Here is a 72,089-nt window from a genome sequence, read left to right as displayed (position 1 = left end):
CAACTGGATCAGCTTTACTGTATTTACTATATTTACTATATTTAACCTGTGTTGCAGCACAAAAATCTTTTAGACTTAAAATTTGTGTATCATGATCTGAAAGGCCATTCACCATTTTGCTAACAGAATGCCCTTCTAGTAATGACGAATGAACAAAAATATTGTCTGTGGTTGTTCTACTGTTCCATTGCACTCTCGTTGGAAAGAATACGGTTTGCATAAGATTATATGAATTAAGGAGGTCTACCAGCATCCTTTTCCTTGTACAATCACTTATACAATTTATATTGAAGTCACCACATATAACTAACTTTTTGTATTTCCTATAAAGTGAACCAAGAACCTCCTCTAGCTTTAGCAAAAATGTTGTGAAATCGGAGTCTGGGGATCTATAAATAACAACAGTAAGAAGTTTAGCTCCACTAAATTTAACCACACCTGCACAACATTCAAACACCTTTTAAATTGTAAGACATTTCTAGGGGCAGATTTGGACTCTGACCACAATCTATTGGTTATGAACTGCAGATTAAAACTGAAGAAACTGCAAAAAGGTGGGAATTTAAGGAGATGGGACCTGGATAAACAGACTAAACCGGAGGTTGTACAGAGTTTCAGGGAGAGCATAAGGGAACAATTGACAGGAATGGGGGAAAGAAATACAATAGAAGAAGATTGGGTAGCTTTGAGGATCAAGTACGTAAGAAGACGAGGGCTAGTAGAAATCCTTGGGTAAGAGAAGAAATATTGCATTTAATTGATGAAAGGAGAAAATATAGAAACACAGTAAATGAAGCAGGCAAAAAGGAATATAAACATCTCAAAAATGAGATCGACAGGAAGAGCAAAATGGCTAAGCAGGGATGGCTAGAGGACAAATGTAAGGATGTAGAGGCTTATCTCACGAGGGGTAAGATAGATACTGCCTACAGGAAAATTAAAGAGACCTTTGGAGAAAAGAGAGCCACTTGTATGAATACCAAGAGCTCTGATGGAAAACCAGTTCTAAGCAAAGAAGGGAAAGCAGAAAGCTGGAAGGAGTATATAGAGGGTCTATACAAGGGCGATGTACTTGAGGACAATATTACGGAAATGGAAGAGGATGTAGATGAAGATGAAATGGGACACTGAAAGACCTAAGTCGAAACAAGGCCCCGGGAGTAGACAACATTCCATTGGAACTACTGACGGCCGTGGGAGAGCCAGTCCTGACAAAACTCTACCATCTGGTGAGCAAGATGTATGAGACAGGCGAAATACCCTGAGACTTGAAGAAGAATATAATAATTCCAGTCACAAAGAAAGCAGGTGTTGACAGATGTGAAAATTACCGAACTATCAGTTTAATAAATCACAGCTGCAAAATACTAACGCGAATTCTTTACAGACGAATGGAAAGATGGGTAGAAGCTGACCTCGGCGAAGTTCAGTTTGGATTCCGCAGAAATGTTGCAATACGCGAGGCAATACTGACCCTACGACTTATCTTAGAAGCTAGATTAAGGAAAGGCAAACGTACATTTCTCGCATTTGTAGACTTAGAGAAAGCTTTTGACAATGTTGACTGGAATACTCTCTTTCGAATTCTAAAGGTGGCAGGGGTAAAATACAGGGAGCGAAAGGCTATTTATAATTTGTACAGAAACCAGATGGCAGGTATAAGAGTCGAGGGGCATGAAAGCGAAACAGCGGTTGGGAAGGGAGTGAGACAGGGTTGTAGCCTGTCCATGATGTTAATCAATTTGTATATTGAGCAAGCAGTAAAGGAAACAAAATAAAAATTCTGAGTAGGTATTAAAGTCCATGGAGAAGAAATAAAAACGTTGAGGTTCGCCGATAACATTGTAATTCTGTCAGAGACAGCAAAGGACTTGGAAGAGCAGTTGAAGGGAATGGACAGTGTCTTGAAAGGAGTTTGCAAAAACAGACATAATGTCTTACGGGATAACCGCAATCAGTGATTTTATAATGTTACTTAAAAACCGTCTTGATTGCAATTTTTTTTTTTTTTATTATTCATATGACCGGTTTCGGTTCATTCAGAACCATCTTCAGATCTGATATTTCAGTTACAGGAGTAACCCGTCCAAATCCAGCAGTAGGTTGCAGTAAGTACTGGGAGATGAAGAAGCCTGCACAGGATAGAGTAGCATGGAGAGCTGCATCAACCAGCAGCAGTCACATCATGACGTAGCATGTGAAAGCTGCTGGATTTGGACGGGTTACTCCTGTAACTGAAATATCAGATCTGAAGATGGTTCTGAATGAACCGAAACCGGTCATATGAATAATAAAAAAAAATTCAATCAAGATTGATTTTAAGTAACATCTTGAAAGGAGGGTATAGGATGAACATCAACAAAAGCAAATCAGGGGTAATGGAATGTAGTCGAATTGAGTCAGGTGATGCTGAGGGAATCAGATTAGGAAATGAGACACTTAAAGTAGTAAAGGAGTTTTGCTATTGTGGAAGCAAAATAACTGATGGCAAGGAAAGCGTTTCTGAAGAAGAGAAATTTGTTAACATCGAGTATAGATTTAAGTGTCAGGAAGTCATTTCTGAAAGTATTTGTATGAAGTGTAGCCACGTATGGAAGTGAAACATGGACGATAAATAGTTTGGACAAGAAGAGAATAGAAATGTGGTGCTACAGAAGAATGCTGTGTATTAGATGGGTAGATCACATAACTAATGAGGAGGTACTGAATAGAATTGGGGAGAAGAGGAGATTGCGGCACAACTTGACAAGAAGAAGGGACCGGTTGGTAGGACATGTTCTGAGGCAACATGGGATCACAAATTTAGCATTGGAGGGCAGCGTGGAGGGAAAAAATCGTAGAGGGAGACCAAGAGATGAATACAGTAAGCAGATTCAGAAGGATGTAGGTTGCAGTAAGTACTGGGAGATGAAGAAGCCTGCACAGGATAGAGTAGCATGGAGAGCTGCATCAACCAGTCTCAGAACAGAAGACAACAACAACAACAACAACAACAACAATGAACGTTCCGGTTCGAGCTAGTATGTCATAACAACTGTTCCATCAGTGAAGATTTCGTTCTCCATGTTCTATTGAAAAGTTGCAGATTAACTATAATTCTCGTTAAAGATGTGTTCTTGCTGTCGATAAACAACGAAAACAACATATGACGTTTGTCTGTATAATACGTATAATGTAAGTGCGTGTGAAGCCGTGTATGTTTGTAACACACTGTATACTTTTTGTGTAGTGACATGCTTGGATATATTGTTCCTACGCTACATATCGTCATCTAGGAAAAATTGACTCCGTTACTTTAAAACATTATTTAGAAACTCAGACGGTGTTAAATGCGTATTAGCAATTACAGAATGTTTGAGAAAAACTGTTTTCAAATCGCTACCTTGAAAGAAAACCGACAGAACTCAAAAAATGCCGATTTTTCGCTCATGTCGTCACCAAAACGAGAAAGTGGAATACCGTTATGTGGAAGAGTGTCACAAACGTAACTGGGGTATTCGGCCACTAGAGAGCATTTATGTCAGAGTTGCATTAACAGAACCTATTCTAACGATTGGAGAATGAGTGTCGTATTGTCAGTTGTGCAGCAGCGTTCGGCCAGTTTGTAACGACAACTGTACATATAAAAATTTTTTTCTTTATGAATTTCTCTAAATTAGTGTGAAAATGGTTGATTTAATTTCTTGCTCTTTTCGTGATGTTAAAGAAACTGTGAATAACTTTTGAAATGAATATTATTAATTATGTTAGATTTCAAATGATGTGATAATCAAAAGAAAGTGTACTTAACGTTAAAAATATTGTAAAATGTGGAAATTGTAATTTAAACACTTGGTACATACGTTGGTAATGCATTAGGATATGGGTAGTAGAAAACCTGTGGTGAATGCCCTACCTGTAGGGGAGCGGGAAAAGGTGGAGGCAGGCGAGCGCGGGAAAACGCACACTGGGCGCGGTTCGACACAACGGGCTCAGTAGTCAGTCGGAGGCGAGCATCAGTAAGAGTCGGAGTGGTGAATTGGTCAGAGGAACACGTACTGTACCGAGGCGGCTACCTAGGAAAAGTGGATTCCATTGAGCCTCGGATGAACCGATTCCGACGACTACTTGGCATGGCTATATTCTGAGGCACAAAATTGGAAAGATTACGACGATAAGAAGATGGAAAGTGCCTATGTAGCGTGAGCCTTAGTCGCGCTTGTATGTGTGCCGTGCTGCCCGCTATCTCGCTGCCCGCTAACCGCCGCACCGACTTGCACAGGTCAAACATTTATTTCATCTTTAGAAGTGTATCTGTGTGGACCAGTGTCGAAAATGTTTCTAACTGTTCAATAATAACGTGACTTTTACCAGAATTGCCTTAGCCATGACTTTTCCTGATCACTGACCTAGACAGGATCCTTACCTCGTATTGTGCAACCTGAGTATCCTGAACTGAAAGTTTATAATTAGTGTAAATGAGAATTATCAGCAGTCAAACTTTTGCTATAAAGAAATTTAAAAGTTCTGTGAATTATTGCAAATGTTGGTAAAAGACAAAAGTATGACTAAACGGAAAGAGAGTTTTTTGAATTGAGTTAGCGATGCTATTTAATTAACTAGAGACAGAACTAATGACAGTTAAATTATCCAGAAGTAAGGCAAAAGAGTAGTTATCCATTGATTAATAAATTTGAGTGTTAATTTGCCTTTTAGTACTTAACAGTTTCAGTATAACGACCATAACAGTTTCAGGGTCCCCCCCCCCCCTTCTCTTGTTCTTTTTTTCAAACCTTGAAATGTGCTGATCATATTTGACCTGTAAATTTAAGTCCTTTATTGAACCTAAGTGTATTAGTGTTGTTTTCCCAATTTCAATAGTGACATTGTATGTGTGTTTTCAAAACTGTGCACTCTAGGAAAATCTATGCCCGATTTCAGTCTGATCAATATACGAAATGCAGTTCGTAATAATCATTGCTGTGTGGTGTTGTGTGAATTTAGCTCATCCAAATTAGTACAAAAAGAGAAAGCTTTAGTTCAGTGGATTTTTCCGGGTCCAAACTTTGCCATATAACGCATCATTACTACGTGTTACTATGCTTGTACATGCACCCACTTGTACAAAGAAAAGCTCACTCATTGCCTAAGTAGGCTGGCGACTGAATCATTAATTATAGGTAGCATCTACTGTGTATACTTCTTGTCCATGCAAACGAGCAATTATACTTTACATATGCTTGATGGATCACTGTAGTTATTGACTGATTACAAGTCCGATCTTGCTTCTATTAGGTACACGCGGTCAATTTATGTACTAAAATCCTTGGTTATAAGGTGAAGCCCGTGAACTTATTACAGTACAGGCTTTATACAGCTAATGCACGTCCGTTAAGGGCGGTAGCGTTACACGTGGCTTCCCGGTGACAGGACTTCCAGTTGTTGTCGGTTACAAATTAACGTAAAGATCGATCAGTGGATGTCCAGTGGCACGAATAGCAATAAAAGTCAGTAAAGTAAACTGCAGTGAACGTCAAGTACGACAGTGTGTTGTAGTTGGCATTCGATATGGACGGGAATGTAGGCATGGTAGATGCGCCGAGCGAAATGGAGAATGCGGCTGGCAGTAGCCGGAGTTTACGCGGCCAGATAACAGATGGCATTAGCAGAAGACAATTGGCGTACATACAATACCACGAACACGTTAACGAACAGATTGAAATGGCAAGATCGCCTCGAACGCAGCAAGGAATGAAACAGGAAGTAGAGGGTGACTTTGTAGATGATAGTGGGTATGTGAATGAATCCACTGACATGGTTGAGTCACCACAGATAAAGAAAGAACCGAAAGAAACTTTTGAAGTAGGATCGGAACACACCGATTCCGTAGAACAAAACAGTGAACATTTTAAGCATGAACGATTTATTTGAACAATTAACTAAACAAGTTGCAGGACAGAGCGAGCAGATCAAAACACAGAATGATCAGCTTCAAAAACAAGTCGGCAATCAGGTTAATCAGCTCAAAACACAGAACGAACAGCTTAAAACACACGTTGACGAGCAACTCAAAAAACAGGTGGATCGTATTAAAGCACAGGTTGAAGGACAGGGAATTAAAATTAGTAAACAAATAGAACAGGTAGAACAAAAGGTGGGTAATTTAAGTTCTGTGGTAAATACTATGAAATTTGAAATTGACACCATTAACAAAAATATGGACACTATGCAGGGGGAAATTGTTAACATTAACAGTAGGTTCGATGTTGAAATTCTCAACATACAAGAGAAAGTAAAGCTCCTGGTAGAAACAAAGGTAGACGAAAAAGTTTTCGGTCTCAAAACTGAGATCGTAAACGAATGTCAACACGGAATATCACGGTTGGAAAAGGTAGTTTTAGAAACTGAAAGGGATTTAGATAAAAAAGTAACCGGATGTGTTCAAAACTGTGAACAAAATACTACGAAAATTCAAGGCAGAATTTTCGATCTCGAGAGCAAAATTAAAGATAGGCCTGGTGTTGTCTGTAATGACACACCGATTACAAAGCTGTTAGAAGGTGAGGAACGCTTCGATCCAGCCAAGAAACATAACGGGTGGCATCCGTTAGATTTTATCAAAAATTGCGAGAGAGTATTTCCTGAGCACTTGTCTGATCAGGAAAAGATAAATGTTGTAATTAGCGCCTTAGCAGGTGATGCTAAGCGCTGGGGAATAAATTTAAATACCGAACGAATGACCTTCGAAGAATTTAGGCAGAGATTTACGGAAGAATATTGGTCCGAACAAAAGCAGGATCATTTACGGCGCGAATTTATCATGGCCAAGCTTCATCATAACAGGGGCAGAAATTCTTTGAAAGATTTCTGCGAGCATTGGTACCGAAAATTGACACACTTAAGAGGTAGAAGATCAGATTCAGAAATTATCTGGGAGCTATACAAAAAGCTTCCAGAAGATTCAAAGAGATACGTAGGAAGCAATCATCGTAGCTTCCAAGCATTTCTAGAAAGGGTCGAAGACGAAGACCATTGGCGCGAAGGTCGTGCCAATTATCAAAATTTTGGTCATCGTAATAATCGTAATAATGACGAACGAAATGACGGCGATGGATTTCGCGTCAATATAATACAGAGAGGAAGAGGCAGAGGAAGAGGTAGAGGAAATTATTCAGGTCGCGGTAGAGAGTATACCGCGCAAAATAATAACGACGCGGGAAACTAATTTCCGCGAACGTTGCGGGCCAAACGGAAGCGGACAATACATACCGGCCCCGATTTGAAAAAAGATACTGGACCGACCGTAATGTAATGAGACAGGCTAGGGACAGGAATGGAACGCCGCGGCGTGTGATGGCGAAACAAGCGTCAGCTGAGAGCCAGAATGAGTCATTTCTGCCGCACAGAACGCTACAGGTTAACAGCCGAGTGGAGTATCAGAGGGCAACGGCCCAGCCTAGCAGAACATCTGTTAAGAAAGAAGCCGCTAGAAATACGGCAGCAGTAGATACGAATATAGCTGTCAGAGCTAATGAAAACTTTACGAGTAATAATTCCGTGGCAAAGGAAACGATAAAGGAAACTGTGAATACACAGAGAGGTGCGGTTAGCAGTGTTTGCAATGAGATAAAAGGCGAGGATGAATTAGCAGAAGTAACTGATTGGCATGTGCAGATCGACGATCTGTACAAGGGCCTAAAGCAATGTGAGTAGGAGGATTTTAAGAAGGAGTATGAGGCGAAGAAATTAGTTAATAGGAAAGGAAATGAAAGGGACGTCAATAAGGTGACGTGGCCCGAATTGGAAGAGGAGAGAATAAATAGCGCCGCGCAAAGTACGCGTGCCGCCAATAGGACGCAGATTAAGGGTAGGAAGGATTTGGAGGATGAAATCCTCAGCATTGACGAAGAAATAACTTCTGCTAACAGTCCGCCAATAGTACAAGCTGCTACCGAGAGGCACCGTGGAGAAGGGGCAGATGATTACCTGAAAGTAATCAAAGTCCACGAGGATTACACCGAATATGAAGTCACAGTAGAAGTGAATAAAGCTGAGGATGAGGCCGTATTGCCAAAAGAGGAGATTGAATTGAAATCCAAGCCTGACAACAATACAGAGGAGGAACTTAGTGCCTGTCTCAGAAAACCTTTTATGTTAGAACCTGAAAGCGATCCGGAATGGTCGGATTCCGACGGTAGTTCAGATGATGAAAGGTACGCAAATACAGACGAAAATGAATTTTTGGGTGTAGACGAAAGTAGATATACTTTACTGAAAGAAGGTATGAGAAAATTAGTGAAAATTTTCCAGAGCAAGATACAGTAAATAGAAGTGGGCTGAAACCGAATGAATTATTAAGTAATGTAAAACAGGGGCATAATTTGCAGGAACCTCCAGATGATACTATACTGGGGCACGCCTTAATAAATGTTTTGAAGGAGTGTGAATTACAGGAACAGAAAGAACCACCTGATAAAATGATGGCAGAATAGGGAATGTTGTACCTTGCTAAAGACTTTGAAATTTCAAAACCTAAAAAGCCACCTGATGAAACGAAACGTTGGCAAGATCTGAATGGCTTGGTGAAAGATGTAGAAAACAGGAGGCCTAAAAAGCCACCAGACTTAAGTGACTGTTTTGTTGTTGTTGTTGTTGTTGTGGTCTTCAGTCCTGAGACTGGTTTGATGCAGCTCTCCATGCTACTCTATCCTGTGCAAGCTTCTTCATCTCCCAGTACCTACTGCAACCTACATCCTTCTGAATCTGCTTAGTGTATGCATCTCTTGGTCTCCCCCTACGATTTTTACCCTCCACGCTGCCCTCCAATACTGAATTGGTGATCCCTTGATGCCTCAAAATATGTCCCACCAACCGATCCCTTCTTCTGGTCAAGTTGTGCCACAAACTCCTCTTCTCCCCAATCCGATTCAGTACCTCCTCATTAGTTATGTGATCTACCCATCTAATCTTCAGCATTCTTCTGTAGTGACTGTTTTATGAACCCTAAAAGACTGCCTTGTTAATAAAAAGACTGGGGGCAGGATACTGTATTTGTATATATTATTAGTATTATGCATGACTTTATTATTACTGTATCTCAGTGTTACCTGAAAGTGAATTATTGGTTTGTTGATTTGGAGTCTGGGGCAGATTTATATCGGATTTTGAGAATGTCATGAACACATTACATCATGAAACTACAGGATTTCCACCGGAAGAAATTTTGTTAGACAGAAGTAGTAAAAGTTTAATTGAAGGAAAACTAGAGTTTCCACCTTGTACAAGTTTGGGATTAGATCAAAAGAAAGAATTGGTGATAAAAAGGGCAAAGCAAAAAGCTGAATCTAGATCTAAAAGACAATAAAAATTTAAAAGTTTCAAAATTTAAAATTGGAGATTATGTTATTTTAAAAACCCACGAAAAGTCTAGTGAACTAAATCATGAAATTTCCAAATTTAAATATATTTATAATGGACCATATATAATACAGAATATTCCACACGACAATGCTTACTACCTGATTACCCAAAATCCAAAAGACCTTTAGGTGTAAGAAATATTGTGGACCTGAAACTGTATGTTCCTAGAGACGAGTAATTGTGCTGTATCTTATGCTGAACCGAAGTTATTCTAAATATAACTAATCTTTGTAAATGTCTGTATACCCTTGAAAGTGTGCTAATGTAGTTATGTGAGTTTCAGATTACCAATTGTACTGTAACTGTAAAAATGTATGGAGAAAGGGACTGAAATGAAAGGATAAATGCTATCAGCCAGATAAAAGATGGGACTGTCAAAAATGAAAATGGGCAGTGTATGAACCATAATATGAAGGACTGCCAAATACCAATGAGGGCAGATAAATAGTCGATGGAAAATTGTAAATATGATCCAGGAGATGTGACAATATGAAGTGAAAAGGACTGCCCAAATCCGCACAATAGGCGGCAAATATGTGTAGTTAATTTTTTTGAATATGTGTGTGTGTATTTTGTTTAGTAAGTAAGGAAATGGACTGCTATTCAAAGCAAGCAGCGACAAATTATCTTATAGTGTGTACAAAATATGCAATTGTTTTTGTAGTTAAATGTTTGTATTCCAAAATTTAAATTATTTCTTTGAGAAAATTAGAAGAATTAATTAAATTACTATTTTAGTAATGTTATGATGAGAAGTTGGACTGTGCAAAAGGCACTTGAGTAAATGATAAATAATTATTCTTGAAGTGTTAAAAGAGTGTAAACTTATATACAGGGAGTAGAAGGACATATGTAGTGTAAACCTGTTGGACATTTAAGTAAAGATTCAGAACCACTGTATAATTGTAAGATTAAGTGTTCCCATAAAATTTGGACTTAAGCAAAATTTTCTGGAAACAGGGGCATGTGTAACGACAACTGTACATATAAAAATTTTTTTTCTTTATGAATTTCTCTAAATTAGTGTGAAAATGGTTGATTTAATTTCTTGCTCTTTTCGTGATGTTAAAGAAACTGTGAATAACTTTTGAAATGAATATTATTAATTATGTTAGATTTCAAATGATGTGATAATCAAAAGAAAGTGTACTTAACGTTAAAAATATTGTAAAATGTGGAAATTGTAATTTAAACACTTGGTACATACGTTGGTAATGCATTAGGATATGGGTAGTAGAAAACCTGTGGTGAATGCCCTACCTGTAGGGGAGCGGGAAAAGGTGGAGGCAGGCGAGCGCGGGAAAACGCACACTGGGCGCGGTTCGACACAACGGGCTCAGTAGTCAGTCGGAGGCGAGCATCAGTAAGAGTCGGAGTGGTGAATTGGTCAGAGGAACACGTACTGTACCGAGGCGGCTACCTAGGAAAAGTGGATTCCATTGAGCCTCGGATGAACCGATTCCGACGACTACTTGGCATGGCTATATTCTGAGGCACAAAATTGGAAAGATTACGACGATAAGAAGATGGAAAGTGCCTATGTAGCGTGAGCCTTAGTCGCGCTTGTATGTGTGCCGTGCTGCCCGCTATCTCGCTGCCCGCTAACCGCCGCACCGACTTGCACAGGTCAAACATTTATTTCATCTTTAGAAGTGTATCTGTGTGGACCAGTGTCGAAAATGTTTCTAACTGTTCAATAATAACGTGACTTTTACCAGAATTGCCTTAGCCATGACTTTTCCTGATCACTGACCTAGACAGGATCCTTACCTCGTATTGTGCAACCTGAGTATCCTGAACTGAAAGTTTATAATTAGTGTAAATGAGAATTATCAGCAGTCAAACTTTTGCTATAAAGAAATTTAAAAGTTCTGTGAATTATTGCAAATGTTGGTAAAAGACAAAAGTATGACTAAACGGAAAGAGAGTTTTTTGAATTGAGTTAGCGATGCTATTTAATTAACTTGAGACAGAACTAATGACAGTTATATTATCCAGAAGTAAGGCAAAAGAGTAGTAATCCATTGATTAATAAATTTGAGTGTTAATTTGCCTTTTAGTACTTAACAGTGTCAGTATAACGACCATAACAGTTTCAGGGTCCCCCCCCCCCTTCTCTTGTTCTTTCTTTCAAACCTTGAAATGTGCTGATCATATTTGACCTGTAAATTTAAGTCCTTTATTGAACCTAAGTGTATTAGTGTTGTTTTCCCAATTTCAATAGTGACATTGTATGTGTGTTTTCAAAACTGTGCACTCTAGGAAAATCTATGCCCGATTTCAGTCTGATCAATATACGAAATGCAGTTCGTAATAATCATTGCTGTGTGGTGTTGTGTGAATTTAGCTCGTCCAAATTAGTACAAAAAGAGAAAGCTTTAGTTCAGTGGATTTTTCCGGGTCCAAACTTTGCCATATAACGCATCATTACTACGTGTTACTATGCTTGTACATGCACCCACTTGTACAAGGAAAAGCTCACTCATTGCCTAAGTAGGCTGGCGACCGAATCATTAATTATAGGTAGCATCTACTGTGTATACTTCTTGTCCATGCAAACGAGCAATTATACTTTACATATGCTTGATGGATCACTGTAGTTATTGACTGATTACAAGTCCGATCTTGCTTCTATTAGGTACACGCGGTCAATTTATGTACTAAAATCCTTGGTTATAAGGTGAAGCCCGTGAACTTATTACAGTACAGGCTTTATACAGCTAATGCACGTCCGTGTAAGGGCGGTGGCGTTACAAGTTCTCAGGCGGATGTTGGAAGAAAAGAGTCACCTTTGAATTTGGCTGTGTTCTCCATGTGAAAGTCAGTAGGCACAATACATTTATATGATAAATAATGTTTTATTTTGAAATGTGACGGTCTTGTTTACAAAATGAGATTAGATACTATCCCCTTTCCTATTTCCTGATGTGCCACTCTTCTCAAAAATTATTGATAACATTTTTTTTTTCGAAACTGTAATGTCATGCTCCAATATTTTGTATTGTGCCACTCTTGAACAAAGAAGTACATACAGTGATGAATCTATTTTAGTTACAACAATGTCGGCTAGTTCACGTAGTCCACTAATTGTCGCATTAGCTGTCAAATATGCACGGCATATTATGACCAGCTCTCAAAGTCAGTTCTGTGCAATGACAAATCATGTATTATGTTAAGTACGTTGTATACAATTCACGTGAAAGGTACTTACTACTTATTTCTTGCAGCTGTTCCGATACACTGTGGTGACACTGAGGTTTTACAAGGCAGTATCGTTTTGTACGATTCTTGTGATCAGAAAGATAAAAACCTCAGCAGATACACATCTGCTAAAAAGGATTGTAGTGATCCAGGTGAAAACAGTACCTCCACGTTTTTGAAGAGTGTTGCAGATGAACTTTTGCAGATTTTGATTCCGACGACACAGATGTTTACGCTAACTTTGTTGCCTATTCTAGTGACTCATAATCGACTTCAAATTCACAATCTGCTCAAAGAATTACTAAGTCTAAAGAAAGGGGAACGAAAGGTAAAATAAAAGTGTCATTTCCATGTAAATCTGAGAATAAATCTCGAAAGAGACAGAGGAATATTGACAAATGGCAAAAAAAGGAAAGCAAAATCCTAAGGAACTGTGGTAAAAGTTATACGTCTAGAAAGAAAACACAAAATGACAATGGAAGAATTGAAAGGAGTCTAGTAATGAGATACGCTCGGAAAATGATGCCTCCATGTCGGGAAAAGTGTCGGCTTAGTTGTTCAAAAATATTTTCTGATGAAGAGAGAGAAAATATTTTTCAGGAGTACTGGAAAATCGAAGACTTACAGAGGCAACGTGATTACATCGTTGCTAACGAGACAACTGTGCAGCGAAGGTACCGCCATTAGAAGGAAGATCGTCGGCGTCGTCTTAACACTGCCTTTTGTTTTGATCATAACGGTGAAAAAGCAAGAGTTTGTAAACAGTTTTTTACTGCTGCTTTAGGTATAAGCGGACGAATGGTTCGAACTGTTGAGGAAAACAGATTTTTTTCTCAAAAAGGACTTATTTCCACTGATTTACGGGGAACACATGGTAAACAACCGACTGTGTCAATAGAAATAAAAGAAATCATTAGAAGACATATCAGCTCAATTCCGAAGATTCCTAATCACTACTGCCGTGCCAGAACTTCTAAAGAATACACTGAAGGTGCTAAAACAATAAGTGACCTTTATAGACATTACAAAAAGATGTGCGAAGAAGAAAAGTTGGAGTATGGTAATTATCTCATGTTTTACACAAATTTTACCAAAGAATTTAATCTGGATTTTTTTTACCCCGAAGAAGGATCAGTGCGTGCTCTGCATCAAGTTTCAAAATGCATCTAACGAATAAAAGAAAAATTTGCATTGCAATATGAGAACCAATTGAAATAGAAAGATCTATCACGAATTTAGGAAGATAAAGATAAGAAATCTAGTAATATAGTAGCAGTGTATGACTTACAAGCTATATTACCATGTCCTGTGGGTGATGCCTTAACGTTTTCCAAACTGAACGTTTTCAATTTCACGATTTTTCAGCATAACACAAATTCAGTTAATTGCTACGTTTGGCACGAAGGACAAGCAAAACGAGGTTCTGTTCGAATTACTTCCTGTGTATGGCGTTATTTAGAACAACTGCATCAAGGAGGGGTAATGAGTCAAGAAAGGAAAACAAAACAGAGGTCATTTTTTATTCAGATAACTACGCTGGTCAAAATAAAAATAGAAACATTATTACTATGTACTGTGAAGCTCTACTGACTTTCAAGTGGATTAAAGCCATAACGCACAAATATTTAATCGGGGGGCATACCCAAAAACGAGGGAGACAGTGTACATTCTAATATTGAGAAACAGATCAGGAAAGCTCGAATATCTGGTCCTATCTATGTTCCTGATCATTATGTGACCCTAATAATGTCGGAAAAAATACTGGCGTGCCATATACTGTGCACGAGGTTTGTTATGACGATTTTTATGACCTTCAAAATGCAGGCAAGGAGATCAATAAAAGGTATACTGACAAAGAAACATTCAAGACTTTTAGGATCGACCGAGATAAACCAAACGAGCTGATCTACAAGAACTCCTATAGTGAACAAGATTTTAAAGTAGTTTTACTAACTAATAATCATAAAACAACTCGATCACAAACTTCAGAAACTGGCAAGCATAAGGCGTATCTAGCAAAAGTCTATACTGCTAAGAAAGGTGTATCAGATGCTAAAAAGGCTGAACTGTTGCAGTTAATACATAAAATATAATTCCAAAGTTTTATTTTGATTTTTTTTAGTAACTTGTAGGTTAATTTTTCTGTGCTATTTTATGTAAAATGTAAAAGAAACCAAAAGAACTGAGTTGATTAATTTCTTGATTTGATTCAAATAATTTGTGCAGTGTTATGTTGTACTTTTTATAAAAAATATTTTGTTGTAATTAATTCTTTATTAAATTATTGATTTCATACCCTTTACAGAAATAAGAGCTGAAATTTATATTTTTATGTGTCACAAGTCAAAGCCCTTCAAATAAAACTGAAGTTTTCTTTGTATAAAAGTGTCACATATCGAAGCCCTTAGGCTTAATTAATCACTCAAAACGAAACAAAAACTATATAAAAATTACCTCTGAGTATGTACTAGTTAAAAAGAAAAAGACAGTGCTGATGTGATTACACGGAGAAAAGCAATGTCGAGTGAATGGTTGTTATCTTTAAGTGGGATTTTCTCTAAACTAGTGGTTTTAGAGATCTGCCGGTTTTCCTCCCAGGTAGCGAAATGATCCACTTAGAGCTCTTGTTCCAGCGGGAGGTTGGGCTGCATTACCAATTAATGCCATATGATGATTACGAAAAGTGACAGATTTAACTTTAATTCGATGCAGTATATTTAAACGCCATTAAAATTAAAAATTAGCGAACGAAAGATATCGTCTGTATCAGGATCATTTAAAGAAGAACAAATAATTCTGTTGAAACTGGATTTTGCAGTTACATAATTTAAACGGGACTCTTTTTCCTAAATATACAGTACGGATTGGTTAGTGAAATTTTCCTCACTTGGTTTTATTTGCGTATAGCCTACACGTGGGCTACTTCCAGCTCTGCTCAGCAATACGTACCAGCAATACGTACCCGTATTGCCGAAGTGAAGAGCACCAGGCGTTCGCAGTGCTGAGCGTGCCACCTGTTGACCGACGGCTGAACTGCCGCATCGGAAATTTCAGTAGATGGCACAAGCAGAGCTTTCATCAGCTTCAGCTCCGGCTTCATGTTTTCCTACGCAGCACGTTTGAAATGAATGAAACTAGATTTTAATATGAGGTCTCAATTTTGATAGGCGTGCAATCGCTATTATATTGTCTAAGTGATATGACAGAGCATCGAGAGAATTATTTTTACGCCTTCTTGAACCTCACGACTCACTTTTCGTACTCCGACTACGTTTTCTGAACTACAGACGGTGGAATGTGTATGTTGAAACGCTTTAGTTGTATGTAGACTACCATGAATAATACCATCAGTAACAGAACGACACATCCACATCACATTACATCAGGAACCTTCCTTACACGAAGTTCAGCTCGTGTCGACGTACCATTACAAGAAGCTCTTCTTTCTATTTAATCACTTCCTCTTTTGTAGCCTTGTTTGCAAAAACGCTTTCTTATACATGGTAGTAATTCTATAGCTTTTCTAATAAACTGAAGAAAATAAGCCCTTTTAATTTAGATATTAATGTCAGTAATAGCTTACATGGAACTATGTGCCAAATTTTTCCTATATGTTACATATAATTTCAGACAATTCTCATTATTGTTCCGTCTCAGTTGCACAGTTTTTAATTATACTACATGCTTCTATCACTCTAGTTCATCTTCAGATCCAAAACTAAGTAAAACTAAATATGTACCATCTAATATTTCACAATAATAGAAAAGGAAAGAACTGTATGTAAATGTAGAATGTATCCATGTAGTAGCGTCCGCAGCAACCTGTCTTGTCGGCTCCGAACCTCTTATAGGAGTATTGTGTTTCGCAACTGCGGTCAGTGTTAGGTATATGTTGGTGAAAGAGGGAGGGGGGGGGGAGGGGGAAATGGAATGAGGGTGATTGGGAGAGGGGAAAGGACGCAGGGAGGGAATGTCAGGGATGCCACGAGTTTAATAAGGGAGGACGTGCTAAAATTATAGAACGAAATTATGTAAAAGTTATATTTGAAAGATAAATAGCATATAAAATTGGATATGTAAAATGTAAATGGCATAAAAAAATAAGATGAAGCGAGGGAGAATTGAGAGTGGGCAGAGAAGGCCAGGTGGGGGGGGTGGGGTGGAGAAGGAGCGATACTGGCAGGGATACTATGGGTTTCACGAGGTATAGTCTTACACTAAATTGGTAAAACGTCGATAATGTAAAAAAAAACTAGATACTACAATAGATGCACAAAACTGTAAAAAAATGGCGAAATAGTGGAAATAAAGTATTGGTATCTGAAGGTATTCAGTGCATGAAACTTTACTAGTATATAGTCATAAGTTATTATTCTGTATGTATAAAATTAATATTGTATAAAGATTATTTGTTAAAACATTAAAAGTATAGGCCTAGAACAATGGATGTATAAATATGAAAGACGTAGAGATCATAAAATTAGAGAAATGGTATTATCTAGAAGAACTAGAACTGTATGAAGTGTCATTAAATATTATGTGTTGTGAACACTGAACGTATAAATCAGTAAAAATTATAAAACCATAAATTATAAAAGTGAAAATGCGCAAAAGCTCTGAAGAATTGTACTCAAGGACTGAACGTTTCACGTCAGTTGCACGGAAGAGACGATTGAAATTCTACTGACATGTAGCAATAGTGGGCGCCTACAGAATGACCAAGAAAATCTTCCTTATCATCAAAGAAACTCTGCAAATTGCGGCACGCTGGCTAATAGAAACCCAAAATGTCCTCACGGAACTCAGTATTGACCCACTAGAAACCACACGGACTGCGTACAGACAGAAATTCAACTCTCATACATCCACAACCAAAAACCCGATGGAAAAGAATCTGAAATTGAAAAACGCATGGACACAAGAAAGAAGACAGGCCTATGGTGAAAGGATGAGGAAGTTTTGCGAAGAAAAGAAGAACAAGAAAGCTAAGAAGACCAGTGCTAATTAACGATTCCGCGTGCTCCCCAGAGGGCGAAATGAATAAATAATAATAAATATAAAAGTGAAACTATGTGCTTAATCTAAAGTTATACGGAACAGGATGTTACAATTATGGTTAATTGCGTTTGCTTCTGCTTGGTGGTGTACGCCGCGCAGTTGTTCAGTACATACGGAAGCCAGTCTGCACGCCAACCCGCTACTAGGATATATGAAGATGGCATCTGTTCTTTCTGACATGTCATATAGTTAAGGCTATCCGGCAGTTGACCTTCTTCTGCGCTGGATGCGTACGCATTGCCCGAACTCTTGTGGGCCTCTGTAAGATTGTCTGCCGCGAGTAATGAGTGTAATAGGCAGAGGCACTACGAATGTAGTATGTGGACATTAAGTTGGGAATGTGGGTCTCACGGGGAGCGTGCAAGGGATAAATCCCTGCAGTCGCACTATGCTCTGTGTCCTCGGTGGTTCAGATGGATAGAGCGTCTGCCATGTAAGCAGGAGTTCCGGGGTTCGATTCCCGGTCGGGGCACACGTTTTCAACTGTCCCCGTTGATGTATATCAACTCCTGTCGACAGCTTAGAGTCTTGATTCAATTATCATTTTATGCTACCAGGATGGTGTGTGAGCGGACGCGTTGCCGCTGTCTCTTCAGGGTGGGTGGGCCTGTTGATCTCACATGCACTGGGATGAGGTGGACTGTTGGAAGAGGCTTTCAAAGTACCTAGAAAATACACTGTTAATGAAATAGTTCTACTGATTTGATGTGTTGCCAGGCTCTTGCAGGCGGTATGTAAAAATTCACTTCCTTCTAACACTGTCAGGAGATGTCCCTTAGGATCACTGTACAGCACTTCCAAATGCTTATCAGTAGTTCCAATAGCATGCTTAAATGTTAGACAGTGCTCACTAAACGCTGTTTTATTACTATGATTTGAAACGTGCTCTGTGAAGCGTATTTCGAACGTCCTCCCTGTTTGACCTGCGTACGTAAACTTTTGGACAGTTTCGACACTTCAGTTTATTTACACCAGCTGTCTTGACTTTCTAGGTTTCCTATTCACACGGTGTGTCAGTCTGAAGTAAATAATTACATTAGTTTAAAACCCTATACGCAAATTGGTATTGCGAAACTGCCTAACTATAACTTCCGAGACACGTCCTTTATAACTCATGGGAAAGCTGACGGCTTTGTTGTCTTTTTGTTCACCTGTTTGTGTGGTGCCATTGATTTTAGGCTGTTGTTGTCTTTTAACCGTCTGTAGTTACTTAGTTACTGTTAGGCCTAATATTGTGTAATTATGGCCCACTGGTACTTGCTTTATGAAAGCGATTTATTTATTTATTCCTCTTATGCTCGCTTAGTGGCAGTTTTAATAACCTGTTAATCATGGACCTAAAATGTGCTATCTTGATTCTTTCAAGGTGCCAAGACAGAGTCAGTAAAAATGCCTGTGCAGATCGTTTACCTGTATACACTAGAGCGGTGTTTACCCGCCTCTCTTGTAACCGTAATGTCAAGATAGTTGACGGCTCCTATATTTTCGTGCTCAACTGTAAACGGATTTTTTTTTGTGAATAGCACATATTCTCTTCGCTTTGTCATTAACATGGCGTTGATCTCCTTCAATCCTTTCCTAGGCGGTGGGAATTATACACTGACTGGCACGACAATCGCAACACTTCAATTTCTTTCAAAAATGCCGACCATTGAGGCCGAGCGGTTCTAGGCGCTTCAGTCCAGAGCCGCGCTGCTGCTACGCTCGCAGGTTCGAATCCTGCCTCGGGCATCGATGTATGTGATGTCCTTACGTTACCTAGGTTTAAGTAGTTCTACGTCTAGGGGACTGGTGACCTCAGATGTTAAGTCCCATAGCGCTTAGAGCCATTTGAACCATTTTTTTTCTTTCAAAAACAAAAATTTATTTAAAATTTATGACACTAGTCCACTATGTTATGCGACAATATTGTGGTATGGCCCCATCTAATTGAACAACGATGGAAAAAGGAAGACGATTATGAACAAATTTAACAAATTAAGCCAGAGACACTTCAAGGAAAATTGAGTAAGCTCATAAAGGTAATGCACGTCTGTTTTAATGTTATACACTTCACACTTTACATGACAGACCTCGGAGAAGATCTTGGAGACCTCTGTTCGCGTCTTCAAAAGCGTGTATTGCCACGTCTTTCACCAATGACGGCATTCATCAGTTCAGGTATGCTCCTAATTAATGCGGTAATGTCCTGTTGATGAATCATGCCGCATTCTTCCGGGAGGGGGTTCCTTACGTCCTGTAGGGTCCCTGGATTGTGCTGACGGGCTCTTCTCCCTAGCCGGTCCCAAACGTACTCAATAGGATTCACATCAGGGTTTCGAGCAGGTCAGCCCATAGCATGAATCGCTGTTCCATCCAAGAACTCTTGCATAGTTCTCGCAACATGTGGGCGTGCAATGTCTTGCATAGTGTAAAATCGTCACCGATAAAGTAGCGGAAGGAAAAAAATGCTCCAAAAGCATTTCCTCGTTATACCAATTTGCGGTAAGGCTCCCATGTTCCACAAATACCAAATCCGTCCTGGCAGCTGTATTGATTACTGCCTACACCATCACAGAACCAAACTGAAAAGGCGTCCTGGATGAGACCCTCTCTGTTTGGTCAGGTGACTGGAGGCCAAATCCCGACTGATCAGTGAACACCACTTGATCCCATTGTTGTACTGTCCAGCCAAGATGTTCCCGTACTCGAGCTGCGCAATACTCTCTGGTGAATTTCAGCTGTTTTGGACTGAAGATTGACTTCTTCCAGCCTTCTTCGCACGGTTCTCCCACTAATATTGACCGATAAAACCTGGTGGAGTCCATTCCTCGACTTTCGCAGTAGGGTGGTGGGATTTCGACTTCCGCTAAATAGGTCAGGTGTCCACTACACACAGGAGGCGGCTACACGGGTAGCAGGGGCTGTGTGGCGTGGACTTGGCGGTTTTTTAGGTTTACACAGTCTCGGGAAAGATCAAAAATGGTTCCAGTCTCAGAGGGTAGAGGGCAAAGAAACGACGAGAATCGACCAAGCAACAGTCGGTATTGTAGTTTGTCGTAGCTGTGTTGAAAAAGTACCAGGGCTTCAAGCGCTAACAGAAAGCATTGAAGTTGAAATTGTTATAGGAATAAAAAGTTGGCTAAAGCCGGAAACGAATTTTGCCAAAATTTTTACAGGGGCGCAAACCGTGTTCAGAAAGGATAGATTAAATAAAGTAGGTGGCGATGTGGTTGTGTCTGTTGGTAGTAGTTTATCTTGTGGTGAAGATGAAATAGATATTTCCTGCGAATTACTATTGGCAGAGGTTATACTCAACAGCCGTACCAAAACAATAATTGCCTCCTTCTACCTACCCCTCGACTCAGATGATAAAGAAAACTTGAATTTCCTTACAAATAAGTATCCCACTCATACAGTTATGATTAGCAGAGACTCCAATATACCCTCTATTTGTTGGTGAAAATACATGTTCAAAGCCGGTGATAGACAGAAAACATCTTCCGAAATTATACTAAATGCTTTCTCTGAGAATTACTTTGAACAATTAGTTCATGAGCCAACATGAATTGTACATGGTTTGGAAACACACTTGACCTATTAGCTACAAATAATCCTGATCTAATAGCGTCATAACGGATGCAGGGATTAGTGAACACAAGGTCACTGTAGCGAGGCTCAAAACCATATCAACCAAAACCACTCAAAATAAGCGCAAAATATATCTATTTAAAACAGCAGATAAAAATTCGCTTCTACATCTACATCTACATACATACTCCGCAATCCACCATACGGTGTTTGGCGGAGGGTACCTCGTACCACAACTAGCATCTTCTCTCCCTGTTCCACTCCCAAATACAACGAGGGAAAATGACTGCCTATATGCCTCTGTACGGGCCATAATCTCTCTTATCTTTGTGGTCTTTCCGCGAAATATAAATTGGCGGCAGAAAAATTGTACTGCAGTCAGCCTCAAATGCTGGTTCTCTAAATTTCCTCAGTAGCGATTCACGAAAAGAACGCCTCCTTTCCTCCAGAGACTCCCACCCTTGTTCGTGAAGCATTTCCATAACACTCGCGTGATGATCAAACCAACCAGTTCAAATCTAGCAGCCCGCCTCTGAATTGCTTCTATGTCCTCCCTCAATCCGACCTGATAGGGATCCCAAATGCTCGAGCAGTACTCAAGAATAGGTCGTATTAGTGTTTCATAACCGGTCTCCTTTACAGATGAACCACATCTTCCCAAAATTCTACCAATGAACCGAAGACGACTCTCCGCCTTCCCCACAACTGCCATTACATGCTTGTCCCACTTCATATCGCTCTGCAATGTTACGCCCAAATATTTAATCGACGTGACTGTGTCAATCGCTACACTACTAATGGAGTATTCAAACATTACGGCATTCTTTTTCCTATACAAATGCAATAATTTACATTTACCCATATTTAGAGGCAGCTGCCATTCTTTACACTAATCGCAAATCCTGACCAAGTCATCTTGTATCCTCCTACAGTCGCCCAACGACGACACCTTCCCGTACACCACAGCGTCATCAGCAAACAGCTGCACATTGCTATCCACCCTACTGGGTTCTATTACTTAAGAAGTCTTCGAGCCACTCACATATTTGGGAAACAATCCCATATGCTCGTACCTTAGTTAGGAGTCGGCATTGGGGCACCAGGTCAAACGCTTTCCGGAAGTCAAGGAATATGGCATCCGTCTGATACCCTTCATCCATGGTTCGCAAGATATCATGTGAAAAAAGGGTGAGTTGCGTTTCGCAGGGGCGATGCTTTCTCAAGCCGTGCTGATGCATGGACAGCAACTTCTCTGTCTCAAGGAAATTTATTATATTCGAACTGAGAATATCTTGGAGAATCCTGCAACAAACCGATGTTAAGGATATTGGTCTGCAATTTTGAGGATCCGTCCTTGTACCCTTCTTATATACAAGCGTCACCTGAGCTTTTTTCCAGTCGCTCGGAACTCTGCATTGGGCAAGAGATTCGCGATAAATGCAAGCTAAGTAAGGAGCCAATGCAGTAGAGGACTCTCTGTAAAACCGAACTGGAATTCATCAGGACCTGTCGATTTATTTATTTTCAACCCATTCGGCTGCTTCACAACCCCAGGGATGTCTATCACTATGTCCTCCATACGGGAATCTGTACGAGACTCAAACGGCGGTATGTTTGTACGATCCTCCTGCGTGAAAGATTTCTCAAATGCTAAATTTAAAATTTCAGCTTTTGTTTTGCTGTCTCCCGTTGCCAGGCCAGACTGATCAGTGAGTGACTGGATGGAAGCCTTCGACCCGCTTACCGATTTTACGTAAGACCAGAATTTCCTTGGGTTTTCAGCAAGATATTTTGCTAAGGAATGACGGTGGTAGTGGTTGTATGCTTCGCGCATCGCTATTTTTACAGCAGCACGAATCTCTACTTACTGTTGCCTGTCCTCATTCTCCCGATTTTTCTTGTTCCGCGAGTGCAACTGTCTTCTCCGAATTGCGCTGATAAACCACGGTGGGTCTTTTCAGTCCGTAACCCACTTTTTTGGCACATAGTTCTCCAATGCCTGATTTACAATGTGTTTAAAATTTGCCCATAATTCTTCCACGTCCATCGTATCGGAAGTAAATGAAGTGGGATGCTAACAACTGCTTATCTGCTCTGTCTAGTAAGAATACTCTCCTAGCTTTCTTGATCGACTTTTTAACTTTCGTAACCATAGTCGTAATGACAACATCATGATCACTAATCCCTGTCTCAACACTGACACCGTCGATGAGGTCTGATCTGTTCATGGCTACCATATCCCAAACATTTCCATTATGCGTTGGCTGTCGATTTATCTGCTCAAGACAGTTTTCGGATAATGTGTTCAAAATTAATTCACACGACGGCTTGTCTGTACCACCTGTAATGAATCCATAGACATCCTAGTCTATACTAGGTAGGTTGAAGTCGCCCACGACTAATATAGCATGATCCGGGTACTTCTGCGATACAGAGTGTAGATTCCCTTTGAGTGATTACAGAACTGTCACGGTGGATCCTGGTGACCAGTAATAACACCCAACAATTAACTTTATTTCTCCTAGCCCTGTTAAACGTGTCCAGATCACAATCACACTCTACTTCGACCTTAGTAGACACAATATTTTTGTCAACTGCAATGAAGACACCACCTCCTACGGTGTCTGATCTGTCTTTCTGATACACGTTCCAACCCTCACTAAATATTTCAGAGCTTCCTATCTCAGGGTTCAGCCAGGTCTCAGTCCCGAGAATAGTTTGCGCGCGACACGCTTCCTGGAGGGCAGTAAATTCAGGAACTTTATTCCGAACACTCTGAAAATTTACTGCTAATATCTTGAAAGCTGAAGTGTCTTTACACTGAGCGCGTCCTGATTTCCCTGCCTGCACGTCGACTGATGAGTGTACATCAGGATACCTCGCACTATTGTCTAGCTTAATAAAACCCCATGTGCACGCCACAAGTACTCTGCTAATCGAGTAGCCGCTTCCTTTGTGTAGTGCACCCCTAACCTATCTAGGGGCGTCCTACAATTCCCCACCCAAAAGCGCAAGTCTAGAAATCTGCGGCCAAGACTGTCACAGAGTCGACGAAGCCTCTGGTTGAGGCCCTCCACTAGACCCCAAACCAAAGGACCCCGATCCACTCTGGGAACGATGCTGCAAATAGAGAGTTTTGCTTGCACCCCGCGTGCGAGGCCAGCGGTCTTCACCAAATCCGTCAGCCGCCTGTACGAACTGAGGATCGCCTCAGAACCCAAGCGACAGGCATCGTTGGTGCCGACGTGAGCATCTACTTGCAGACGACTGCACCCCGTACGCTCGATAGCCGCAGGCAAGGCCGCCTCCACATCTTGGATGAGGCCCCCCGGCCGATAAACAGAGTGCACGTTGGATTTCTTTCCAGCCCTGTACGCTATTTCCCTAAGGGACTCCATCACCTGCCTAACGTTGGAGCTCCCGATAACCAGCAAGACTTTGCCCCCGTGTGCCTGCTCGGACCCTGCTGAAGGAGCGGCCACCTGCCCACTGACAGGATGAACGGTCGAGGCCAGCCGGCCAGCCTCCACATTGGCCCTCCGCCTCGAGCGACGGGAACGCGTTGCAGTTCGCCACTCACCCTGAAGTGAGGGCGGCCCCAACGCGCAGGCTACACTAGAAGGTGCCTCGGCGGCTGAGTCAGCGGACGCAGCAAGCGACACCTGGGGTGTCTCAAGCCACGCGCCACACCCTCCGCCGTCGCTGCACCTCGAGGCAGCAGCCTGAAGGCGGCTAACCGTGGCCAACAGCACGCTCAGCTGTTCACGAACCGCGGCCAGATCCTCCTGCGCCCGCACACAGCATGTACACACCCTATCCATCCTACTGCTAAGATCTGGACGTATAGAGTTGCGACAAATAAAACAGCAATATGCGACTGCACAGTTGCGTCACCAACGCCAGATTTAGCTGCGATATATGAACAATTACTTACGAACTAATCAATCAAATGACCACGACTACGCCACTATACAGATATTACAATGCGATCCTACCCCTGTACAAATGACAATCTCCTACGCGATGTTACACTCTACCGTTATTAAAATTTGATACTACCCCTTTGTAATTCGTTAATACGCAAAAACCCGAAAAATTTCACCACACAAGCACACAAACACACAAAGTAATTTGAATTAAACCTGTGGAACTAATAGGAAAAACTGATTATACGACTAGTTTCTGCTACTGCTGCTCGCACACGTCACTCTGCAGGCACAGATGAAACTGCACTGGCCTGCCTGGTGCTAACTGACTCTGTCCAAGACAAACAACTGACTTACGACTACGCGAATTTATACTTTACAGCTATCAATAAGCAATATAACTCCTCTCAAATACGGGAATACGCAAGGATTTTATGTAATTAAATATGCAAGCGCACAAACACTCGGAAAGAAATTAAGAATCAAGCTACAAAACAAATATGAAAGCCAAATATGCGAATCCCTACTGCACTGCTGCTGCACTACCGCTGCACTGATACTTCACCAGCGGCTGCTCAAGGCTCACCTTCCTAGGAGAGAGTCTACATTCCTTCCAAGCTAATTATGTAAGTGTAGACCAGATATGGCTCAAATTCAAAGCTACAGTATCGACAGCAATAGATAGATTCATACCGCATAAGTTAATAGGAGACGGGACTGATCCACCATGGTACACAAAACACGTCAGAACACTGTTGCAGAAGCAACGAAAAAAACATGCCAAATTCAGAAGAACGCAAAATCTCCGAGACTGGCTAAGTTTCACGGAAGCTCGAAATTTAGTGCAGACGCCAATGCCAGATACATTTAATAGTTTCCACAATGAAACATTGTCTCAAAATATGGTAGAGAACCCAAAGAGATTCTGGTCGTATGTAAAGTACAGCAGTGGCAAAGAACAGTCAATATCGTCACTGCGCGATAGCGATGGAAATGTTACCGATGGTGGTGCCACTATAGCGGAGTTACTAAATACAGTTTTCAGTAATTCCTTCACGAAAGAAGACGAAGTAAATATTCCAGAATTCGTAACCAGAACAGCTGTTAGCATGAGTGTCATAAAAGTAGATATCTTAGGTGTTGCGAAACAACTCAAATCACTTAAGGAAGGCAAGTATTCCGGTCCAGATGGTATACCAATCACGTTCCTTTCAGAGTATGCAGACACAATAGCGCCTTTCTTAGCAACCATTTACAACCGCTCACTTGACGAAAGGTCTGCTCCTAAAGACTGAAAAGTAGCACAGGTCACACCAATATTCAAGAAAGGAAATAGGAGTAACCCATTGAGTCACAGACCCATATCACTGACCTTAATTTGCAGTAGGATTTTGGAGCATATACTGTATTCCAACATTATGAATCACCAATAAGAAAATGACATATTGATACGTAACCAACACGGATTCAGAAAATTTCTTGTGCAACACACCATCACAGAACCAAACTGAAAAGGCGTCCTGGATGAGAGCCTCTCTCTTTGGTCAGGTGATCGGAGGCCATTCCCATGAAGTAATGAGCGCTGTCAATAAGGGATGTCAGATCGATTCGATATTCCTAGGTTTCCAGATACCGTTCCTCACAAGTAACTATTAATCAAATTGCGTTCATATGGAGTATCGTCTCAGTTGTGTAATTGGATTCGTGATTTCCTCTCACAGAGGTCACAGTTCGTAGTGATAGACGGTAAATCATCGAGCATAACAGAGGTGATATCTGGCGTTCAGCAAGGTAGTGTCATATGCCTTCTGCTGTTCCTGATTTATATAAATGATCTAGGTTATAATCTGAGCAGCCCCCTTAGATTTTTTGCAGATGACGCTGTAATTTACCATTTAGTAAAATCATCAGACGATCAATTCCAGTTACAAAATGATCTAGAGAGAATTTCTGTATGATGCGGAAAGTGACAATTGGCACTAAACAAAGAAAAGTGTGAGGTCCTCTACATGGGTACTAAAAGAAGTCCGATAACTTTTGGGTATACGAGAAATCGCACAAATCTAAGGGCTGTCAGTTCGACTAAGTACCTAGAAATTACAGTTACGAGAAACTTAAATTGTAACGACCACATAGATATTATTGTGGGGAAGGCGAAAAAAGACTGCGCTTTCTTGGCAGAACACTTGGAAGATGCGACAAACCCACTAAAGAGACGGCCTACATTACACTTGTCAGTCCTCTGCTGGAATATTGCTGTGTGGTTTCGGATCCTTACCAGGTAGGATTGACGGAGAACATCGAAAAAGTGCAAAGAAGGGCAGCTCGTTTCGTGATGTCGCGCAGTAGGGGTGATAGCGTCACTGTTACACGCGAGTTGGGGTGGCAGTCACTGAAACAAAGGCGTTTTTTTTTGCGGCACAATCTATTTACGAAATTTCAATCATAAACTTTCTCTTCCGAATGCGAAAATATTTTGTTCGCACCCACCTACGTAGGGAGAAATGATTATCGTAATAAAATAAGAGAAATCAGAGCTCGAACGGGAAGATTTATGTGTTCCTTTTTCACACGCGCCATTCGAGAGTGGAATGGTAGACTAGTAGTATGAAAATGGTTCGATGAAATCTCTGCCAGGCACTTACGTGTGAATTGCAGAGTATCCATGTAGATGTAGATTTCGTGCTACAGTAGCGATGGTGTGACAGTTGCAGAGAACTTGAAGTTGCAAGGAGCGGTCATCTCTCTCCGATGTTGCTTGTCTCGGGCCTGTTCCTGGTCTCCTTGCAAAGCCTCCAGTTTCATTATAGCTTGGTATGGTTCTAAAAATCGTGGAAGCTCTAATACTCCACACAACGGCAACGAAATGCATGCTGCGCCCATCGTCCACCAACGCACAAGCCTTCGCGGCTTGTTCAGAGATTAACGGCATGTGTACCCCAGAAATCTGATTACGACAATCACAGAAAGATCCTAAAAGACTTCTAATTGAAAGGGAAATTGTTCAGGGTACAACAATAATCGCTACAAGAGTGGGAAAACTTTGTTTGTTCACATTCAGTGATGTGTTGTCCAGGTTGTACGAGAAACAACAATTGAGACTAGTGCAATAAACGATCAACGCTTCATCATTTACTAGCAAAGCAAAACCAGTAACATACACCGTCTCAAAAAATTTGTTGATGTGCTTCACATTGATTAAATATACAGGGTGAGTCACCTAACTTTACCGCTGGATATATTTCGTAAACCACATCAAATACTGACGAATCGATTCCACAGACCGAACGTGAGGAGAAGGGCTAGTGTAATTGGTTAATACAAACCATAAAAAATGCACGGAAGTATGGTTTTTAACACAAACCAACGTTTTTTTAAATGGAACCCCGTTAGTTTTGTTAGCACATCTGAACATATAAACAAATACGTAAACAGTGTCGTTTGTTGCATTGTAAAACGTTAATTACATCCGGAGATATTGTAACCTAAAGTTGACGCTTGAGTACCATTCCTCCGCTGTTCGATCGTGTGTATCGGAGAGCACCGAATTACGTAGGGATCCAAAGGGAACGGTGATGGACCTTAGGTACAGAAGAGACTGGAACAGCACATTACGTCCACATGCTAACACCTTTTTATTGGTCTTTTTCACTGACGCACATGTACATTACCATGAGGGGTGAGGTACACGTACACACATGGTTTCCATTTTCAGTTACGGAGTGGAATAGAGTGTGTCCCGACATGTCAGGCCAATAGATGTTCAATGTGGTGGCCATCATTTGCTGCACACAATTGCAATCTCTGGCGTAATGAATGTCGTACACGCCGCAGTACATGTGGTGTAACGTCGCCGCAGGCTGCCACAATACGTTGTTTCATATCCTCTGGGGTTGTAGGCACATCACGATACACATTCTCCTTTAACGTACCCCACAGAAAGAAGTCCAGAGGTGTAAGATCAGGAGAACGGGCTGGCCAATTTATGCGTCCTCCACGTCTTATGAAACGCCCATCGAACGTGTACCTCACCCCTCATGGTAATGTACATGTGCGTCAGTGAAAAAGACCAATAAAAAGGTGTTAGCATGTGGACGTAATGTGCTGTTCCAGTCTCTTCTTTACCTAAGGTCCGTCACCGTTCCCTTTGGATCCCTACGTAATTCGGTACTCTCCGATACACACGATCGAACAGCAGAGGAGTGGTACTCAAGCGTCAACTTTAGGTTACAATATCTCCGGATGTAATTAATATTTTACAATGCAACAAACGACACTGATTACGTATTTGTTTATATGTTCAGATGTGCTAACAAAACTAACGGGGTTCCATTTAAAAAAACCTACGTTTGTGTTAAAAAAACATACTTGCGTGCATTTTTTTATGGTTTGTATTAACCAATTACACTAGCCCCTCTCCTCACGTTCGGTGTGTGGAATCGATTCGTCAGTATTTGATGAGGTTTACGAAATATACCCAGCGGTAATGTTAGGTGACTACTCAGTGACCACACATCATTTATTGCGTGCTCCGTTTTTCGTGCCGGTCCGTGTACTTCCCGGCTTAAAAATAACGAAAAAGCTTTCCTTGGGTGCGGATTTCCCAGGATCGTGATGTGCTGCTACCTGGGCCTCACTTGTGAATTTATTGCCCCAGCCGTTTTCGTTTCTCGCCTATTCTTCTGCTTGTCGCAGCCTTGTGTAGTATTATGATACGTTATTTGTTTTCCAACTAGATCTACTTTTTTTTTAAAAAAAAGGCCATCAGGTTGGAAAATTTAAGATCTGGTTGCTAGTGGAAAATTTAGTACCGTATTTTTAAAATACTATCTGGTTGAATTCTTGTCTTTCTAATATTATATTCTACGAAAAGTTGATTTTGTTCATTTTAGTTCATTTCAGTATGCTCAACAGGTTATAGAGGAAATTACATTCTTGCAACTGCTTATACTATAAAATCTGTTAAGAAACATAAGACCACTCTACATTCATGAATTGTAAATAATGTCTTTCAGAAATGTATTAAGTGGTTCTCTGCAAATGGACTCTCACTCAATTTTGAGATAACACTGTACATAAGATTCTATGCAATTCTGTAAGGCAGAATATCCTAAATCTATGTGTGTGCATTGATGAGAAATTGAACTGGAAGATACACATTGATGATGTGCTGAAACGGTTAGGTTCAGCTACATACACTAATAAAGTTATTGCAAATTTTGGCAATAAACGTATCAGTTAACTATCCTCCTATGCCTGTTTTCATCCACTGCTTTCATATGGTATCATATTTAGGGGTAATTCATCATTAAGAGGAAAAGTATTCATTGCACAAAAGCATGTAATCGGAATAATCGCTGGGGCCCAGCCAAATTTACTTTGCAGACATTTATGTAAGGAACTCGGGATATTCATAGTACCTTTGCAATACATATATTCACATATGAAATTTGTTATTAATAACACATCATGTAGGGAAGCAGCCTACTCACGCAGTAGTAAATTCACAGCAGTCTTTCCATTGTGTGCCAGCCAGTCCGCTGTAATTAGCTCTGACGTCATAAATGTTGCGCAATACTTTAAAAATCAAGCAAATAACCTAAAACGTTTCTAGCATGTCAGGAGTAATACTAAATTAATATGTGTTGAATATCAGTTCGATAACATTAACCATTTTCGAAATTTTGATGTTTTTCTTTAAAAATCATTGGCGCAACAGAAAAGAGCTAGAAAGTTAAAATTTTATATTTAGATTCATCTTTCATAATAATTTAATAAAAACAGTACTTTGGATTTCACAAATTAAAATTTTAGTGGAAATTCATGATTTTCTGGTTTTCGTCTTAAAACTTAAGGAAGCAAGACAGATTAAGTAGGCTAATAAATAAGGCTAGGATGTTTATATTTAAGTAGAATGGAGATCCGCTATCACCATAAGGATGTGATAAGTTTCATTTGAATACCTATAAAACTATAGCGATAGCGTATCTCCAAAGGGCCAGTTCAGAGCTCGTCTACTGCGTGCAGTGTAATTAAATTAATTCTCTCGCCCAAAATATTTAACTTAGCCACGTCAAAATTTTATTATCAATACTTACCTGTGTGCTGAATGCACATTTAAATTGAGAGCTTCATCGGCCATCAGCAAGAGAAGCTATGATTTATTAGGTAACTTAAAGTGGTGCATTACTAGCCCAGCGGCTAGTCGGGAGAGCCGATTTGATCAGGTGTTCCCTTAGGCGTCCACACCGCGGCTTTATATATAAGAATGCTGCGCGAGGAAGGAAGGCCCCAGTTCTCTCCAGACGCTGAATAGCACGCCATATGTGTCGGGAGTCGCGTCGCGTCGGTATCATTGCTACAAACAGCCTCGGATGCCGTATTAAGTTACTCGAGATACGCGTAACCATGAAATCATTTTCGAGTGAAGTGTTAATTCTGGGATGATTTTCATTATCTAGCTTCAGTTTGCGTATTGTCGTATTTTCACGTGTCGCCGCGGGACAAACATTCTACCATTATTTAGCGTGGCGTTTGATGAACCTAATCATCAAATTATGGCGAGCATTCATTTAAATATTCAATTTGGACAATTATAGTTGCATCAGCGCATTAGACTCTGAACTGCTCTGTTAGTTAGGTTGTGTGGATTCTTTTGTTTTTCATCTGTGACTTTCAGAATATACTCAACTACACTCCTGGAAATGGAAAAAAGAACACATTGACACCGGTGTGTCAGACCCACCATACTTGCTCCGGACACTGCGAGAGGGCTGTACAAGCAATGATCACACGCACGGCACAGCGGACACACCAGGAACCGCAGTGTTGGCCGTCGAATGGCGCTAGCTGCGCAGCATTTGTGCACCGCCGCCGTCAGTGTCAGCCAGTTTGCCGTGGCATACGGAGCTCCATCGCAGTCTTTAACACTGGTAGCATGCCGCGACAGCGTGGACGTGAACCGTATGTGCAGTTGACGGACTTTGAGCGAGGGCGTGTAGTGGGCATGCGGGAGGCCGGGTGGACGTACCGCCGAATTGCTCAACACGTGGGGCGTGAGGTCTCCACAGTACATCGATGTTGTCGCCAGTGGTCGGCGGAAGGTGCACGTGCCCGTCGAACTGGGGCCGGACCGCAGCGACGCACGGATGCACGCCAAGACCGTAGGATCCTACGCAGTGCCGTAGGGGACCGCACCGCCACTTCCCAGCAAATTAGGGACACTGTTGCTCCTGGGGTATCGGCGAGGACCATTCGCAACCGTCTCCATGAAGCTGGGCTACGGTCCCGCACACCATTAGGCCGTCTTCCGCTCACGCCCCAACATCGTGCAGCCCGCCTCCAGTGGTGTCGCGACAGGCGTGAATGGAGGGACGAATGGAGACGTGTCGTCTTCAGCGATGAGAGTCGCTTCTGCCTTGGTGCCAATGATGGTCGTATGCGTGTTTGGCGCCATGCAGGTGAGCGCCACAATCAGGACTGCATACGACCGAGGCACACAGGGCCAACACCCAGCATCATGGTGTGGGGAGCGATCTCCTACACTGGCCGTACACCACTGGTGATCGTCGAGGGGACACTGAATAGTGCACGGTACATCCAAACCGTCATCGAACCCATCGTTCTACCATTCCTAGACCGGCAAGGGAACTTGCTGTTCCAACAGGACAATGCACGTCCGCATGTATCCCGTGCCACCCAACGTGCTCTAGAAGGTGTAAGTCAACTACCCTGGCCAGCAAGATCTCCGGATCTGTCCCCCATTGAGCATGTTTGGGACTGGATGAAGCGTCGTCTCACGCGGTCTGCACGTCCAGCACGAACGCTGGTCCAACTGAGGCGCCAGGTGGAAATGGCATGGCAAGCCGTTCCACAGGACTACATCCAGCATCTCTACGATCGTCTCCATGGGAGAATAGCAGCCTGCATTGCTGCGAAAGGTGGATATACACTGTACTAGTGCCGACATTGTGCATGCTCTGTTGCCTGTGTCTATGTGCCTGTGGTTCTGTCAGTGTGATCATGTGATGTATCTGACCCCAGGAATGTGTCAATAAAGTTTCCCCTTCCTGGGACAATGAATTCACGGTGTTCTTATTTCAATTTCCAGGAGTGTATTTTAGAAAATCGTTTTTGATTATAAATCCCGGACAATCTCCTAATTCCTCAGAGCTATAAGCTGTAACTATAAGTGTATTCTCAGATGAAGTGGGCACTAGGAATCCTAATTACAGGCTTCACGTTTTGCTAATCACTTTCTGGTTGCCAATATTGTAGTTAGAGAGCCAGTGTTGAGAACGGCAAAAGACAGCATAAATAATATGAACATTTATATAACATTATTCCCACCACCGCCCCACATAAGGTTAATCGGCCGGGAAATGAAGTGTTTCAACATGCAAACAAATTTTATATAACAGCAACATATTTTCGAACACTGCCGCCCCACATATGGTGCATCGGTCGGGAAATGCAGTGTTTCAACATTCAAACTTTTATATAACAATAATTCTACACTGCCGCCCCACAATCACAGTTCCAAAATAACAGCGATGTGCATAGCTACAACACTAGATGAGAGGATGACCTTTATTGTTCTGGGTTAAATCTGACTTTGGCACAGAAAAGGGTAAATTATGCTGCCACAAAAATCTTTGATCATTTACCAAATAGCGTTAAAACTCTGGCAGATAGCCAACGAACATTTAAAAATATGTTAAAAGAATATCTGAATGTCAGTTCCTTCTACTCAAAAGATGAATTTTTAGATATGAAGTAGCAACCGCAAAAAAAAAAAAATTATTATACTGTGTAAAGAAACTTATGGTAAACTTATACGTTCCACGTCATTACGAAATGTCGTAATCATGATCAATGGCACAGGTATTAATGCAATGTAATTTAACCAATTCTTCACAAAGAGTCTAATCGTACCAATTCTTTTCCTCTCCACAGTAAATCTTCCATTAACCCATAAATAACTCCCAAACATCTACATTGTTTACTGCTTAGTGCTTCTAAACCAAAAGTCGACTGTTCACATCTAACACCAAAGCACAACTGTCTGTATCCTCTGTCCTCAGGGTCAACAAATAAATCTGGCCCGCATCTCTGCCAAGCAGTGATCACCTCTAACTCATAACTGTTACAGACATACTTTACTAGACTGATAAGATGCGTCTTTTACTGAAGCCTGACATCTGGTGAGGTAAGATGGCGGCGTCAGCAAGTTCGTGTGTGATACTCCAACGATTTTCTGAAACCAAATGACGTTGTAACCTTTATGAGGTTATCTGATCAATTTCTGCAGTTGAGCAAATATTTTTGTACTAATTGAGGTTAACACATACATTGCAGAACCATGTTGTGAGAAGAACATCAAGTTACATATACACACGTTTAAAGCAGACTGTAGTTTTCATGAGAACACTCAACTGAATAAAGACACTTGTTATCACCGACAAATAGCACATTCTGCTTATAGGAGCACTTTCATGACGACCATACTGTTCGAAGAAAAGCCGAAGTAGATCAAAACTGGTGAAGGACACAACATTAAGCTACATCTGTTAATACTAGATTTATGAAACCCCCTAAAATGTACATAAAATATTTAATCATTGCTGGTATTTCGGGTAAGGCAAACTGTAATGTAATTATTTACGATTACATACAGCACAAAAAAAATACATAAGACGCATCTAGTACCTTCTGTCTCCTGTACGAGAAATTACAATCAAACATGATGCATGTATAATGCATTTTGTCAAAACTATAAAGGTAATGTAGTTATATCAGTTTATCCCCATTTCAGTTGTTTAAATCTCCTTTGCGCTGGCCGCCATATTACTATACTAAATTACTGGCTTCAGTACCAGCGATGATACTGTATGCAGCATTGCCAGTCTAGTAATTTACGTGTGTGATCACTTTGCAGCATAGTTTCTCTGCCGAGGCTGAGGCACGCATGTCTCAGCAATGAAACCTTGATAGCGTGATACCAGACATCCAAAACAGGAAAAATTCCCACAAAAATTTTCACACACACCTTTCATTATCACTTGGGCTCTTCGGACAGAATTTTGCAGGATGAGATTTGTTAATTACAAAATAGACTGCAAACTTTGATAACGAAGCTAAAACACATGGTACACGAGCAGAAATGATGAAATGATAAATGTAATAGCATAAAAAGGTAACATGATTTTCAATATTTGCAATTTTTTTCTATTGTCGTGCACAAGAGTACTAATTGTCCTTTACAGATTGCTTTACATCATTGTGCACAGGTGCATGAAATGTCCCATAATTATCAGAGTGCTCAAAGCATCGGTAAAAAATCAGTTGTGGTAATATTATTCATGGTGACTGATTGATAGTTTCACTCTGCACAAACCATATGAGTCCACTAGTTAAGAAATTTGTTGTGCGGCGAAGATGCAGACACAACTTCACTGAAATGTCACATTTATTTACACCATTGTAGAAATTGTTGCCATCGTTGAATCATATTTGTTCAGTGACAATCGTCGTTACTTGAGTGTGGTCAGTACACCACTAAAGAAAACTCGTCGAAGTGTGCCTTAAATAAACATGTTTTGTGGAGACTCAGTGCATAAACATCGTTTTATTGGTTCCTTTGTGAGCAAGCTAAAAGCAGACTTAAGAGGATGCCGATCAGTCCATAAATATTGGACTGACAACTCAGAGGCTATGTCTTTCACAACAGTACTATTATGTTCCACAGTAAAGCGGAAACATTCCATTACTTCGCCAGATGTCATTGAAATAATTGCATAAATCCATTTGAAGAGACGTAACATATAGTACTGTGTGAAAACGTCGATTCGTTGCAGAAATGTCTCACGATGCAGAAGAGTATGCTTAAATAATTCCATGAATGTTTTGACTCAGGACAATACATAACAGATAAACATTGTTACAAATGAGTAGATACATAAGGTAGAATAAAAACTTCAATGTGTATGTTACCATATGGTAACGCAAATAAATACCTACAGTGAGTTTCCATAAGAGAATAAGTTTAGTAGCAGCATTCACGACCAGTCCACAATAGACAGCTAGACTTGACAAATTACCACAAAGGTTGCTTGGAAATGTATAAATAAAATTCTTATTGTTACATAATATTCTGAGTAAGAAAACAATGCATACAAGACATGAATTGATAATAAATGCCATAACATTACGTACGTATCCAAAGAGCTGAAAGAAACTGAGATTCGTTGTCAGAAATAACTTTGTCATCATGACCAATTTCTCTGAAAAATCCTCGGTAAATGCTGCTGAAATAGTATTTATAGTCGCTTTACGAAGTGGTGTAAAGGAGAGAAATTTTTATGTGAGTTCTACTGCAACAAAAATACACGAATATCTATCTATGTTCCTTGGAATGGGTGGATACGGGTCCATAGCTGGTTAATGATGTTATTTAATTGGAATGATGGGAACAGCTGAGGAAAATGTGGAGAAGAGAACGTTTTAGCTTTTTGACTGTGTGTACAGTTGGTCAGAACACCTGAAACATGTACTTCAGGTCCATAGCTGGTTAATGATGTTATTTAATTGGAATGATGGGAACAGCTGAGGAAAATGTGAAGAGGAGAACGTTTTAGCTTTTTGACTGTGTGTACAGTTGGTCAGAACACCTGAAACATGTACGTTTATAATATGATTCAAATTATGGAACTGACAATTCTGAAACACAACTGTTAGAATGGGAACGGTATATGAACGTGTATTTTAACTCGTCGCTTATGCACTTTGCTCTATATTGAACTTTCCTGACTGCGAGAATGTAAATTTAATTTAGCTGCGAGAATGTAAACTGTCAATAATTTTAAACCAAACCAAAACTGCATAAATTTACATAACGCAGAAACTGAATCTCGTGCAACACTATTGACCTGAAAACAAAACTTGATCAATTTGAAAATAATGATCCCTGTGTTTGATGAATGCTATCCTTGAAATAATAAAATTTCTTACCTTTATCTACACAATGGTAACGCTCATGGCACTGCTCTCTGTTAGTACTTTAACTTGCATAGTTAGCAAACTGTCATTGTGCAAGGCTGTTGCTTAGCATACATTTTAAATAAATCGAATATGACTGACACAATAACTTCTTGAGAAAAATAGTTAATCAAAAATGACACAGACCTGGGACCTCATATAACAATATGGCACTAACTTTAAAACTTGTATTTTGAGTCTTTGAAAATTAATAATGTTCATGAGTAACATACTCAATAAACTGATTATACATTAAAAATTAGGTTTACAAAGTCATTGGAGGTGAGTGCTATACATTGTCTCAATCATCACTTTTGAATACGCGCATTGCATTAGTAGTAAAACAATTTCTTTACCTTATTTATTTCTAATTTCTGTTGAGTTAGCATTGCATTAGTAGTAAAACAATTTCTTTACCTTATTTATTTCCAATTTCTGTTGAGTTAGCAAACATCATCTTACAGATAAAGAATCATTACTGCTCGTGGCGAGTAAGTATATATCCAACGCACATCAGATACAACACTTCTTTACACTTGAGAGTCCTTCAGACATCTCTCCATCTAAAGTTACTCTAACACATTACCCATAACACCTTGACTCAGCGATCGCTGTTGAACAACGTCGCTGCTACACAAAAGATACTACATTTGACCATCCCTGGTTCAATACAATATTTTCTTACAAAACTTGAATTAGTTTATCCTCTGTATATATACCTTTCACCACATCAGATTCGTTTTATCACGTTGAGAAGTAAGAAGTCCGAGTAAGTATGTAAAAAGATTTTCTCACTGCTTAGTGTGCATAATTAAGATGATCGTATCAAATGTAAGCAAGCATCATAACTGCCACGTCATTTGAAAAAAAAAACGTTATTCTTAACCAAATGATAATGCCTAAGTGTCGAGTTGTTTGTTTTTAGCCACAGGTGTTTGGTATTCTTCCATATGGGATCCTTATCTTGTTCTTCCACAATGTCCTTGAAAGCAGAAGAGAGGTAATTTTCGAACGCAACCATTTGTATCTGTATTTGTATCTTCTTCATCTTCCACGCTATTATTCCCTCTTGGCACTTGTACATATTGTATATTATCTGTCTTTTCCTATAGCTTATCCCCTTTTTCCTCACGATTTTGAACACCATGCACGATTTGACACTGTCGAGTGCGTTTTCCGGTCGACAGATCCTATCAGCCTGCCTTAATCTTTCTTTTGTCTTAATTCCATTATCAACCATGCTGTCAGAAGTCGCTCTCTGGTGCTCTCTCTTTCCTAAAGGCAAACCGATAGCCATCTGACACAATCCTCAGTTTTCCTTTCTGTCTTTTTCAGCCACCAATCTTCTGATTGGTTTGATGCGGCACACCACGAATTCCTCTCCTGTGATAACCTCTTCATCTCAGAATAGCACTTGCAAAGTACTTCCTCAACTATTTTCTCGATGTATTCCAATCTCTGTCTCTCTCTACAGCTTTCGCTCTTTACAGTTCCGTGTAGTACCCTCAAAGTCATTCCCGGATGTCTTATCTCTATGTCCTATCATCTTGTCCATTCTCTTTTTCAGTGTTTTCCACATATTCCTTTCCTGGCCGATTCTGCGTAGAATCTCCTCATTACTTAGGTTGTCAGTACACCTACTTTTCAACATTCGTCTGTGACATCACATCTTAAATGCCTTGAGTATCTTCTGTTGCGGTTTTCCCACAGTCCATGTTTCACTACCATGCAATGCTGTACTCCAAACGTACTTTCTCAGAAATTTCTTCCTCAAATAAAGCCCTATGTTTAATACTAGTAGACTTCTCTTGGCCAGGAATGCGCTTTTTGCTAGTGTAAGACTGCTTTTGATGTCCTACTTGTTCCTTCCGTAACTGGCTGTTTTGCTGCCTAGGTAGCAGAATTCCTTAACTTTATCTCCTTCATGAGCATCAATCGTGATATTAAGTTTCTCGCTGTTCTCATTTCTGCTACTTCTCATTACTTTCGTCTTTCTTCGGTTTACGCTCAGTCCATATTCTGTGTTCATGACACTATTAATTCCATTCAGCAGCACGCAGAATAGCAATGTTATCAGCGAATCGTATCACAGTTATCCTTTCATCTTGAATTTTAATTCCACTTCTGAACCTTTCTATTAATTCCGTCATTGCTTCTTCGATTTACAGATTCAGCAGTAGGGGCGAATAACTACATCATTGTTATACATTCTTTTCAATCCGAGCACATCGATCTTGGTCGTCCACTCTTAGTATTCCCCTTTGCTCTTGCACAATTTTTATATTACCCGTCTCTCCCTATAGTTTACACCTATTTTTCTCAGAATTTCGAACATCTTACACCATTTTACAATGTCGAAACCCTTTTCCAGGTCGACATATTCTACGAAAGTGTCTTGCTTTTTCTGTAGTCTTGCTTCCATTATCAAACGCAGCGTCAGAATTGCACCTTTGGTGCCTTTACCTTTCCGCCAACCAAACTGATCGTCATCTAGCACATCCTGAATTTTCTTTCCCATTCTTCTGTATACTATTTATGTCAGCAACTTGGATGCATAAGCTATTAAAGTGATTGTCCGATAATTCTCACACCTGTCAGCTCTTGCAGTCTTCGGAATTGTGTGGATGATATTTTTCAGAAAGTCAAATGCTATGTCGCCTGAATCCTACATTCTACACACCAACATGAATAGTCGTTTTGTTGCCACTTCCTCCAATTATTTTTGAAATTCTGGTGGAAAGTTATGTATCCCTTCTGCCTTATTTGATGATGAGTCTTCCAAACGTCTATTAAATTCTGATTCTAATACTGGATTCCCTCTATCTTCTGTGTTCTCTTTCTTCTTCTATGACGTAATGAGGCATATCTTTCTGACCACCATTTCTTTTTTCAATGCCTTCGTATTTCTTGTGCAGCCATTCCTCCTTAGCTTCCCAGCGCTTTCTCCTTTTTTTTGTTCTTTAGTGATTTGAATTTCTGTATTCCTAGATTTCCCTGAACATTTTTGGCTTCCTTCTTTCATCCATCAAAAGAAGTATTTCTTCTGCTACGCATGGTATCTTCGCAGTTATCTTCATTCCACCCATGAGTTTCCTTACAAATTGTGCGATTGCCCTTTTTGGGATAGCCATTTCCCTTCAACTGAACTTCATACTGAACTATTCCTTATGGGAATATCAATAGCTATAGATAACTTCAAGCGTATCCGTTCATCCTTTAGTACTTCCGTCTCCCACTTCCTTGTACACTGATTCTTCCTGGTTAGTCTCTTAAACTTGAGACTACTCCTCGTCTCTGCTGAATTGTGATCTGAGTCTATACCTTCTCCTCGGTACGCCTTATATTCCAGTATCTGACTTCAAAATCACTGGGATCTCTGCCTGCTCATGATGTACTCTAACTGAAATCTCCACGTATCTCCCAGCCATTTCCTAGTATATCTCCTCCTCTTGTGTTTCTTGAACAGAGTATTCGCTATTACTAATTGAAATTTACAAAATTAATTGAAATTTATTACAGAACTCAATTATTCTTTCTCATTCCTACTGCCAAGCTCACGTTGCCCTGTAACTATTTCTTCAAAAAATTTCAAATGTGCGTGAAATCTTATGGGACTTAACTGCTAAGGTCATCAGCCCCTAAGCTTACACACTACTTAACCTAAATTATCCTAAGGACAAACATACACACCCATGCCCACGTACATGTAAATACATAAAAAAGCAGTTCTTTTTAGTTTTTTGGTGGAATTAATTATTTATTCAGCAAATAAACAATTTTTTCAGCCTGCCGATGTTAAAGATTTATAATTATTTATTGTTTATAACATCATTCTTAACAGCAACTTTTAATATGATCTGTGTGGTGTCACCGCTAGACACCACACTTGCTAGGTGGTAGCTTAAATCGGCCGCGGTCCATTAGCACATGTCGGACCCGCGTGTCGCCACTGTCAGGTTCGCAGACCGAGCGCCACCACAAGGCAGGTCTCGAGAGACGTACTAGCACTCGCCCAGTCGTACGACGACGTTGCTAGCGACTACACTGACGAAGCCTTTCTCTCATTTGCCGAGAGACAGTTAGAATAGCCTTCAGCTAAGTTAATGGCTGCGACCTAGCAAGGCGCCATTTGTACCATTGCATGTATCTCAAGATAGTCTCACTTGTATCATCAAGAATGCTGTATACCAAAGGACGATATAAAAGTTAAGTGTTCTAGTAGCTACGTTCTTTTCTCTATCACATTCATTACGAATCCTGTTCCAGACTTCGCGCCAGTCGGCGTGTGTGTACGTGTGCCCTCTCGGCTACCCGTCACTGTGGACTGGCTGCCTTGTCAGTCCACTACATTGGCGACGAGTCTCAAAGGGGACTTTAGCGTTCGTATTGCACTAATTTGCTTGTCATGGCTTCGCCACATTCTCCAGATGTACTGTCCGAATTTTATCGCTTGCAGAATCAGCAGGCGCAGGCCTTATTGGATGCCCTTGGACAGCTCGTCCAGGGTCAACGTGCGCTGCAAAACGATGCGGCCGCCGCCGCTTCATCGCTACCGCAGCCACACCATGCTGTTGCACCTCAATTTAGGCCCTACGAGGCGGCCAACGAGACATGGCCGGAATGGTCCCGACAATTTGGATTTCATCTCGCCGCCTACAGAATTCAAGGTAATGAGCGGCAGCCGTTTTTGCTTTCGTGTGTAGGTGTGTCAAATGGTTCAAATGGCTCTGAGCACTATGGGACTCAACTGCTGAGGTCATTAGTCCCCTAGAACTTAGAACTAGTTAAACGGAACTAACCTAAGGACATCACAAACATCCATGCCCTAGGCAGGATTCGAACCTGCGACCGTAGCGGTCTTGCGGTTCCAGACTGCAGCGCCTTTAACTGCACGGCCACTTCGGCCGGCCTCGTAGGTGTGTCCACCTACCGTGTGATAGTGAAATTGTTTCCCCGGCGCGACGTAGCAACTCTGTCATACGAAGAAATTTTGTCTGCTTTAGATGCCTATTTCAAAGAAACAGTTAATGTAGTTGCAAAACGGTATACGTTCTTCCGTACAAACCGTACGGCCGGTCAAACTAATCGGGAGTGGGTTGCAACTTTGCAAGGACTTACTAGGGAGTGTGCGTTTGAATGTGACTGTGGACTCCCTTATTCAGATACTATGGTGCGTGATGCAATAGCACAGAACGTTTCTGATGTTCGCATACGGGAACAGATTTTGAAACTAGTTAATCCCTCCCTTCAACAAGTGATAGACATATTGGACAGGCAAGACACACTTGACTTTGCTCAGGAATCATATGCAACTTCGCCAGCCGTGTGTCACATTAACCGGCCCGCCGGGCCCGCTGCACGGAACACTAACCTGCCCTCGCGCACGTCCACGCAGCTGCAACCTAGCTCGCAAACACGTGTGCCGCGTAAGCATGCCCATGCAGTTCTAAAATCCTGCCCGCGGTGTGCAACTAGACATTCGCATGAGAATTGCCCGTCACGCCAGGCTATTTGCTTTTTCTGTAACAAGAAAGGACATGTTCAAAGTGTTTGCCAGAAAAAGCTCAGATCAGACAATCACAACCATTCCACGCCCTTTGCTTCGCGCCGGAATCGAACCAAGGACAATCGGGCTCGTGAACCTTCGCCCATGGACATCCATGTAGTTAATTCCACCCCGTCCAGTGTTCCTCTCGCTAACAGTGACTGTGTTCGTCCCACAAAGAGTGTGCGTCGCCGTCGACGCAAACCCCGTCACGTCGCACGTGATTCTGTACCAGTGTCTGTTCAAGTTGCACATAACAGTCGCTCTTGTCGTCAGCAGGACAATAAACTTTTTGTAGATTTGGACTTTGCCGGACAAGTGATACCATTCCAGCTCGATACCGGAGCTGCAGTTTCATTGCTCAATCACGCCACGTACAAACAACTGGGCGCACCACCGTTGCGTGCTGCACGTGTTCAGTTAAATAGTTATTCCGGACAAGCTATCCCTGTGTTCGGACAGTGCACTCTTCTTGCTACATACAAGGAACAAACAAAACTTGTGTCTTTTTACGTTCTTCGTTCTTCTTCGGCAGTGAACTTGTTAGGTTTAGATTTATTTCAGTTGTTTAACTTGTCTATCGTCAATCAGGTCCTATCAGTGAACCAGACTGTGCCTTCAGCCAGTGTTTCTAGTCTATGTGAAGAATTTGCAGACATTTTTGCACCGGGCCTTGGTTGCGCTAAGAACTATGAAGCACATTTGGAACTGAAAGTGAACGCGCAACCGACATTTTTCAGAGTGCGCAATGTTCCCCACGCATTGCGTTATGAGGTCGCCAACCGCTACGATATCTTGTATCGGTCCACTGCTAAGCACGGAAACGCTGATGCGTTGTCCTGTTTACCTGTTGCTGAGGATAAAGCATTCGATTCTTCCGAACTTGCTTGCATGTTCATTGATTCGGAAACCGATGACGTGGTCGAATCGTTTCCGATTGATTTTCGTCGTGTAGCTACAGCCACAGGTGCTGACCCTGTCCTTGCTACTGTTTTGCGTTGTGTTGCTACGCAATGGCCCTTGTCGAAGTCACAGATCGAGGATCCGTTGGTTCGCCGATTTTTTGCTCACAAGGAGAGACTTTTTGTACGACGTGGTGTTTTGTTGTTGCGTTCTGATAATGATCAGTCCAGAGTAGTGGTCCCACGTTCGTTACAGTCCTCTGTCTTACGGCTTCTTCACCAAGGACATTGGGGTATAGTGCGCACGAAACAACTTGCTCGTCAGCACTGTACTTGGTTCGGCATCGATGCTGCGATTACGAATATGTGCTCTTCTTGCATGGCGTGTGCCGAACAACAATCCGCACCGCCGCTGAAATTCTTTGCATGGCCGAAAGCCACTTCCCCTTGGCAAAGCTTGCACATAGATTTTGCTGGTCCATTCTGGAATGCGCGATGGTTGGTTGTTGTCGGTTCCTTCAGTACTTTTCCATTTGTTGTCCGGATGTCTTCCACGACGTCATCTGCCACCATCCAAGCGTTATCAGCTATTTTTTGCATTGAAGGTCTTCTGCAGACTATTGTTTCCGACAATGGCCCACAATTCATGTCTGCAGAATTTCAGTCATTCTGCAAGGCCAATGGTATTCAACATCTGACAGCCGCGCCGTTTTCGCCTCAGTCAAACGGTGCCGCTGAACGATTGGTCCGGACTTTCAAGTTACAGATGTTGCAGTTGAAAGGGTCGCATTCTCGGGAGGACGCGTTATTGCTCTTTTTGTCCACGTATCGCTCTCAGCCCCGCGATGGTCGCTCGCCGGCTGAGTTGCTCCACGGTCGTCCTCATCGAACCTTGATGTCTTTGCTGCATCCGCTGCATCAGGTTCCTGTACAGCGGCAGACTCCTGCTTTTGCTCCTGCCGATGTTGTCTTCTATCGCAACTATCGCGGTTCACGGCGTTGGCTCGCAGGGCGTATTCTCCGCTGCCTCGGCCGCGCTATGTATTTGGTTTTGGGGGCCTCTGGCGAGGTGCGTCGGCATCTCAATCAGCTGTGCCTCTGTCGTCGCCTGGGTTCTGCCGCTCCCCGTCTGCTTTCAGAGACGGTGCCGTCCGGTCAGCGCCCTGGGGACCCATCTACTGGCTCGCCTCATCCCCAGGTGTTCCCGACGATGCCTTCCATTTTGCCCCTAGGCGACGCGCCGCTGCCGCCGCCGCCGCCGCCTATTCTCCCGCCGGCGCCGCCCGCAGTGGACGCCTCGCTGCAGCCGCCCAGCGCCTCCCTGGGTCGCGCGCCGCCGATCACTTCCCGTGACCAGCTGTCCTCCGCCATGGAACTCTTGCCCGCTCCGGACCAGATGTCGTCTTCGCCCGTCGGGTGCCCCGACCACATGGAGGTCGACCCTTCGGCCCCTCCTGTCTCTCTACGGGCGCATACGCCGCATGTTGACGTGCACCCTGGACTAGGTTTTCAGGCGTTTCCTAGCTCCCCTCGGACCGAATGGCCGGGTGCGGGTGGCACAGCCTCGCCTGTTGTTAGGCTCCCCACCTCATCGCATACGTCAACATGGGGTCCTCCCCACGGCGGGCGGAAGCCTTATCACACGACCGTTCGCCGATTTGCGGGGGAGGAATGTGGTGTCACCGCTAGACACCACACTTGCTAGGTGGTAGCTTAAATCGGCCGCGGTCCATTAGTACATGTCGGACCCGCGTGTCGCAACTGTCAGGATCGCAGACCGAGCGCCACCACAAGGCAGGTCTCGAGAGACGTACTAGCACTCGCCCAGTCGTACGACGACGTTGCTAGCGACTACACTGACGAAGCCTTTCTCTCATTTGCCGAGAGACAGTTAGAATAGCCTTCAGCTAAGTTAATGGCTGCGACCTAGTAAGGCGCCATTTGTACCATTGCATGTATCTCAAGATAGTCTCACTTGTATCATCAAGAATGCTGTATACCAAAGGACGATATAAAAGTTAAGTGTTCTAGTAGCGACGTTCTTTTCTTTATCACATTCATTACGAATCGTGTTCCAGACTTCGCGCCAGTCAGCGTGTGTGTACGTGTGCCCTCTCGGCTACCCGTCACTGTGGACTGGCTGCCTTGTCAGTCCACTACAATCTGTATACATATATCCAAGGTGCATGTGAAAACTAAAATTGTTACAGAATATCTGACATACCTTTCCAGGATATTTCCTAAGCGCTACTTTAGTAACAAATCCTAAAAAAATTATAACCACAGATATGATTCGATTGTTTACCATTGTTAAAGCACATTTTACAAAAACGTGTACTATGTATAAAAACTTTGTAGTAATAATAAAGAATAAGGCAGTCAGTAAATACATATCAAGAATAAAACACTTTCTTCCTCCGGAGAAGCTCTGTAATCATTTGTTGTGACAACATTGTGGCAATGTTGCTTGCAAACGAATCTTTTGCAGATATTGCAAGTGACAGTACTTTTATTATTTTTTTACCACCACGAAGATGGTACCTCCCACACCTTCTTACAGTGGCGGGAATTGATTGATGAGGTGCCAGAAATCCTTGAATATCTCGTGCTAGAGTAGAGAGCTGAGCTCTCTCTTTAAAATGGCAGTCCATCAGAGCCAAGGCCAGGTTTGTTAGGTGGGTTCTTCTTCTGAAGCTTTTCTCTGGATTGTTTGCAAAAAACAAGACCTGGGAATTTATCCCAGCAATATCCAGATAACGAAAAACAATGCTAAGGGCCATCTTCTTGTGGTCCTTTGTACTGAGTAAGATGTACACATATTATCCACAGTATCGACTCCACCTTTTGTTGCATTGTAGTGCAAATTGACAACAGAATTTCCTGTAGCGGTGTCAATTTCAGCAATTTCATGCATAGACGACAGGAAAAGCACAGCGTTGTTCCTTTTTGTTTGGCACGAAACAAGACAGAAGTCATCTTGAAATTAGAAAAGACAATTTCCATTTTCTCGCGATTTGTACGGCAAAAATTGCGAAGGAATTTCCTTCTTGTTCTTTTTCAATGTTCCAATTTACGTTAGCCCATTTTCTAAAAGATGCTGGGCTACATGGTAACTACTGTAGTAGTTGTTCGTCGTTAATTCCTTTGAGTTCCCTTGATAGGCTCAACCAATTTCTTCACAATATCCATTGGCTGGTTAGATGCAACATATGGTCCAGGATTCTGTCTGCCGCAGTATACTTCAAAATTAAAATTATAAAATGTCTTGTTATCGCAAAATCTATATTTAGCGGCCTTATTGGGCATGTACTGAACAAAACCACAACGTCCAAGAAATGGCGAAATGAGACAAGCATTTAGTCTAGGGTTGTGAACTCCCCTGGACTGTAGTTATTTCTGCAGTTGTTCAGAAATGCTGAGTGGAGATAGCAGATCGCAGGAAGTTTATCAGTCGCTAGTCGTTCTTTTCTTGTACGAGTATCGTCAAACCTGAGTGGTCGGCCAGTGTGGCCGAGCGGTTCTAGGCGCTTCAGTCCGGAACCGCGCGACCACTACGGTCGCATATTCGAATCCTGCCTCGGACATGGATGTGTGTGATGTCCTTAGGTTAGTTAGGTTTCAGTAGTTCTAAGTTCTAGGGGACTGATGACCGTAGCGGTTGCGCGGTTCCACACTGAAGCGCCTAGAACCGCTCGGTCACACCGGCCGGCCTTTTTCAGTCATCTGGAGATCCAAATGGTGACTATTGCGGAATCTTTCGTTAATGGAGAGATCATCATGAAGCGTTTTCAATCACTCATGCCCTGTGGATACACATTAGGCGTCTTTAATGCAGTGGTCTACATTGTCTTCTTCATCCTCATGCCGTTGATCATTGCTGACTCTTCCGCCGTTAGCAGCAGTTTCCCACCTCAAGAACAACAGAATGTCCTGAAACTCTGTCCGCTCCTCCGCCCTCTTTGCCAAAGATGTTGGCTGAATGAGGGTAATTTCGTACGCCTGAAGTCTAGGGCTGCTACTGGTGATGACTTATATCCAAATTTCCGCTGTGATGGGTTTCTAACATTGAACCGAGGGCGTTTTCGTTACTAATCAAAGACGCTACTCCTAGAGCACACCACAGTAGTCCAAAATGTCACTCAGCAATACTTTGACCTATGATGGATGGGTATTCGCCTTTTTCGGCGTCTTATTCTCAGGCTTCTACTGATAGACCAACAAGTGTCCTTGATGAGTAGGCCTCGTCCGGGTTCACCGGACAAATTTGCTGTATCTTCTCTGATGCCTAGGTTTGGCGAGCTTTTTCTATGGGTGTGATGCGTAATGGATCCCAACTGGCGACGACATTTGTCACATACAAAAGCTGATGAAAACTAATCGATCACCGACTATTACTTTGTCCACTGTTACCTGGGTGGTGGTGAGCCAGCCTCACGGCACTAGGGCTTACACTCTTATTGTAGTTCCCGCTTCCTGATAGAGAGATTGTCCGTGATTTCGTTTCTCGTCGTTCAGACTTACCTGATCGTACGGGAAACGTATGCGCCCGCCAGTCACTGTGTCCTATGACGGCATATTGCTGCCGTACGCTTCAACACGAACTCATCGCAGAGTGTTGCAGTATTGTTCCTCTTTAAAGGCTGTAAACGAATTACCGCACGATACTCCACTGTATCAAGGCTGTGCCATTTCCTGTGGCTCCTTTAGTCTCCTGCTACGGCACTTTGGGGCGGGAATTTGAATGTGTACCAGAAGTGTTGACAGACACTACTGGCCATTAAAATGGCTACACCACGAAGACGACGTGCGACAGTCGTGAAATTTAACCGACAGGAAGAAGATGCTGTGATATGCAAATGATTAGCTCTTCAGAGCGTTTACACAAGGTTGGTGCCGGTGGCGACACCTACAACGTGCTGACATAGGGAAAGTTTCCAACCGATATCTCATACACAAACAGCAGTTGACCGACGTTGCCTGGTGAAACGTTGTTGTGATGCCTCGTGCAAGGAGGAGAAATGCGTACCATCACGTTTCCGACTTTGATAAAGGTCGGATTTTAGCCTATCGAGATTGCGGTTTATCGTATCGGGACATTGCTGCTCGCGTTGCTCGAGATCCAATGACTGTTAGCGGAATATGGAATCGATGGGTTCAGGAGGGTAATACGGAACGCCGTGCTGGATCCCAACGGCCTTGTATCACTAGCAGTCGAGATGACAGGCATGTTATCCGCATGGCTGTAAAGGATCGTGCTGCCACGTCTTGATCCCTGAGTCAACAGATGGAGACGTTTGTGAGACAACAACCATCTACACTAACAGTTCGACGACGTTTGCAGCAGGATGGACTATCAGCTCGGAGACCAATGCTGCGGTTACCCTTGACGCAGCATCATAGACAGGAGCGCCTGCGATGGTGTACTCTACGACGAACCTGGCTGAAAGAATGGCAAAACATTTTTTCGGATGAATCCAGGGTCTGTTTAAAGCATCATGATGGTTGCATCCGCGTTTGGCGACATCGCGGTGAACGCAAATTGGAAGCGTGTATTCGTCATAAAAAATGGTTCAAATGGCTCTGAGAACTATGGGACTTAACAGCTGAGGTCATCAGTCCCCTAGAACATAGAACTACTTAAACCTAACTAACCTACGGACATCACACACATCCATGCCCTAGGCAGGATTCGAACCCGCGGCCGTAGCGGTCACGCGGTTCCAGACTGAAGCGCATAGAACCGCACGGCCACAACGGCCGGCCTATTCGTCATCGTCATACTGGTGTTTCACCTGGCGTGATGGTATGGGGTGCCATTGGTTACACGTCTGGGTCACCTCTTGTTCCCATTGACGGTACTTTCAACAGTGGGCGTTACATTTCAGATGTGTTACGACCCGTGACTACGCTTCATTCGATCCCTGCGAAACCCTACATTTCAGCAGGTACTGTACGGGCCTTTCTGGTTACAGAAAATGTTCGAGTGCTGCCCTGGCCAGCACATTCTCCAGATCTCTCACCAATTGAAGACGTATGGTCAATGGTGGCCGAGCAACTGGTTCGTCACAATACGCCAGTCACTACTCTTGATGAACTGTGGTATTATGTTGAAGCTGCATGGGCAGCTGTACCCGTACACACCATCCAAGCTCTGTTTGACTCAATGCCCAGGCGTATCAAGGCCCTATTACCGCCAGAGTTGGTTGTTCTGGGTACTGATTTCTCAGGATCTATGCACCAAAATTGCGTGAAAATGTTATCACATGTCAGTTCCAGTATAATATATTTGTCCAATGAATACCCGTTTATGATCTCCATTTCTTCTTGGTGTAGCAATTTTAATGGCCAGTAGTGTATAATATTTCACTAGTTATGCCACCTTGTTATTATAGTAACTATGGTACGAAATCGAAGACAAAGCAAAAACAACACTTGAACAAGGACTGGAGGATAGGAATGAAAGAGGAAGCCACCTGGTAGAATTTAGCAGAGAGTATAGTTTAATAATCGCTAATAATTTGTTTAAAACTCGTGAAAGAAAGTTATATACGTGGATGAAACCTGGAGACGCCGAAAGGTTTCACATTGATTATATAATGTTAAGACTGAGTTTTTCGAACCAGCTTTTAAACTGTAAGACTTTTGTAGGGGCAGAGTGTACGCTGGCCACGATTTATTGGTTATGAACTGTAGATTAAAACTGGAGAAACTGCCAAAATTTCGAAATAAGGACATGGGACTTGTTGAAAGAACGAGAGGTTAGTGCAGCACTAGGCAGTGATTGAGTAGAACTGGGGGAAGGAGTACAGTAGAAGACGAATGGGTAGCCTTAAGACATAAAACAGTGAAGGCAGCAGGGGATAAAATAGGGCTAGTAAAAATCTATTGATATCATAGAGTCACCAGTTTAATTGATCAAAGGAGAAAATATAAAAGTGCAGAATATGAAGCAGGTGTCTCTAAGTCCTAAGTCGAGACAAGGCCCCTCGAATAGACGACACTACATCAGATTTACTGACAGCCGTGAAACAGTCAGCCATGACAGAACTATTCCATCTGGTGTACCAGATGTATGAGACATGTGAAATTATCTCTGACATCAAGAAGAATGTAATAATTCCAAATCTAAGGAAATCACATGCTGAAAGGCGTGAATTATTAGTTTAAAAAGCTATGGTTGCAAAATAATGTCAGTAATTCTTTACATAACAATGGAAAAATTGTTGTAAATAGACTTAGGTTTCCGGAGAAATGTAGGAACAGGCGAAGCAATACTAACCCCACGACGCCTCTTGGAAGAGTAGATGGGTTGAGGAAAAAAACCTACATTTATAGCATTTGTAGACTTAGAGAGAGTTTTTGACAGTGCTGACTGTAATATCGTCTTTCAAATTCTAAAGGTAGCTGCAAGAAAATACAGAAAGCAAAGATTGTTTACAACTTGTGCTGAAATCAGACGGCAGTTATAAGAGTTGTGGGGGATGAAAGGTAAGCAGTGGCTAAGAAGAGTGTGACGCAGGATTGCAGAATATCTTTCGATGTTATTCAGTCTGTACATTGAGCAAGCAGTAAGCAAAGCCAAAGAAACTTTGGAGTAGGAATTAAAAATCAGTTTTGTCGCTGACATCGTAATTCAGTCAGAGACAGCAAAAGACTTGGAAGAGCAGTTGAAAGGAATCAATAGTTCCCTGAAGGACATGTGAACAACAACGAAAGCAAACCCAGAATATCGGAATTTAGTCGAATTAAAGCAGTCGAACCCAAAGGAATAGGATGGGGATGCAAGACACTGAAAGTGTAGTCATGTACGAAAGTGAAACGTCGGCGGTAAACAGTTTTGACAAGAAGAGAACAGAGACTTTAGAAATGTGGTAATACGAACGAATGCTGAAGATTAGATGGGTTGACTGAGTAATTAATGAGGAGGTACTGCATAGAACTGGGGAGACAAGAAATTTTTGCACAACTTGACTAAATGAAGAGATCGGTTGATCGGACACGCTCTCAGCCATAAGGGAATCACCAATTTAGTATCAGAGGGAAGTGTGTGTGTGTGTGTGTGTGTGTGTGTGTGTGTGTGTGTGTGTGTGTGTGTGGAAGGGAGAGTGAGAGGGAGGAAATAATAGAGGGATGCAAACAGGTGAATCCATTCAGCAGATTCAAAACGATGTAGATTGCAGTAGTTCCTCGGCGATGAAAAGGCTTTCACAGGATAGAGCAACAAAGAGAGCAGTCTCAAACCAAGTCCTCAGACTGAAGACCAAACTACAACAACGTAACTTTACTATTACATAAACAATATATTTTACTAACTCTTGTAGTCTGAAGTGTGGGAGATCAACACTATTACAAAAACGGTTTCATTTATTGATAAGGAGCTCATATTTAGTGGCACTGACAGCACATTTTGTCAGGAAATAATGTAAAAATCTGACGATACTGTAAAATATCGAACTAATTATAACGTAACAAAGCACTGTAAACATTCTTAAAGACAGTAGCTGAAAAATACGAGCTGTAAAAAGCTTCCAAGATACAAACACAAAAGAGATAAACAGCGGGAAGGAATTCGTTACGTCATTATGACGCGAACACAAAGCCATCATGTGCGTCACTGGGGAACTAAATTAAACAGTGTACCGGCAGCGTAAAGGGCTTCACCTTGCAAAGCAAGTAGAGGGTAAATTTAACGTGTGTTGATCGCGTAACTTGTTACCGGATGCTGATGAAAATTGTCAGAGGATCTTATTCCCACAAAATGAGAGAGTAGGCTAAAAGGAAGCGCACGGAGTCTGTTAACGACCCTCTTGTTCCCAGAAAAACACAGTAATCCTCTCGATCTACACACCCTGTAGTATTTTTGTCACATTTTCATCGACATTTCTAATTTAGTCGATGAAGTTTATATTTTCCTGAGTAATATAAGGGCGAGTAATGAAATTTGCTTTATTATCATGTGTTTCTTTGTGTTGAATATTTACCTTGATTTCTAAATTTCATCTGGCAACCAGACACCTATTGAGTGACGTTAAACTGATCAGAAATAATATTTGATTTACTCGTGCCCGGTGTCACTGTTTCTTAGCAACAAGTCACCTTTTTTTCAAATGGTTTCTGCCACATAGCAACTATCTAATCAGTTTTACATCTATTTTCCGTACTAATCTGTAATACCAGCCTTAGGCCTTTGCATGTATCTAAATAATGTTTTGACAGTATGGTCAACATCATCAGTGACACCAAATGCTGCTCTGCTTCTCTCCAGCAAGTGTTGCATATAGATCCCGTCGTTAGCAGCGTTAGCTGAGTTATCTCGTTATGGATTACATGTAACACATAGAAAAAAACAAGCAGGGAAAAAGTTGCCGTCACAGATGTTGAAGTTTACACTATTATCAAACGTGTTTAGTTACTTTAGGTACTTTTGAATGGCGTAAGGGAGAAATATGTTGACAGTACAGAAAACAAAATAACTTATTAGCGATTGTGCTCTCAGGTTCAAAAGAAATCAGAGACACCTTTTACAGATGATAATCAGCATGACATTATCAAGATTAATGGCTCACAAGTGAACAGTCTTATAGACTGACATCTCAGCAAAAACAATAAATAAATAAATAAGGAAAAATGTAAACATAGTAAATTAGTAAAAAATGAAAAGTAATGTATAATGATATCGTCTAATTACTGTGCAGATATTGATCGTGCATATATTGTCGGGCAACTTAGACATTCGCTTTAAATATACATCGCAAAAGCATCATAAGGAAGTTATAAGACTCCTTTAATGCGTATGTTTGGCTGTGATTTATATTGTCTATAATGCCAAGGAAGTCTTTAACACAGCTTTTAAGATATGCAGTTTAGTAAATCTAAAAACACTTTGCGAAATAGAAAACTTTTTTTGCAATTGTAATATTGTACTCAAATTCTAACACCGTTAAGAGGTAGCTAGCGAAAGATAATTTATTTTAAGGGGGCCTTCCGTCACTTGTTGAAAGAACCTTTTCACTTTTAGATGGCTAGGAAAAAGAATTTGCATTCTGTGGAAAAAATAATTGTCTGTTTCGTTTCGTTTTCTTTGTTATTTATTATCTTAATTGATAATTTAGAACCATCTGCAAATAATTCAACAATTCATTTTATTATATCCATACATATTATAAAAATGGATGTATGTGTAAGTGTATGTTCTACATCTTCTCATGAGCCACTGGAACTACACTGCTGGCCACCGTAAATGCAACACCCTGAAGGAAGCATTCGAATCAAGTGAAATTTACATCATGGGTTTGCAGCGATGAGATACGCAACTGATTAGAATTTCAGCGCAGACGCACATCACGCGCGCCTGTGGCGCCACCTCATAGCGCCATTTAAGGCTTGGCGATTTCGACGAGTGTACGTTCGGCACGTGTGTTTACCTTGTGGTTGTTTCACAAGACGAACATCTTTTGATCAAGTATCCGAGATCGACAGAGGAAGGATAGTGGCTTACCGAGATTGTGGATTATCATACAGAGAAATCGCTAGTCGTGTTGGACGAAACCAAACAACTGTAATGCGGATATGTGACCGTTGGATGCAGGAGGGTACGACGGACCGACGTGGTCGATCGCATTCACCTCGGTGCACCACTGCACGTGCTGATACCACGTGCTGATCGCTCAGTGACATCCCGAACCATAGCACAGCACATTGCGTCTGTAACGCATCATCCAGTGTCTGCGCGTACCATTCGACGCCGTTTACAGCAGAGTGGTCTGTCCGCAAGACGTCCATTGCTTCGTCTACCATTGACGCAGAACCACAGACGTCTCCGTCGCCAATGGTGTGATGCGAGACGGATGTGGACGGCAGAATGGAATGACGTTGTCTTTACTGACGCGGCACGTTTCTGTCTGCAGCACCACGATGGTCGGATTCGAGTGTGGAGACACCGCGGAGAGAGGATGCTGGACAGCTGCATTATGCACCGCCACACTGGTCTTGCACCAGGTATTATGGTATGGGGCGGTATTGGATATTACTCTCGCACGCCTCTAGTACGCATTGCCGGTACTTTAAATAGCCGGCGCTACATATCCAAGGTGCTGGAGCCAGTTGTCCTTCCTTACCTTCAGGGCTCGGCCACAGCCATATTTCAACAGGATAATGCGCGACCACACGTGGCACGCATTGTCCAAAGGTTCTTCGTCAATAACCAGATTGAATTGCTTCCCTGGCCGGCTCGCTCTCCGGATCTTTCGCCGATAGAAAACATGTGGTCCATGGTCGCTCAACGAGTGACCCAGATTACATCCCCAGCTGCCACACCAGATGATCTTTGGCAACGTGTGGAAGCTGCTTGGGCTGCTGTACCCCAGGAACACATCCAACGTCTCTTTGACTCAATGCCGAGACGTGTGGTAGCGGTGATCTCCAACAATCGCGGCTACTCTGGCTACTGATTCTGGCAGGAACCACGTCACAGACGTCTGTAAACGTAATCATTTGATACTTGGTCAACATGTTATCTACAAAATAAATTTTGTTGTGCTACCTCTTGTCTTTCTTGGTGTTGCATTTAAGGTGGCCAGCAGTGTATTTCAACCAAACTTCGTACACAGATCCTATACTGTCTGTAAATCGTTACTGTGTGACTAAGAACTGCCTACCTATCGTACTTCAGCAGATATAACGGTATAAACAATGAGATGCGTGAAAAGCTACCACGTCATGCATGATGTTTAAATTTATTACTTATGTGCTACTATGTCTATTCGCGATGAATTTCGCAGGCAGTATCCACATATGCCGTTCAATGTACCTACAAAATTATATCAATGTATCACAGATTGTTGTGGGTTGGCAAGAGAGCCAACACCGTTACTAGAGGAAGCCGAAAGGCACGCGTTTTAGCTCACGCCGGCTGGCGTGAGGTCTGGAACAGGACAAGGAAATTAGAATTTAGAAAAAACGGACGTAGCTGCTGGAATACTTAACTTTAATCCATAAATGGTGAACGTCGGTCTTGACGGTACATTGTTACAGTATCAATAGTAACTGGTACTGGCGCCTTGCTAGGTCGTAGCAAATGACGTAGCTGAACGCTATGCTAACTATCGTCTCGGCAAACGAGAGCGTATTTTGTCAGTGAACCATCGCTAGCAAAGTCGGTTGTACAACTGGGGCGAGTGCTAGGAAGTCTCTCTAGACCTGCCGTGTGGCGGCGCTCGGTCTGCAATCACTGATAGTGGCGACACGCGGGTCCGACGTATACTAACGGACAGCGGCTGATTTAAAGGCTACCACCTAGCAAGTGTGGTGTCTGGCGGTGACACCACACAGATAGTTCAGGAGATATTACGTCATAAACACTGAAATGATTGAAGAACTAAAGCATTGTGCAAGACGTTTAAATTAGTTACGTCTTTGTTATAACTCTATTCGTATCACATTCTGTAGACAGTATCTACATATATCGCTAAATGTATCTACAAAATTACATCATGGTATGACATATTGATAAGGAGATATGACGTCGTAAACAATGAGATATGTAGGAAACACCCGCATCATGTAAGACGTTTAACTGTATTAATTCTTTGCTACTAACTCTATTCGCAAATATTTCGAAGACAGTATCCACATATGCCAATGCATGTACCTCCACAAATATATCATTGTACAACACATACAGGGGATAGGCAAAACAATGTGAATACCTGCACTTTCTTGGAAATGGTTTACTAATACAGCATTGGGCCCCCATTTGCTCGTAATACAGCTGCGATTCGTCCTGGAATACTGGCATATAACGATTGTATGGTCTAGAGTAGAACGTTATGCCACTCTTCGATCAGAACCTCTTATAACTCATGTAGAGACGAGGGAGGCGGAAATCTGCTACGGAGTCAACGCTCCAATACAGCCCACAACGGTTCGATGACGTTCAAGTCCTGGACTGTGCTGGCCAGGGATGACAATCCTCGTCATAGCACGATTGTTATGCCCCGGCTGTGTGAATGGGAGCATTATCGTCCTGAAATATGGCATCGTTATTGGGTAACAACATTTGAATCATGGGGTGCGCCTTTTCATCTAAAACGATCACATAATCGTTGGCTGCAACACGTCCTTTGAGGGTAATGATGGGGCTAGTAGAATACCATGTTTCGCTGCCCACACCATCACACTACCACCTCCATGCATAACCGCTGAAATCAAGTAATCTGGATTGTAGGGTTCTTTGGGCATTCTCCAGACTTGGTAATAACGAAAATGTTGACTCGTCAGACCATATGACGTGTTTCCACTGATCAGCTGTCCAGGGTTTGTGCTCCTGACACCAGGTTTTACGTTTCTTTGCATTCGTTGTCGTCACTAACGGTTTCAGTATAGCATCTCGTCCATCAATATTCGCTTTATGGAGTTCTCAGCGGACATTGTCGATAGATACGGGGTCTCGAAGATGGCTATTGAGCTCCGCAGTCACTTTAGCCGCCGTCGTTTTATGTTGTTTAGACACAGTTTGTGTTAGCGTATGAAGATCTCTGTCGTTTAGTTTTGAGCGCACACTATTACGATTACACGATGATTTCTTTGCATTTATGTGTAGGCTGTCATGTCTGTTGAAACATTCAGTAAGTCCGCTGTCTTGGTTGCTGATGCTACAACTAATCAGGCCCCCACAATCTGCCCTCTTTGGAACTATGTTAGGTTTTTCATTGCACTTCAACCTCGGTCTCTGAATGCAAATACGTAGTGTGCACCACTCGTAAACAACCTGCAGTGATGCCTTGTTCGTACTGAACACGCAGAACCCAGCGCCACACGTGCCTTACCTGCGTTGTTGATCGTCAAAATATAGCCATCCCACTGCTACCACTGTTCACATTATTTTGCCTGTCCCCTGTCGTTCAAGAGGGTTGACGTCCTAAACACTGAGGTGTGAGAAAAATGGGCACCATGCATGAAGTTTTAATACTTTTTTTCTTTACTATTAAGACACCCGTACAGTCGATCAACTTAAGGAAATCCCTGACACGTCACACAGCTTTTGACAGCTTTCAACTGCGAAGGCCACAGGCGAAAACAATATCAGTCTAATAGAGCTCTGAAGAGGCGTTGCCATAGAGACGTTTACAAAAACCTGTTGTGGAGACGCGAAGCAGCTGCAGCCAGCGTGCAGATACGGTCCGGGATACTGCACTTCTACACTTGGACATCATGCATATTTGTTTGTAAGGCTATCTCATAATTGCCAAGGGGTTTCCACGAAAACATGGAAATGAAATTTTCTCGCTATATCAGTACAAACTGTCCATTTTTTGTTTTAGTTTCTTACAGAAAACTGGCGAAATGAATACCCAAGCAATGCCGGGTTGGTCAGCTGGTAGAACTGTAAAGCATATCGAGTAAACACGCTTATTCTTCACCGATCTATAAACTGGCCCGTGTCATTAACATAGACTATCACATCCGCGAATATCCTAATATTACTTATTCCGAATACAGTAGTAACTTCGACAACATCCATTGTTCAGGATTCTTAAGGGCATTGAGGTTATGAGTGCCAGTTATCAATCTTTTCGTTCGTAATATAGTATGAATATTCAGTCGGCTAGTTATTGCAACTGAAAGAGAAAAACAGTAGCTATTTGTAGCTGCACCGCAGCCGTAGAACAGAACTAAACAAATTTCTAGTAACCAAGAATAATAATAAAGTATATGAATATGTTCTGATTATCATGCGATATTAAATCTGTTTGGAAAGCCATATTCCGACGTGAGAGAAAATATAAAACGCAGACTTGCAATGCGAAGTAAAGCGCTTCTGAGAAAGAGAATGTAGTTAACTCCGAAAGCAAATTTAAGTCTTTTAATGCTGACAAAGGTAGAGAGCCTATAAAGTGCAGACAGGAAATAGGAAGGAAAGCGTTTTTGAATAACAGAGATTTGGTAGCATCAATAAATTTTGTAAAAATGTGTTTCTGTATATACGTTCCACATCTCCTCTTAAATCACTGTAATGATTTTTATAACCAAACTTGGTACACATACCACTTTTGTCTCGAGAGAATCGCTTTTGTGAGTGGCGAGGGGGGGGGGTGAGGGAGGGGGGGGGGTGAGAACCACATACCCAACAAAGGGGTAGAGGTAGCTGTAGTGCCCCAGAATTTTACGAAAGTCTGGAGTCACTTGTGTTCCAGCCGCTTCGAACACACGTTATTTTGTAGTGCGTTGTAGCATAAACAGATACACATTGCCGCAGCACGTTATTTGTGCAGGCTAACCTAGAAAGAAGAGCAAAACCGGCCCAACAAGTGACGCGCTCGGTTGCAGCAGAGAGAAAAGAAAAACTTCCCGCCCAGAAATCCGTGGACGAATTTCATGCACGAAAAACATTCGTGATTGTTGTGTGTTGTGGAGAGACAACGGAAGAAAAAAAAGATTATTATTAATAGTGACTTGGTCTCGAGCAGACGGACATGTATAATATTAGTATTGTATCGTCGGTAAAAAATGTTATTTAATTTGGTTGAATTCAGTCGTGTGCGCTTGCCCTAAGAAAGTGTGGGCTTACTGTTTAATGTGGCAGTGAAATTGTGTATTGAATTTTGAATATAGAATATGTTAACAGCAACTGAATTAAAGTTAAGTAAGGGAAAATAACTCAAACAGCCAAGGAAATTATTAAATTAAAAACAGGGGAAAAGTAATAAAGTAAATAATTAGATATAATAGGAGAGAGTCTTTATTTGGACTAGATAATAGGATTTTGGAATAGTAGATGAATTTTAACCTTCTAAAAAATATAGAATCTTCGGAGAAGAGTTTCATGCAAGCAGAAGACCCCGGAGCTGCGGGGAAGCTGAGCCTGTATCCGGCATTCAAGTAAGTTCACACTTATAGTCCAAGGAGCGCGGCTCTAAGTTTTATAGAAGATACAACGGGGCACCGCACAGCGGGGAGAAAAATGAGAAGCTCACGACACGCGAATACCCAGAATATGTTCATTCAATATTTGAGAATAAGAGCACTTAGTGACTTGTAATAAACTGTACGCATAATTTCAAACAATTACGAAACTTTTGACGCTCATGAAAGAAAAAAGGTTATCGCTTACTACATTTAAGCTGTTAATTCAGTAAGACTACTGCATCGGGCGTGACTTTTAGTTTGTTACTTCTTTACTGCTAACAGTAGTCGCAACACACCTTGCAGACAGTGTTCACTTATACCAGTAAACGTAAGTACTAAATTATACCATTGTATGACAGATAGTTCAGGAGATAGGATATCATAAACACTGAACTGCGTCAAAACAAAATTGCGGGGCGAATATATGTACAAATCTGTTTGAAATATTTTGAACTCATTGTAAGACAAAAAGAAAAAAAAAGAAAATAAAATTCTGACGCACCACGAAGGAATTATCCGAATGGGGTATTCCCTTCCCATTCGGGTAATTTCTTCGTCGTATGTTTTGTCTTAGGGTATATATGTGAATTATATGCGACATGTGGCATCTGAATGTAAAGCCATGAATCCTAAGCCCCTTGGTAAATAAATTACTATCTGGAAAAGACTATTGTGACATTAAGAATCATTAACTCCTTACTGTGTTGGCGGTGATAAGATGCAGAGAGAACGGCGTGAGGGAGGGGGGGGGGGAGGGTTGAGGGAGAGACATACAGACACAGAGGAGTAAGGAGGAGGTGGATAAATACGTAGGGGAGGTGAAGATTGATAGGGATAGAGAAGGAGGAAGTCAACAGCTAAAGGGAAGAGGAGCAGATAGACAGAGAGAGGGAGAAGAGGGAACGGACAGAGTTGGGAAACAGGAGGCAATAGGTAGAGAGAAGGGAGAGTTGGAGATACAGAAAAGGGGAGGAAGAGACGGACAGAGAGAGGGGGAGGAGTTAGAGGGGAAGAGAAGGGAGCAGACGGAGAAAGACTTAGAAAGAGAAGGACGAGATGGACAGAGGGAGAAGGAGCTTATTGACAAAGAGGAGGAGGAGTAGATAGCCAGAGAGAATGGCGAGGAGCAGATGGACAGAGAGGAAGGAGTAGCAGACGGACAGGGAGAGTGGCAGGAGGAGATGGACAGCGATTGGAGGGGTTAGAACGAAATTGATATAGAGGTGGGAGTTGTACGGGCACGGAGGGAGCGGGAAGTAGGAGATGGACTAGTAGACTTGGAACAAACAGGTATCAGACAATGTTGGGTACTTGGCTACTGAACGATAGAAGTATGACTTAGTAGGTCTTTTCTGTAGCTATCTCTAAAGAATCTAGATTTATACACAGGTGCAACGTGAACTATAAGCAGATCATAGAACAACACACTAGGAGATGAAGCTTCCTGGAAGATTAAAACTCTGTGCCAGACCGAGACTCGAACTCAGGACCTTTGCCTTTCGCGGGCAAGTGCTCTACCAAATGAGCTACCCAAGCACGACTCACGCCCTGTCCTCACAGCTTTACTTCTGCCAGTACCTCGTCTCCTACCTTTCAAACTGTACAGAAGATCTCCTGCGAGCCTTGCAGAACTAGCACTCCTGAAAGAAAGGATGTTGCGGAGACATGGCTTAGCCACAGCCCGGGGGATGTTTCCAGAAGCTGTGAGGAGGGGCCGGCCGCGGTGGTCTAGCGGTTCTGGCACTGCAGTCCGGAACCGCGGGACTGCTACGGTCGCAGGTTCGAATCCTGCCTCCGGCATGGGTGTGTGTGATGTCCTTAGGTTAGTTAGGTTTAAGTAGTTCTAAGTTATAGGGGACTTATGACCTAAGATGTTGAGTCCCATAGTGCTCAGAGCCATTTGAACCATTTTTTTGTGAGGAGGGGGCGTGAGTCGTGCTTGGGTAGCTCAGTTGGTAGAGCACTTGCCCGCGAAAGGCAAAGGTCCCGAGTTTGAGTCTCGCTCCAGCACACAGTTTTAATCTGCCAGGAAGTTTCATATCAGCGCACACTACGCTCAAGAGTGAAAATCTCATTCTGGAAACATCCCCCAGGCTTAGCTCATCATACATGGTCACCATTGCAGGTACCCAATGGCCTCGTAGTTATCCCCAGGCACCATGATTCACTACCATCATTCTTCTTTTTTTTATTGAACTCCACTGATACATCAGTATTATTGCACAAAACTATAATCATTCCATTTTCACAATCAAATTACACATTAGATTTATCTATGAAGTCCATCACTAAAATTACATATAAATATAAATCAGGTATCAGTAAATATTTTTGCTTAAATGTTAGGTAATTTGTTTCTTTGTTGCTTTACTCAGGTTTTCTGTGGCACCACTACCTTTACTCCAGATACTTACATTTTTTCAATTTTATGACTGTTCTTTAAATTTTTTCGTAATGTTTCTGAGAAACCTGTGATTTCAGTTGCAGTATCCCGCAAAACCCTTCCCTTTAACCCAAAAATATTAATAAGTGTTGTGGGTTGTCCGTTCTCGTGAAATTCACCTTTGGCCGGCCAGAGTGGCCGTGCGGTTCTAGGCGCTACAGTATGGAACCGAGCGACCGCTACGATCGCAGGTTCGAATCCTGCCTCGGGCATGCATGTGTGTGATGTCCTTAGGTTAGTTAGGTTTAACTAAGTTCTAGGCATAGTGCTCAGAGCCATTTGAACCAAATTCACCTTTCTTTTCTTCCTTAAACATATCGTATTAAGGTGTCCCTGTTGTCCAGTCTGATTCATTTAACTATTAATTTACGCAGTGGTAGAAATGGTAACCACATAACCAGTTGTCAGCTGGACGCAATTAATCTACATGAAACACTATGGCTGTCCCACCGAAGGATTTGGCAGAAATTTGCGATGACTTTGGTAGGGAGCAGGTATCATGGAGTGTATGTGCAGTCGGTCTGAATGTCGTCGTTACTGCCTAGATGGACAGCCCAAGAAATCCTTCAATTTATAAGTAAATGGGATGTCATTGAATCATTACCACATATTCAATTTACAGTCCAATGTTCATTCGTGTCTCAATAGCATAATGAGTTTTTCTAAACTGAAAATACTAAAAAATTATCTTTGCTCTACAATGAAATAGATTTTTATGATGTTATTATGAATTTTACTAAAACAAAGTCACAAAAACCTGTACTACAATAGTTTTAATAGTAAGTACTCTTTCGTACTACGGTTATAAAACAACTAATTGTATAAGTGTGCAACCTATTTTTCCAGATATAAAATGAAACGTAATTTTCTCATTTTGTTCTTTGCAGCTTAAGTAATGATCATTGTGCTAAACCCTGATTTGTGTTACAAGTGTTTGATAGTGACTGGGCCAAATATCTCACGAAATAAGCACCAAACGAAAAAACTACAAAGAACGAAACTCGTCTAGTTTGAAGGGGGAAAACCAGATGGCGCTATGGTTGGCCCGCTAGATGGCGCTGCCATAGGTCAAGCGGATATCAAATGCGTTTTTTTAAAATAGGAACCCCCATTTTTATTACATATTCGTGTAGTACGTAAAGAAATATGTTTTAGTTGGACCATTTTTTTCGCTTTGTGATAGATGGCGCTGTGATAGTCACAAACGTATAAGTACCTGGTATCACATAACATTCCGTCAGTGCGGACGGTATTTGCTTCGTGATACATTACCCGTGTTAAAATGGACCGTTTACCAGTTGCGGAAATGGTCGATATCGTGTTGATGTATGGCTATTGTGATCAAAATGCCCAACGGGTGTGTGCTATGTATGCTGCTCGGTATCCTGGACGACATCCAAGTGTCCGGACCGTTCACCCGCTAGTTACGTTATTTAAGGAAACAGGAAGTGTTCAGTCAACCACGACCTGGAGCAAATGATGATGCCCATGTAGGTGTTTTAGCTGCTGTCGCGGATAATCCGCACATCAGTAGCAGACAAATTGCGCGAGAATCGGGAATCTCATAAACGTCGGTGTTGAGAATGCTACATCAACTTCAATTGCACCCGTAGCATATTTCTATGCACCAGGAATTGCATGCCGACACTTGGATTGTCGCGTACAGTTCTGCCCTGGGCACAAGGGAAATTACGGGACGATGACAGATTTTTTTGTACGCGTTCTATTTAGTGACGAAGCGTGACTCACCAACAGCGGTAACGTAAACCGGCGCTAAAAATATTGTGTGTCGGTTTAGTGTTTATCGGAATAGGTGAAGAGCGAAATGTCTGAGTACGTTCAGTTCTGCTCAGCTGTTTGAAAATCAAATGACGTAAGGGGTTTACCAGCACAGTAATTCATACATTTTTCTAAGGGGACGTTTCAAAACGTATCTACGTTCTGTATTTTAATTTAAAAAACCTACCTGTTACCAACCGTTCGTCTAAAATTGTGAGGCATATGTTTGTGACTATTACAGCGCCATCTATCACAAAGGGAAAAAAGTGTTCCAACTAAAACATTCATATTTCTTTACATACTACACGAATATGTAACAAAAAATGGGGTTTCCTATTTTAAAAAACGCAGTTGATATCCGTTTGACCTATGGCAGCGCCATCTAGCGGACCAACCTTAGCGCCATCTGGTTTCCCCCTTCAAGTTAGACAAGTTTCGTTCTTCAACAGTCTCGTTCTTTGCAGTTTTTTTCGTTTGACGCTTATTTCATGAGATATTTGGCCTGGGTACGACCAATGGACCACCCTGTATATTTAAGGAAGCACATTACAGTTACAATAGTATAGAGTACTTGCATTGGAATTACTTCGTTTCTTTGCAGTCCATTACATCTATATTTATCCTTTTTTAAAAAGTGTACACTACAAATACATCAGTTTCTAAGCAGATCTGTGGCCTCATTTGGTTTCGTCACCTAGTATCCGACGGGCTTAGTCCACCGTTGACTCTTGGAATCATCTTCGTGCACGAATCTACAAAAATTATTGTATGGCGGATTCCCTTATGGTCAAATTTTTCAGTGCCGATCCCTATGCTCCTATAACATACCCCTCTAAACGGGAAAATACTGTTCACTTGACAGGTTTTCGACATTTCTACTTCCTCTTACATATTTGAAGTATCAGTTCTTAGTTTTTCTACCTCTTGGACCTTGTGTTCGGAAAGCTGCATGTTGATGTATTTATTTCTTCCCTCAACGTCTGTTTTAACCTCAGACACCATGTTGTACATTTTCTAATTATCTTCTTTCCATTAATTCTGATATTTTTTTTAGGACTGCTCTCCACTAACCCAGTCTGTTTGTGAAGATTCTTTACTGCCTGAGGCAGCACCGCGCGAACACTGTTTTATGTGCTTCAAGTGTTTCGTCTAGAGCCTTTGTTTCGTGATCTACTTTGTCGTCTAATGAGTCCACCCATTGGCCCATATTTTTCACGCTTCCATTTAACGTACCCGTATCACCTTGTTAAACTTCAGCTAAAAACCAACACAGCTTTAAATCGTTGGTTGTAAAGTAGTCAATATAAGAAGGAAGTTTTCTGCGCCGTATTCAATTTTTTAAATTCCAGACGTTAGCGAAACCCGTCGTCGAGAAATGTGGAACTTAGGTGGTTCGATATACTGTTGAGGCATACGTTACGTATTCTAATGGCATATCTGTGGCATGTTTATATGTCCTTCCTTGATTAATATATCGTCTCTCAAACTGTGACAAACATGCCTTTCTTTCATATGATACACAGTTACTCCACTGCACACCAAACAACATACAGGTACAGCGCCACATTGTAAGCGAACCACAGACTGTTACTACTACAGATGCTGTTTGACTGAACGAAGTTTTTGCGTAACCAGTGTAGTTCCCTTACAGAAATAATAAAGTGATCGCATACGTCTTTGTCCTACTTATTCTACGGTTTCTGTGTTTCTTAACGTTTGAGAGAAACGGTCACAAAAACAGCAATAACTGTGATTACTAGTTTGATCAGAGAGAAAATTGATAGCATTTTTGCGAACTGTTCCCCTCACTGCTAACAGAGGACGTTATTTGTTATATTTACAGAGCACTGGCACATACATCAAAAAACCTCAAACTGAACTGTTGTTTCCAGAATGAGATTTTCACTCTGCAGCGGAGTGTGCGCTGATATGAAACTTCCTGGCAGATTAAAACTGTGTGCCGGACCGAGACTCGAACTCGGGACCTTTGTCTTTCGCGGGCAAGTGCTCTACCAACTGAGCTACCCAAACACGACTCACGCCCCACCCTCACAGCTTTACATCTGGCAGTACCTCGTCTCGTACCTTCCAAACTTTACAGAATCTATCCTTTCTTTCAGGAGTGCTAGTTCTTCAAGGTTCGCAGGAGAGCTTCTGTAAAGTTTGGAAGGTAGGAGATGAGGTACTGGCAGATGTAAAGCTGTGAGGACGGGGCGTGAGTCGTGCTTCAGTAGCTCAGTTGGTAGAGCACTTGCCCGCGAAAGGCAAAGGTCCCGAGTTCGAGTCTGGGTCGGGCACACAGTTTTAATCTGCCAGGAAGTTTCATATCAGCGCACACTCCGCTGCAGAGTGAAAATCTCATTCTGGAAACATCCCCCAGGCTGTGGCTAAGCCATGTCTCCGCAATATCCTTTCTTTCAGGAGTGCTAGTTCTGCAAGGTTCGCAGGAGAGCTTCTGTAAAGTTTGGAAGGTAGGAGACGAGGTACTGGCAGAAGTAAAGCTGTCAGTACCGGGCGTGAGTCATGCTTCGGTAGCTCAGTTGGTAGAGCACTTGCCCGCGAAAGGCAAAGGTCCCGAGTTCGAGTCTCGGTCGGGCACACAGTTTTAATCTGCCAGGAAGTTTCATTGAACTGTTGTTGTTCTGGTCTTCAGTCCAGAGAGTGGTTTGATGCAGCTCTCCATGATACTCTATCCTGTGCAAACTTCTTCATCTCTCAGTACCTACTGCAGCCTTCCTTCTGAATCTGTTTAGTGTATTCATTTCGTGGTCTCCCTCTACAACTTTTACCCTCTGCGCTGCCATCCAGTACTGAATTGGTGATCCCTTGATGTCTCAGAATATGTCCTACCAACCGACCCCTTCTTCTAGTCGTGCCCCAAATTTCTCTTCTTTCCAATTCTATTCAATACCTCCTCATGAGTTATGTGATCTACCTATCTAATCTACAGCATTCTTCTGTAGCACCACATTTCGAAAGCTTCTATTCTCTTTTTGTCTAAACTATTTATCGTCCACGTTTCACTTCCGTACATGGGTGCACTCCATACAAACACTTTCAGAAACGACTTCCTGACACTTAAATCTATACTCGATGTTAACAAATTTCTCTTCTTCAGAAACGCTTTCCTTGCCATTGCCAGTCTACATTTTATATCCTCTCCACTTCGACCATCATCAGTTATTTTGCTCCCCAAATTGCAAAACTCCTTTACATCTTTAAGTGTCTCATTTCCTAATCTAATTCCCTCAGCATCATCCGACTTAATTCGACTAGATTCCATTATCCTCGATTTGCTTTTGTTGATGTTCACCTTATATCCTCCTTTCATGACACTGTCCATTCCGTTCAGCTGCTCTTCACGGTCCTTTGCTGTCTGTGACAGAATTACAATGTCATAGGCGAACTCAAAGTTTTTATTTCTTCTCCATGGATTTTAATTCCTACTCTGAATTTTTCATTTGATTTCTTTACTGCTTGCAAATGAATATAACAAATCAATGAAAGAAAATTATGCTCTTCCTTCATGCTTTGAAAGTTTGTTTCTTAAACGTATGTTAACGACATGACTTAACTTTGTCGTCACAGCCGCAACTACTGCGTGAAGTAGCACCACTGTCACAGCGCATGCGAAAGGGCCGTGGCCGTGGGCGTTAGCAGGCGCATAGCAGACCGTAGCACCAATACATCAGACGCACCAATACCGCCTGCCAGTTTCCTCACTGCCAGCTGGGGGCCAGTACAGACGCAGCAGAGTGATGGCCCGACAACGGCAATGACAGGCCAGTTGCAACACCTTTTGATGGCTACCGCCTTGGTTTGCCGTACGTGGTTGGAAGCGGTGCCTTGACATGATAGGCAGGCACGAAACTGGATCTCGGTCTGGCAAAACCTACTACAAGGGGAGGCCCACACCAAATAGCGGAGTGACACAGTTTTCAAGTTGCCACAGCGGCAGTTGGGCTCCACAATTGGCAAGTCGTCTCCTGGTTGCGAATTCACTCCCATGTACACTGCGGCCTTCACCTGGTGGGTATCACGGTATAACTGTATATGGATGTGGATGGGTTCAAAATGGTTGAAATGGCTCTGAGCACTATGGGACTTAACATCTGAGGTCATCAGTCCCCTAGAACTTAGAACTACTTAAACCTAACGAACCTAAGGACATTACACACATCCATGCCCCAGGCAGGATTCGAACCTGCGACCGTAGCGGTCGTGCGGTTCCAGACTGAATCGCCTAGAGCCCATCGGCCACACCGGCCGGTGATGTGGATGGGTGTGGGACCTTTATCACGCGATAATTATGTATTTTTATTTTTATGATTATATTTTTTATGATTTTGGTTGGGGTGCCTTTAAATATCGTGGACTAGCATGAGACTTTTAATTAACTTATACCGCGATAACACTCGTACGGACATGGGTTGCCCCGAAGTAAGTACACTATAATTTTTTTAAGCACAACGAGCGACTCACCGCCTTCTAATAAATACACTCCCGGAAATGGAAAAAAGAACACATTCACACCGGTGTGTCAGACCCACCATACTTGCTCCGGACACTGCGAGAGGGCTGTACAAGCAATGATCACACGCACGGCACAGCGGACACACCAGGAACCGCGGTGTTGGCCGTCGAATGGCGCTAGCTGCGCAGCATTTGTGCACCGCCGCCGTCAGTGTCAGCCAGTTTGCCGTGGCATACGGAGCTCCATCGCAGTCTTTAACACTGGTAGCATGCCGCGACAGCGTGGACGTGAACCGTATGTGCAGTTGACGGACTTTGAGCGAGGGCGTATAGTGGGCATGCGGGAGGCCGGGTGGACGTACCGCCGAATTGCTCAACACGTGGGGCGTGAGGTCTCCACAGTACATCGATGTTGTCGCCAGTGGTCGGCGGAAGATGCACGTGCCCGTCGACCTGGGACCGGACCGCAGCGACGCACGGATGCACGCCAAGACCGTAGGATCCTACGCAGTGCCGTAGGGGACCGCACCGCCACTTCCCAGCAAATTAGGGACACTGTTGCTCCTGGGGTATCGGCGAGGACCATTCGCAACCGTCTCCATGAGGCTGGGCTACGGTCCCACACACCGTTAGGCCGTCTTCCGCTCACGCCCCAACATCGTGCAGCCCGCCTCCAGTGGTGTCGCGACAGGCGTGAATGGAGGGACGAATGGAGACGTGTCGTCTTCAGCGATGAGAGTCGCTTCTGCCTTGGTGCCAATGATGGTCGTATGCGTGTTTGGCGCCGTGCAGGTGAGCGCCACAATCAGGACTGCATACGACCGAGGCACACAGGGCCAACACCCGGTATCATGGTGTGGGGAGCGATCTCCTACACTGGCCGTACACCACTGGTGATCGTCGAGGGGACACTGAATAGTGCACGGTACATCCAAACCGTCATCGAACCCATCGTTCTACCATTCCTAGACCGGCAAGGGAACTTGCTGTTCCAACAGGACAATGCACGTCCGCATGTATCCCGTGCCACCCAACGTGCTCTAGAAGGTGTAAGTCAACTACCCTGGCCAGCAAGATCTCCGGATCTGTCCCCCATTGAGCATGTTTGGGACTGGATGAAGCGTCGTCTCACGCGGTCTGCACGTCCAGCACGAAAGCTGGTCCAACTGAGGCGCCAGGTGGAAATGGCATGGCAAGCCGTTCCACAGGACTACATCCAGCATCTCTACGATCGTCTCCATGGGAGAATAGCAGCCTGCATTGCTGCGAAAGGTGGATATACACTGTACTAGTACCGAAATTGTGCATGCTCTGTTGCCTGTGTCCATGTGCCTGTGGTTCTGTCAGTGTGATCATGTGATGTATCTGACCCCAGGAATGTGTCAATAAAGTTTCCCCTTCCTGGGACAATGAATTCACGGTGTTCTTATTTCAATTTCCAGGAGTGTAGTTTGTGTGAGCGCTGCTATTTAGAAATGAAAATATGCGTATTCTTACGCAAACTATAATTATTAATATGGGTCTCAGGGGTTGCTGGTTATTTATGTACCAAACTACACAAAGATTAACTGAGATATTGCGGAATGTAATGATTTTCAATATTTCTTGTTCATTATTTGCAAGGCAAAACTGGAGAGAATCTCATCTGCCGTAAGGCGGCCAAAATGCAACATACTGAACTCATTCTGTATTCTTAATATTAATAAACGAAATCTATTTTTACTCTGCTAACTGTGAAACTATTGCGAGATCAAGGTAGAGAAACCTCCCACATTTACATTTAATATTATGACATGAAATTTTAACTAAATAATACAGCCAGCGTAATGGCCGACTAAATCCTGCTAGTTGAGACGAGTTCCCTGCACTACGAAGTTCTGTAAACTTTTTGTTAATTATAATTAATGGTTGAGATCATGAGAGCTGACAACTAAGTCAATAATACACAATTTCCAATAACAATTACAAGTATATTTTTCTAAATTACAGCCAAACATACATTAAATATCATCCAACGCTACAATGGCGGCCTACCTGTAGACGAAACAATAACCGGCGCACATCATCAATCAAAGCATTGCCTCTGATCTTCGTGGCCATGTTACACAGAGACCTTGTGGATGACATCGGAAGTTCACTGTGGCTTTTTGCGGATGATGCTGTGGTATATCGAGAGGTTGTAACAATGGAAAATTGTACTGAAATGCAGGAGGATCTGCAGCGAATTGACGTATGGTGCAGGGAATGGCAATTGAATCTCAATGTAGATAAGTGTAACGTGCTGCGAATACATAGAAAAAAAATATCCCTTACCATTTAGCTACAATATAGCAGGTCAGCAACTGGAAGCAGTTAATTTAATAAATTATCTGGGAGTACGCATTAGGAGTGATTTAAAATGGAATGATCATATAAAGTTGATCGTCGGTAAAGCAGATGCCAGACTGAGATTCATTAGAAGAATCCTAAGGAAATTCAGTCCGAAAACAAAGGAAGTTGGTTACAGTACGCTTGTTCGCCCACTACTTGAATACTGCTCAGCAGTGTGGGATCCGTACCAGATAGGGTTGATGGAAGAGGTAGAGAAGATCCAACGGAGAGGGGCGCGCTGGTTACAGGATCATTTAGGAATCGCGAAAGCGTTACGGAGATGATAGATAAACTCCAGTCGAAGACTCTGCAGGAGAGACGCTCAGTAGCTCGGTACGGGCTTTTGTTGAAGTTTCTAGAACATACCTTCACCGTGGAGTCAAGCAGTATATTGCTCCCTCCTACGTATATCTCGCGAAGAGACCAAGAGGATAAAATCAGAGAGATTGGAGCCTACACAGAGGCATACCGACAATCCTTCTTTCCACGAACAATACGAGACTAGAATAGATGGGAGAACCGATAGAGCTACTCAAGGTACCCTCCGCCACACACCGTCAGGTGGCTTGCGGAGTATGGATGTAGATGTAGATGTAGATGTAGATTATACCAAAAAACTGTGTTTTGTTAATTACATCGATATTTGTGTTTTGATAATAAGAACATACGTTCTTTACTATATGTTATACATCAATGAATCAATGAATTAACAAATGAGGATAGAAGATATAGCTTGAGTAATAAGTTAAAATCTTATCAATTGATTCATAATTTATGTCCGCCCCCAGTAGCGGAGTGGAAAAAAAAGTGGTCAGCGCAACCGAATGTCAATCCTAAGGGCCCGGGTTAGATTCTCGGCTGGGTCGGAGATATTCTCCGCTCAGGGACTGGGTGTTGTGTTGTCCTAAACATCATTATATCATCTTCATCGACGCACAAGTCGCCAAAGTGGCGTCAAATCGAAAGACCTGCAGCGGGTGAACGATCTACCCGACGGGAGGTTCTAGTCACAAGACATTTACATTTATTTTATTCACAGTTTATGATGTGAGATAAAAAATTTTCTGTTCGAATGCCACGATGACCCACATGTCGGTGTTCATATACACGCGTCGGAGTAACACTGGTAGCATATGCGCCGCAGCAACGTCCACAAATGGAAATTTTTTTATCGTCCCTTATAAAAACTTAAATTAGTTGACCCCCGTTGCCTTTATCTGCTTATAGACCTTAGAACCGGCAACTTAGCACGAAAAATATAGTTCCTCGTCTTTGTCACTGGATTTTCATAATGCCGAAGTAGTGGTATGATTAACGATTACAACGACATTTTTAATAGATATTTGAAATATTAGAAAATGTATACAGGTTAATTTTGTGTAATATTTAAACACTCGTTACTTTTCGAGAAAAGCAACGACCGGTGGATGGCGTAAGTTGTCTTGTACTCTCCTATTTTATTTGATATTTTGATTCTGTGT

Source organism: Schistocerca nitens, chromosome 2 (genome assembly GCF_023898315.1).
Source record: "Schistocerca nitens isolate TAMUIC-IGC-003100 chromosome 2, iqSchNite1.1, whole genome shotgun sequence".
NCBI classification, from domain to species: Eukaryota; Metazoa; Arthropoda; class Insecta; order Orthoptera; family Acrididae; genus Schistocerca; species Schistocerca nitens.
Note: the sequence above shows the minus strand (reverse complement) of the source record.